The sequence below is a fragment of the Ictidomys tridecemlineatus genome, chromosome 4, assembly GCF_052094955.1.
Source record: "Ictidomys tridecemlineatus isolate mIctTri1 chromosome 4, mIctTri1.hap1, whole genome shotgun sequence".
In the NCBI taxonomy this organism is placed as follows: domain Eukaryota; kingdom Metazoa; phylum Chordata; class Mammalia; order Rodentia; family Sciuridae; genus Ictidomys; species Ictidomys tridecemlineatus.
This window is the reverse complement of record NC_135480.1, coordinates 9809452-9881540: the sequence shown is the minus strand read 5'-3', so window position 1 is coordinate 9881540 and position 72089 is coordinate 9809452. Positions and strand designations below refer to the sequence as shown.

The following is a 72089-nucleotide window of genomic DNA, read 5'->3' as shown; positions in this document are numbered from 1 at the left end:
AGAGAGAGAGAGAGAGAGAGAGAGAGAGAGAGAGAGAGAGAGACATTTTCTAATGAAGGACACCAGGATTGGTTTCATAGTTTAGCTATTGTGAACTGAGCTTCTATAAACATTGATGTGGCTGTATCACTGTAGTATGCTGATTTTAGGTCCTTCGATATAGACCTAGGTGTAGGATAGCTGAGTCAAATGGGGGTTCCATTTTAAGTTTTCTGAGGAATATAAATACTGCTTTCCTTAGTGGTTGTACTAATTTTCAGTCCCACCAGCAGTGTATGAGTATACTTTCCCTCCACATCCTCACCAACATATTATTGTATTCTTGATGATTGCCATTCTGACTGGAGTAGTTTTGGTTTGCATTCCTTTAATTGCTAGAGATGTTGAACATTTTTTCATATATTTGTTGATTGATTGTATTTTTTTAGTTTTATTGATTTTATTTTTTTAAATACACAATAGCAGAATGCATTACAATTCTTATTACACATAGAGTACAATTTTTAATATATTTGTATATAGAGTATGTTCACACCAATTTATGTCTCTATACATGTACTTTGTTTTTTTTGCATTACAATTCTTATTACATATATACTACAATTTTTGATATCTCTGTTTATATATAAAGTATGTTGACATCCAATTCGAGTTTTTTTAATTGATTTTATTTTTTAAATACATGACAGCTGAATGTATTACAATTCTTATTACACATATACAGCACAATTCTTCATCTTTGTATAAAGTATGTTTGCACCAATTCATGTCTTTATACATGTACTTGTTTTTTGCAATTCAATTCTTATTACACACATATACACAATTACACAACTATATTACAAAATTTTTCATGTCTCTGTTTGTATATAAAGTAGGTTGATACCCAATTCATGTCTTCATACATGTACTTTGGATAATGATGTTCATCACATTTCACCATCCTTGCTAATCCCCTGCCTCCTCCCTTTCCCTTCCTTCCCTCATCCCTATCTAGAATTTATCTACTCATCCCATGTTCTCCCTCCCTACCCCATTATGAGTCAGTCTCTTTATATCAGAGAAAACATTTGGCATTTTTTTGGGGATTGGGTAACTTCACTTAGCATTATCCTCTCCAACACCATCCATTTACCTGCAAATGCCATGATTTTATTGTCTTTTATTGCTGAGTAAAAATCCATTGTGAATATATGCCACATTTTTTTAATCCATTCATCCACTGAAGGGCATCTAGGTTGGCTCCACAGTTTAGCTATTGTGAATTGTGCTGCTATAAACATTGATGTGGCAATGTCCCTATAGTATTCTGTTTTTAAGTCCTTTGGGTATAGTCCGAGGAGAGGGGTAGCAGGGTCAAATGATGGTTCCATTCCCAGCTTTCCCAGGAATCTCCATACTGCTTTCCATAATGGCTGCACCAATTTGTAGTCCCACCAGCAGTGTATGAGTGTACCTTTATTCCCACATCCTCACCAACACTCATTGTTGTTTATCTTCATAATAGCTGCCATTCTGACTGGAGTGAGATGATATTTTAGAGTAGTTTTGATTTGCATTTTTCTGATTGCTAGAGATGATGAGCATTTTTTCATATATTTGTTGATTGATTTTATATCCTCTCTGAGAAGTGTCTGTCCAGGTCTTTGGCCCATTTATTGATTGGGTTATTTGTTTTTTTTATTTTTGGTGCTTAAAAAGTTAATAACAAGAATCAACAAATGGGACTTACTTAAACTAAAAAGTTTTTTCTCAGCAAGAGAAACAATAAAAGAGGTAAATAGGGAGCCTACATCATGGGAACAAATTTTTACTCCTCACACTTCAGATAGAGCCCTAATATCCAGAGTATACAAAGAACTCAAAAAATTAAACAATAAGATAACAAATAACCCAATCAACAAATGGGCCAAGGAACTGAACAGACACTTCTCAGAGGAGGATATACAATCAATCAACAAGTACATGAAAAAATGCTCACCATCTCTAGCAGTCAGAGAAATGCAAATCAAAACCACCCTAAGATACCATCTCACTCCAGTAAGATTGGCAGCCACTATGAAGTCAAATAACAACAAGTGCTGGCGAGATGTGGAGAAAAGGGTACACTTGTACATTGTTGGTGGGACTGCAAATTGGTGTGGCCAATTTGGAAAGCAGTATGGAGATTCCTGGGAAAGCTGGGAATGGAACCACCATTTGACCCAGCTATTGCCCTTCTTGGACTATTCCCTAAACACCTTAAAAGAGCATACTACAGGGCTACTGCCACATTGATGTTCATAGCAGCACAATTCACAATAGCTAGACTGTGGAACCAACCCAGATGCCCTTCAATAGATGAATGGATAAAAAAAATGTGGCATCTATACACAATGGAGTACTACGCAGCAATAAAAAATGACAAAATCATAGAATTTACAGGGAAATGGATGGCAGTAGAGCAGATTATGCTTAGTGAAGCTAGCAAATCCCTAAAAAACAAATACCAAAAGTCTTCTTTGATATAATGAGAGCAACTATGAACAGAGCAGGGAGGAAGAGCAGGAAGAAAAGTTTAACATTAAACAGAGACATGAGATGGGAGGGAAATGGAGAGAAAAGGGAAATTGCATGGAAATGAAGGGAGACCCTCATTGCTATACAAAATTACATATAAGAGGTTGTGAGGGGAATGGGAAAATAAAGAAGGAGAGAAATGAATTACAGTAGATGGGGTAGAGAGAGAAGATGTGAGGGAAGGGGAGGGGGGATAATAGGGGGTAGGAAAGGTAGCAGAATACAACAATTACTAATAGGGCATTATGTAAATTTGTGGATGTGTAACCGACGTGATTCTGCAATCTGCATTTGGGGTAAAAATTGGGAGTTCATAACCCACTTCAATCTAATGTATGAAAAATGATATGTCAAGAGCTTTGTAATGTTGTGACCAACCAATAAAAAAAGAAAAAGTAACCAGGAACAGAATATACAATAGTGGGAGCACAAATATGGGAATTTGAATGGAAGACGTTTTTGAGATGCAGGCCAGTAATGTGGAGAAACTCTTTGGGAAACAATAACAGAAAAAATTCCTTGGAAATGAGTTGGACATTCAGATATAGTATGTATTCAGAATCCCGAATAGACAGGATTAACAGAGAATCTCTTCACAACAAATTATAATTAAAAGACCTAAAATATAAAGCAAGAATAGAATTTTAAAATCCTCAAGAGAAAAACACCATGTCACTTTCAATTTCTTAGCACAAAAGCTAATATCCATGACGGCTTGAAACAATGTTAAATAAAATAACTATTAACCAAGATTGTTATATCCCAAGAAAAGCTACCATTCAGAATTTTTTAAAAAACCATTCAAGATAAGCAGAGAATAACATAACTACCAAGAGAAAACTACAAAAATACTTAAATACTGAACATAGAAGAAATCAGAAACAATATTCAGAACTCAAAAATGGACAAATCTCATTTAATAAACAGCTAAGAAAATGAAAAATAAGACCAAATTAAACATTAGAAAAAAGACAGAAGTTAATAAACATCTCTCTAAAATAACATTGAATGTAAGTAATCTCAACTCTCTAAGTAATAAAAGACATGGATTGGAAGAATGAATTACAAGACAAGAATCATTTATATATTGTTTGCAAGAGACTCATCTTACAGAAAAAACAGCAACATTCTTAAGGAGAAAGTATAAAAAATTATATTTCATTCATATTGAGCCCCCAAACAATTAAGAGTAGCAATGCTCATATACAACAAATTAGACTTTAAGCAAAAATTATCAGATGCAAAAGAAGGCCTCTTCATACAGGTAAAGTTAACAATCCAACAATAATATATTAAATATTAAATATTTGTGCTCCAGATTCCAGTGTACCTGAATATATAAAACAGGCACTACTAGTCTAGAAGAATCAGATAGACTCCAATAAAAATACTGTGTGGTTTCAAAACACCTCTCTGTCTCCAGTAGATAGGTGACCTGGACATCAACTCAGCAAACCCTCTTTAAATCTAAAAAATATTATAAGTCAAATGACCCTAACAGACATCAGTAGAATATGTCATCCATTGGTTTCTTCTCTCTTTCTTTTTGCCAAATTAATATTCTCCCCAAATACTCTATGCACACTCTTTGAAATGGTTCATATTTTAGACCACAAAGCATCTCTTACAAAATACAAAAAAATACAATCCCTTCATCTTAGTAGATCATAATGGAAAAAAATTAGAAATTAATACCAAGAAAAACTACAGAAAGAAGTAGATATTGAATATTACACTGCCAAATGATAAATGGGTCAAAGGAGAAATTCAGGGGAAAATGTAAATGATTCCTAGAATCAAATAAGAATAGATATACAAAATATCAGTTCATCTGGGACACTATGAAGGCAGTTCTAGGAGTAAAGTTTATTGTATGTTCTACAATAGAAAATCTGAAAGATTTTAAACAATCCAATGATGCATCATAAGGCACTGGAAAAACAAGAACAAACAAATTCCAAAACCTATAGAGAAAGGAAATATTATCAGAGCCAATTCAATAAAAAATAAAAAGTATTGATAAAAGAAACATTGATACTTAAAAAAATAAACAAAATGATAAATCCTTAGCCAAGCTAGCCAAAAGAAAGAGAGAAGACACTAAATTAATAAAATTAAAGGGAAAACAAAGATATTACCAAAAACATCACAGAAATCCAGTAGAGATCATTAGGTACAATTTTTAAAATTTATAGCCTAGGAAATTGAAATCTAGAAGAAATGAATACATTTCTATTCACATATGACCAGTCAAAGTTTAACTGAGAGGATACATAAAACCCAAACAGATCAATAACCGCTAAAGATATTGAGGTAATAGTAACAATCTTTCCAGCAAAGAAACATTCAGAACCAGATGGGTTTTCAAATTAATTCTACTAAACCTTCAAAAGAAATAATGCAAGCTTCTCAAATTATTTCATCAAAAAGAAAGGGGAGAAACACTACCATGTTTATTCTGTGAAGTATATATCACCATGATAAAAAACCACAGAACTCATCAAAAACTGAAAATTACAGGCCAATATCCCAGATAAACATAGAAGCAATAATACTCAAAATATATTAGCAAATTGAATTTAACAACATATTCAGAAGATTGTTCTCATGAACAAGTTGACTTCATTCCCAGAATGAAAGGATAGTTCACATATGCAAATCAATAAATGTAATCTACCACATAGAATTAAGTACAATCACCTCAATAGATGCAGAGAAAGTCTTGCATCTATTCAAAACATTGAAGAGATTATTGATAGAAGAAATTTACCTCAACACTACAAAGACTATATATGAAAAATCCAAAACCAAAGTCATACTCAATGGAGAAAAATAAAAATCATTTTCTCTAACATCAGGATCAAGGAAGGATGGCCCTCTTACAACTCCTATTTGCTATATCTTTTGAAACTCTATCCAGAGCAATTAGGCAAAAGAAGGAAATAATAAGAATGCAAACAGGAAAGGAAGTAATCAAATTATCACTCTTTGCAGATGATATAATACTGTATTTGGAAGATGCAAAAACTTCAATTGAAAACTTCTAGAGCTAATAAAAATTAAGCTAGATTGTAGAAAAATAAATCAACATTTTAAAAATCAACAACTTTCTTAAACACTAATAATAAATTTGTTAAAAAAGATCAGGTAAACAACTCCATTTGATATAGGTTCAAAAACAAAGCAAAATGAAAAAACAAACAAGCAAACCAATACTTAGAATAGACTGAGTGCAGTAGTGCATGTCTATATTCCCAGTGTTTTGGGAGGCTGAAATAGGATGATCACAAGTTATAGGTCAGCCTGGGTAACTTAGTGAGACCCTATCTCAAAAGAAAATAAAAAGTGATAGGAATAATGTTCAGTGGTAGATCATGCCTAAGTAAAATCTCTATTATTCCCCCCACCAAAACAAACAACTAAACAAAAACAACAACAACAAAACCTAACATCTGAAGAATGAATGAAACTTGATCTCTGTTGTTCATCCTGCACAAAATTCAACTCAAAATGGATCAAAGACCCTAGAATTAGACCAAAAATTGTGCAGATGACAGATGAAAACATTCAGTCAACACTCCAAACTATTGATGTAGGCATAGACTTCCTTAATAAGACTCATAAAGCTCATGGAATGAAACCAAAAATCAATAAGTGGGATGGCATCAAATTAAAAAGTTTCTGAACAGCAATGAAACAATTGAACGTGAAGATAGAGCCCACAGAATGGGAGAAAATCTTTGCCACATACTCTTTTAACGGGGAACTAATAACCAGAATATGTAAAACAACTTAGAAACACACACACACACACACACACACACACACACACACACACACACACACAGAAGTGCCTAAATGGACAAGTGATATAAGCAAATATTTCTCAAGTTAAAACTACAATTGCCAACAAATATATTGTAAAATTTTCCATGTTTTTAGCCATCAGGGAATTGAACATCAAAAATACACAAGGGTTTCATCTTAGTCCAGTTAGAAAGGCAAACATCAAGAATGAAAATAACAATAAGTGGTGGCAAGGGTTTCTGGGAAGAGTTCATTTATACATTGTTGGTGGGACTGCAAATTAGTATAGTTATGGAAATTAGCACAACTATGGAAATTAGCTTGGAGATTTCTCAAACACTAGGAATGGAACCACCATATGATCCAGCTATTGCAACTCCTTGGTATTTATTCAAAATTATTAAAATCAGCATTTTACATGACACATACATACCAGTATTCATTGCCATGCAATTCACACTTGCCAAGTTATGAAATAAGTCTAGTATCCATCAATAGATGAATGTATAAAGAAAATGTGGTTTATATACACAATGAAGCTTTACTCACTAATAGAGAATAAAATTATATTACCACAGTCTGGCTGGGCCAAATAACCGGGAGGTGACAAGCAACTTGAAGGTTGAAGTGGGAACTGCTTTATTGTAAGGAAAACTCAGCAAGAACTGAGCGGGAACTCAAGGTAGTGGGCACCCAAGGTAGCAGGAGCTGCCTTATTGCAAAACAGCAGAGGTATATATACCTAACTGATTACACACAGCTTGACTCAATTAGCATCATCTATATACAGCAGTCAACCAATAAGGAATCCCCACCAACTTAATGGCTAGGTGGTGTTGCCTCACAAACCACTCCTCCTGGCAAACTGCCAGGCGCCATCTTGACTTGATTTGTGGTCCCCAACATTACATAATTTTTTTGGTAAAGGGATAAAACTTGGAAAAGTCATATTATGTTAAATAACAACATCAGAAAGTCAATGTCATGTTTTCTCTCAGATGTGGAAGATAAAGAGAGAAAAAGGGCAAAATCCAAGGGAAATATGAAAATAGAAAGCAGACCAGTACAGGAAAGGAAAGGTACTTGTGGGAAGGAGGAAGGAAGGTACTATGAAGTAAAATTGACAAAATTATACTTTTCTGTTTTATGCATGTATGAATATTTTTTGTTTATTCTCTTTAGTTATAAATGACAATAGAATGTATTTTGACATGTCATAAATACATGAAGTACAACTTCCCATTTTTAATTTTTTAATATTTATTTTTTAGTTGTAGTTAGACACAATACCTTTATTTTATTTATTTTTATGTAGTGCTGAGGATCGAATCCAGGGCCTTGCAGTGCTAGGTGCACACTCTACCACTAAGCCATAACCCCAGCCCCTAACTTCCCATTTTTGTGCTTGTACATGAAGTGGAGTTACAATGGTAGTGTGTTCATATATTAACATGGGGTAATTATGTCTGATTCATTCTACTGTATTTCCCATACCAACCTCCTCACATTCACTCCATTCTTCTCTAATACAGTGAACCTTCACTCCTTCTTCCTCACCATTTATTGTGAGTCAGAATACACATATCAGAGAGAACATTTGGCCTTTGTTTTTTTTTGGGGGGGGATTTGCTTATTTCACTTAGTATGATATTCCTCAGTTCCATACACTTACCAGCAAATGCCATAATTTCATTCTTCTTTATGGAAGAGTAATATTTCATTATGTATATGTACCATATTTCTTTATCCATCCATCTATTGAAGGTTACCTAGATTAGTTCCATAGCTTGGCTATTGTGAATTAAGGTGCTATGAAGACTGGTGTGGCCATATCACTATAGTATACTGGTTTTAAGTTCATTGGGTATATGCCAGGGAGTGGGATAACTGGATTCAATGGTGATTCCATTCCAAGTTTTCTGAGGAATCTCCATACTGATTTTATTTGGTTTCACCAATTTGCAGTTCCACCACCAATATATGAGTGTACTTTTTCTCCCACATCCTCACCAATGTTTATTGTTACTTGAATTCTTCATAAGTGCCATTCTTACTTGTGTGAGATAAAAATCTTAGAGTAATTTTGATTTGCATTTTTCTAACTGCTAGTGATGTTGAACATTTTTTCATATATTTGTTGACCATTTATATTTTTTCTTCTGTGAAGTGTTTGTTCAGTTCCTTAGTCCATTTATACATTGGATTATTTGTTTTCTTGGTGTTAAGTTTTTTGAGTTCTTTATATATCCTGGAGATAAAGTCTCCTATCTGAGGGGCAGATGACAAAGATTTTATCCCATTTTGTAGGCTCTTTCTTCATGTTCTTATTGTTCTCTTTGCTGTGAAGCAGTATTTAGTTTGATATGATCCCATTTATTGATTCTTGATCTTGCTTCTTGTGCTTTAGGAGTCTTGCTGAGGAATTCAGTTCCTAAGCCAACATGATTAATATTTGGGCCACAGTTAATCAGAAGGGACAAAGAAGGACATTTCATAGTGCTTAAAAGAATTATACAGGGGCTGGGTTTGTGGCTCAGCGGTAGAGTGCTCACTTAGCACGAGTAAGGCCCTGAGTTCGATCTTCAGCACCACATAAAAATAAATAAATAAAATAAAAGTATTGTGTCCAACACAACTAAAAAATAAATATTTATAAAAAAAGAATTATACATAACCAATGTATATACATAACTATTGGTCTATCAGTGTGTTTTGGTGCCAATACTATGCTGTTTTTGTTACTATTGCTTTGTAGTATAGTTTAAAGACTGGTATAGTGATGCTACCTGCTTCATGCTTCCTGCTAAGAATTGCTTTAGCTATTCTGGGTCTCTTATTTTTCCAGATAAATTTTATAATTGCTTTTTCTATTTCTATGAGGAATGTCATTGGGATTTTGATTGGAATTACATTAAATCTGTATAGTGCTTTTGGTAGTATGGTCATTTTGATAATATTAATTCTGCATATCCAAGAGCAAGGTAGATCTTTCCAACTTCTAAGGTCTTTTATGACTTATTTATTTAGGGTTCTGTAATTTTCATTATATATATCTTTCACCTCTTTAATTAAGTTGATTCCCAAGTATTTTACTTTATTTTTTTTTCTTTTGAGGCTATTGTAATTTGGGTAGTTTTTCTTGTTTCCCTTTATGAGAATTGTCACTGATATACAGAAATGCCTTTGATCTATGGGTGTTGATTTTATATCCTGCTACTCTGGTGAATTCAATTACTAGTTCTAGAGGTTTTCTCATGGAACTTTTACTATGTTCTAGGTATAGAATCATATCATCAGCAAATAGTGCCAGGTTGAGTTCTTTTCCTATGTGAATTACTTTAATTTCTTTCATCTGTCTAATTAATCTGGGCAGTGTTTTAAGAACTATGTTAAATACAACTAGTGAAAGAGGGAATCCCTCTCTTGTTCCAGTTTTTAGAGGGAATGTCTTCAATTTTTCTCCATTTAGAGTGATATTGGCCTGGGGTTTAGCATAGATAGCCTTTATGATGTGGAGATATTTTCCTGCTATCCCTAGTTTTTCTAGTATTTTGAACATGAAGTGGTGCTATATTTTATTAAATGCTTTTTCTGTATCTATTGAGATGATCATGTGATTCTTATCTTTAATTCTACTGATGTGATGAATTATTTATTGATTTATGTTGAACCAACCTTGCATCCCTTGGATGAACCCCACTTGATCATGGTATATGATCTTTTTGATATGTTTTTTATATTTTATTTGCCAGAATTTTATTGAGAATTTTGCTTCTATATTCATTAGAGATATTGGTCTGAAGTTTTTTTTTTCTTTGATGTGTCTTTACCTGGTTTTGGAATCAGGGTGATATTGACCTCATTAAATAAGTTTGGAAGTGCTGCCTTTTTTCTATTTCCTAAAAAATTGAAGTGTGTTGATATTAGTACTTCCTTAAAGGTCTTGTAGAACTCGACTGTGCATCCATCCAGTCCTGGGCTTTTCTTGGTTGGAAGAATTTTGATGGCTTCTGCTATTTTGTCGCTTGAAATTGATCTGTTTAAATTGTGTATATCATCCTGATTCAATTTGGGCAAATTATATGACTGTAGAAATTTGTCAATGCCTTCAATATTTTCTATTTTATTGGAGTACAGCTTTTCAAAATAATTTCTAATTATATTCTGTATTTCTGTAGAGTCTGTTGTGATGTTTTCTTTTTCATCATGTATGTGTGATTTGAATTTTCTCTCTCCTTCTCTTCATCAGCCTGGCTGATGGTCTGTCAATTTTATGTATTTTTTCAAAGAACCAACTTTTTGTTCTGTCAATTTTTCCATTGTGTCTTTTGTTTCAATTTCATCTCTGATTTTAATTATTTCTTGTCTTCTATTGATTTTGGTGTTGATTTTCTCTTCTTTTTCTAGGGCTTTGAGATGCCACGTTGTCATTTATTTATTGACTTTTTCTTCTCTTAAGGAACAAACCCCATGCAATGAACTTTCCTCTTAGAACTGCTTTCATAGTGTCCCATAGCATAGCAACATCAAGATCCCTTTCCTTGGATCCTAGCTGTTCCATGTCTTACACCCATCTATAAACTTGTGCCCTTCACCTTTCTTTATCTGATGCTCACCCTCAGGAGCATTTTTCTCATCTGACAATTGAATTTACCTAGTGTCTGGTAACTGTACAGGAGGCAACTGCCATGACCTGCATAGCTGTTAATTCAGAAACTGGTGAGGAGTGATGGGGGATATGTAAAACACAAACACACATAGAGGAAGCTGAGGCTGGGTGGTAATTCACCCTCTGAGGAAGGATGAATGACTCAGAGCTAGCTCAGCATAGTTACTATATAGGTTTTAACACCAAAAGCATTTTCTGTGAGAAGGTTTTGAAGAAAACAAGCAGGCTGAAGGACGAAGCCCAATTATAATTGTTTTTGCACTTATAATTCTCTACTTCTGGCATCTGGTGAACTCATGATCAAGATTGATAATACTGTGCCTTGCAGAGGACTTCCTTTAAGCAGGACATCACCATAGCAACTGGGCAGTCTTAACCTGTGCCTTTGCACAGGAAGTTTCCTGCTACAAGGAAATCAGAGATCATAATTCAAACCACCTCTTCCAACAGGATTCTCAAACATGCATTCCCAAAAATAATACAACAGTTACTTCAGTGAACATCCACTGGGGATTAATTGAAAATCTGAAATTATTACTCAATGAAGTAATACTAGTTTTAAAGTAATCATTAATCCTTCTCAGTGAGGAATTTTTGTGCAAACAGAAAATAAAGGATGACATATCCAAGGTCTTTTCACAGTGTATCCAAAAGAGATGTAAATTAAAAACTGATTATATTGTTATCCTTTACATTGATAACAGGATTTAACATTAACCCACATTAATTCTTTGACCATTGGAGTAATAACAATCAAACAAGAATAAGCCAAGTAGAAAATGAGACAATACTGAAAATACCCAAGGTATTCTGTCAAAAATAATACTGCATTTTTGGTTAATAACAGAGATTATCCCCTACTCAAACAGCCTAAAGGATAATCGGCAGTCATTCACAGTGTGTCTTCATTTAATTCATCAGTGTGGTCCATACAAGAGGAGTTGAAGAATTCTTAAGTACACAATAGATTCTCAGAAATAAGCCAAACATTAGTTTCATGGAGGCTAATGCTGTTGTTGCCATCTAATTTTAAAAATTTTCAAGGTCCCAAGTAATGCTTTATTCTACTCTTTATGAAATGTGTTTTTGGCATTTTATTAACAATAAAAATGAGAAAAAAGAAGCTCATATTCATATGTTATGGGCAATAATATGCCCTTGAACTCCTGACCTGTTCTCATAATATAGCCCCAAACACTTGGGATGTGTGCACTTTGTTCAGAAAAATTACCTTCATTCTTTATAGCAATGACATAATATTCATCAGATTCATCAATTATGTTCATTTTGCTATCATTGTTTTGTTCTTGATGGAAAATGTATTCTCAAAATCAGAACTTTTCCCACAATACTAACATTTTCTTCTTGAACCTTTGTGAGAATCATCTTTAACATTCATTTTTAGTAATAATATTTCCAAGGCAATTTAGGCATTTAACAATCTGCATATCGAAACTCTTCCAGCCTGTACTCCTCATATAATTTAAGGAAGTGGCTCTGTTCAGTGGTGGTGCTTTTGGGAAATGATGGGATTATGAGAGCTCAGATATCTTCACTGGTTGTTTAATGGATTGCTTCAAAGTGTTGGAACTTGTAGGCATGTGAGATGTCCCACCCACATCCCATGTGGGCAGTGGGAATGAGTTTTTTCTCAGTGAAATGGGCTGGCTGAGCAATAAAAGCTAAGAGAAATAGAATGTTGAAAAAACCACAGAACACAGAAAGTAATTTCAAAATCAGGGGCCAGATGGGCAAGCTCATTGGACGGCTTGCACTTCTAGACAAATGGAGCCTGAACCTGCTTTATTTATATTGGGAAACATCATAGAGATTATATATAATATTCTTCTCTAAAAATGATTAAAAGTGAGCTGTTCAGTTCGTAACAGGTTATGCCTGTCTCCACAGCTACTGTGAGGAAACTTCCTAGCAGAGCTGAGAGAACTGTTATGTGCATCAGGCAATCTATTGCCATGGGAAGGCCATGGATAGTTACTAATGCCAGGCCTAACTCTCCCTGACTTCATGCTGAGAAATGCCCATGTATTTCATGGATGTCTTCCCACATATTTCCCCTTTTTACTTTGCAAATGTAAATGATGAGTCATTATTTCAAGTTTCCAGATTCTTGTTTGGAGGGTGTGACAACCTATTATCACAATACAAAAGAGAATTAGTAGCAAACATATCATTCCAATAATATACCATGAAGAATATTTCAGCATGTTTCCAGGATTAAAGCCTTTCAATTCTTGAAGTATTTGATCCACTAGAGAGATAAAATCCATAATATTGATTTTGCTTTTTTGAGTATACTGGATGTGGCAATAACTCCATAAGATCCAGGCTATTATTATAGCTATGCCAAATAACCATTAGGTGATTTTTAACCTTTTCCCAATCCCATTGGGAAGCAGTATATTTGGCTTCAGTGACATAGACATATTTATAGTCAGATGGCACTTAAGCCTTTCCTTAAACTTGAGAGTGGAAAGCTCATTATTAATGACAGTAGCTTCTAAGGCATTCAATTTAGTTTCAATCTTTTCATCAGTATTTATCTGATTATGGAAGGCTTTGGAATTATTTTGAGCCAAATTATTAAGAAAATTTGCATGTTAAATATTTTGAGATATAGCCAGTGAGGATGTAGCAGTAGAAGTGATGAATGAAATTAAAGCAGCCACTCTGAGAATTATGAGACCAAGAGCTCACTTGGGTTTTGTTAACTGAGAATGTATCTGTTTTAAAAGTTGAAAACCAGCATCAGCATACCATGGTTCTGAAATGTTTGCTGGCAGTAAGACAAAGGAGGGTTGGTGAAGAATTAGTGTTCCTTTTCTTCTGTTAAATCTAGTGTTGCAATGAGTTAGATTGCATTTTTTTTAGTTTTATTGATTTTATTTTTTTAAGTACATGACAGTGGAATGCATTACAATTCTTATTACACATATAGAGCACATTTTTCATATCTTCGTATATAAAGTATATTCATGCCTTTACACATGTATTTTGTGTTTTTTTTGCATTACAAGTCTTATAATACATATATACTACAATTTCTCATATCTCTGTTTGTATATAAAGTATATTGACACTCAATTCGAGTCTTTATACATGTACTTTGGATAATAATGTCCATCACATTCCAATGTCCTTGCTAATCCCCTGCCCACTTCCTTTACCTCCTACTCCTCTTCCCTATCTAGAATTTATCTAATCCTCCCATGCTCCCCCTCCCTATCCCACTATGAGTCAGCCTCCTTATATTAGAGAAAATACTTGGCATTTGTTTTTTTGGGATTGGCTAACTTCGCTTAGCATTATCTTCTCCAACACCATCCATTTACCTGCAAATGCCATAATTATATTTTCTTTTATTGCTGAGAAAAATTCCATTGTATATATATGCCACATTTTTTTAACCATTCATCAACTAAAGGGCATCTAAGTTAGCTCCACAGTTTAGCTATTGTGAATTGTGCTGCTATAAACATTGATGTGGCTGGGTTCCTGTAGTATGCTGTATTTAAGTCCTTTGGGTATAGTCTGAGGAGAAGGATAGCTGGGTGAAATGGTGGTTTCATTCCCAGAGTTCCAAGGAATATCCATATTGCTTTTTATATTGGCTGTACCAATTTACAGTCCCACCAGCAATGTATGAGTGTACCTTTATCCCCACATCCTCGTCAACACTTATTGTTGTTTGTCTGTATAATAGCTGCCATCCTGATGGGAGTGAGATAATATCTTAGGGTAGTTTTGATTTGCATTTTTCTGATTGCTAGAGATGATTAGCATTTTTTCATATATTTGTTGATTGATTGTACATTCTCTTCTGAGAAATGTCTGTTCAGGTCCTTGGCCCATTGTTGATTAGGTTATTTGTTTTTTTAGTGCTTAGCTTTTTGAGTTCTGTATATATCCTAGAGATTAGTGCTCTATCTGATGTGTGAGGGGTCAAGATTTGCTCCCAGGATGTAGGCTCTCTATTCACCTCACAGATTGTTTCTTTTGCTGAGAAGAAACTTTTTAATTTGAGTCCATCTCATTTATTGATTCTTGGTTTTAATTCTTGCAACTATAGGAGTCTTATTAAGAAAATTGGGGCCTAATCCCATATGATGATGATTATGGTCTACTTTTTCTTCTATTAGATGCAGAATCTCTGGTTTAATTCCTAGGTCTTTGATTCATTTTGAGTTCAGTTTTGTGCATGGTGAGATACAGAGATTTAATTTCATTTTGTTGCATATAGATTTCCAGTTTTCCCAGCACCATTTGTTGAAGATTCTATATTTTTTCCAGCGCAAGTTTTTGGTACCTCTGTCTAATATAATTGTAATTTTGTGGCTTATTCTCTGTGTCTTCTATTCTGTACCATTTGTCTACCAGTCTGTTTTGGTGCCAATACCATGCTGTTATTGTTACTATTGCTCTGTAGTATAGTTTAAGGTCTGGTATAGCAATGCAACCTGCTTCACTCTTCCTGCTAAGGACTGCTTAGCTATTCTGGGTCTCTTATTTTTCCAGATTAATTTTATGATTGCTTTTTCTATTTCTATGAGAAATGCCATTGGGATTTTGATCGGAATTGCATTAAATCTGTATAGTGTTTTTGGTAGTATGTTCATTTTGATAATATTAATTCTGCCTATCCAAGAGCAAGGTGGATTTTTCCATTTTCTAAAGTCTTCTTTGATTTCTCTCTTCGGGGTTCTGTAGTTTTCATTGTATTGAATTTTCACCTCTTTTGTTAAGTTGATTCCCAAGTATCTTGTTTTTTTTTGAGGTTATTATGAATGGGGTAGTTTTCCTCATTTCCTTCTCAGAGGCTTTGTTACTGATATAAAGAAATGCCTTTGATTTATGGGTGTTGATTTTATATCCTGCTACTTTGCTGAATTTATTTACTAGTTCTAGAAGTTTTCTGGTGGAGTTTTTTGGGTCTTCTAGGTATAGAATCATATCATCAGCAAATAGTGCTAACTTAAGTTCTTGTTTTCCTATATATTTCCCTTTAATTTCTTTCATCTGTCTAATTGCTCTGGCCAGTATTTCAAGAACTATGTTGAATAGAATTAGTGAAAGAGGGCATCCCTGTCTTTTTCCAGCTTTTAGAGGGAATGCCTTCAATTTTCTCTGTTTGGGATGACTTGGCCTGAGGCTTAGCATAGATAGCCTTTATGATGTTTAGATACATTCCTGTTATCCATAGTTTTTCTAGTGTTTTGAAAATGAAGTGGTGCTGCATTTTGTCAAATGCTTTTTCTGTGTCAATTGAGATGATCATATGATTCTTATCATTAAGTCTATTGATGTGATGAATTATATTTATTCATTTCTATATGTTGAACCAGCCTTGCATCCCTTGGGTGAATCCCACTTGATCATGGCACATGATCTTTTTGATATATTTTTTCCCTTTTATTTATTTATTTTTTGCATTAGAATAGTTAATACACCATTATACAATAATCTACCATATCTCTGATTATATATAAGATATGTTGACACCAAATTTACATCTTCATATATGTATTTTGTATAATGATGAGTATCTCCTTTCACCATCCATGCTATTCCCCTTCTCCCCCCTTTTCCCTCTCACCTCTATTCCCTATCTAGAGGTAATCTTTCTCCTTTGCTCTCCCTCCCAACCCCATTTTGAGTCACCCCCCTTATATCAGAGAAGACATGCAGCATTTGTTTTTTTGGGATTGGCTAAATTCACTTAGCATAATCTTCTCTAATGCCATCCATTTCCCTGCAAATGTCATGATCTTATTCTTTTTTATTGCTGAGTAATATTTCATGGTGTATAAATACCAAGTTATTTTATCCATGCATCCACTGAAGGATATCTAGGTTGGCTCCACAGTTTAGCTATTGTGAATTGTGCTGTTATAAACATTGATGTGGCTGTGTCCCTGTAATATGCTGTTTTTATGTCCTTTGGGTATAGTCCAAGAAGAGGAATAGCTGGGTCAAATGGTGGTTTCATTTCCAGTTTTCCGAGGAATCTCCATACTGCTTTCTAAATTGGCTGCACCAATTTGCAATCCCACCAGCAGTGTATGAGTGTACCTTTTCACTGCATCCTTGTCAGCACTTGTTGTTGTTTGACTTCATAATGGCTGCCACTCTTACTGGAGTGAGATGGTATCTTAGAGTAGTTTTAATTTACATTTCTCTGATTTCTAGAGATGGTGAACATTTTTTCATATAATGTTGATTGATTGTATATCCTCTTCTGAGACGTGTCTGTTCAGGTCCTTTGTCCATTTATTGACTGGGTTATTTGTATTTTTGGTGTTTAGCTTTTTGAGTTTTTTGTATACCCTAGAGACTAGAGCTCTATTTGATTGTGTGAGGGGTAAAAATTTGTTTTCAAATTTTGTAGGCTCCCTATTCACCTCACTTATTATTTCTTTTGTGAGAAAAAACTTTTTAGTTTGAATCCATCCCATTTGTTGATTCTTGGTTTTAACTCTTGTGCTATAGTAGTCTTATTAAGGAAGTTGCGTCCTATCCCCACGTGATGGAGATTAGGGCCTACTTTTTTTCTATTAGATGCAGAGTCTCTGTTTTAATATCTAGATCTTTGATCCATTTTGAGTTAACTTTTGTGCATGGTGAGAGATAGGGATTCAATTTCATTTTGTTGTATATGGATTTCCAGTTTTCCCAGCAGCATTTGTTGAAGATGCTATCCTTTCTCCAGTGCGTGGTTTTGGCACCTTTGTCTAATATAAGGTAGTTATAATTTTGTGGGTTAGTCTCTGTGTCTTCTATTCTGTACCATTGGTCTACTAACCTGTTTTGATGACAGTACCATGCTGTTTTTGTTACTATTGCTCTATAGTATAGTTTAAGGTCTGGTATAGAGATACCACCTGTTTCACTCTTCCTGCTAAGGACTGATTTAGCTATTCTGAGTCTCTTATTTTTCCAGGTGAATTTCATGATTGCTTTTTCTATTTCTATGAGGAATGCCATTGGGATTTTGATCGGAATTGTATTGAACCTGTATATTGCTTTTGGTAGTATGGTCATTTTAATAATATTAATTCTGCCTATCCATGAGCAAAGTAGATCTTTCCATCTTCTAAGGTCTTTTTCTATTTCTCTCTTTAGGGTTCTATAGTTTTCATGTAAATATCTTTCACCTATTTTGTTATGTTGATTCCCAGTATTTTTTTTTTGAGGATATTGTGAATGGGGTAGTTTTCCTCATTTCATTTTCAGAGGATTTGCCTCTGATATACAAAAATGATTTTGATTTATGGGTGTTGATTTTATATCCTGCAACTTTGCTGAATTCATTTTTTAGTTTGAGAAGTTTCTTGGTAGAGTTGTTTGGGTCTTCTAGGAATTGAATCATATCATCAGGAAATAGTGCTAATTTAAGTTCTTCTTTTCCTATAGTTATTCCTTTAATTTCTTTCATCAGTCTAATTGCTCTGGACAATGTTTCAAGAACTATGTTAAATAGAAGTGGTGAGAGAATGCATCCTGTCTTGTTTCAGATTTTCTTCGTTTAGAATGATGCTGGCCTGAGGCTGAGTGTAGATAGCTTTTACAATGTTGAGGTAAGTTCATGTTATCCCTAATTTTTCTAGTGTTTTGAACATAAAGGGATGCTGTATTTTGTCAAATGCTTTTTTTTGTGTCTATCAAGATGATCATATGATTCTTATCTTTAAGTCTGTTGATGTGATGAACTATATTTATTGACTTTCTGTATGTTGCATCCCGGGGATGAATCCCACTTGATCATGGTGCATGATCTTTTTGATATGTTTTTGTATCTGATTTGCCAGAATTTTATTGAGGATTTTTGCATATATGTTTATTAGAGATATTGGTCTGAAGTTTTCTTTCTTTTAAGTGTCTTTGTCTGGTTTTGGAATCAGGGTGATATTGGCCTTGTAGAATGAATTTGGAAGTACTCCTGTTTTTTCTATTTCCTGAAATAAGTTGAAGAGTATTGGTATTAGTTCTTCTTTAAAGACCTTGTAAACTCAGCTGTATGTCTGGTCCAGGGCTTTTCTTGATTGGTAATCTTATGATGGCTTCTTGTATTTCCTCACTTGATATTGGTCTGTTTAAGTGTGTATGTCTTCTTGACTCAATCTGGGTAGGTCATATGACTTTAGGAATTTATTGATGCCTGCACTAACTTCTATTTTATTGAGTATAAGGTTTCAAAATAATTTCTATTTATCTTCTGTATTTCTGTAGTATCTGTTGTGATATTGCCTTTTTCATCCCGTATGCTAGTAATTTGGATTCTCTCTCTCCTTCTCTTTGTTAGCATGGCTAAGGGTCTTTAAATCTTATTTATTTTTTAAAAGAACCAACGTTGAGCGTTGTCAATTTTTTCCCAATTGTTTCTTTTGTTTCAATTTCATTGATTTCAGCTCTTATTTTAATTATTTCCTGCCTTCTACTGCATTTGCTGCTAATTTGTTCTTTTTCTAGGGCTTTGAGATGTAGTGTGAGGTCATTTATTTGTTTGCTTTTTCTTCTTTTAAGAAATGAACTCCATGCAATGAATTTTCCTCTTAGTACTACTTTCATAGTGTCCTAGAGATTTCAATATGTGTGTCTGTGTTCTCTTTTACCTCTAAGAATTTTTAAATTTGCTCCTTGGTGTCTTTTGTAACACATTGTTTATTCACTAGCATATTGTTCAGTCTCCATGTGTTGCAGGATTTTTTCTTCCTTATTTTATCGTTGATTTACAATTTCATTCCATTAAGATTGGATAAAATGCATGGTAGTATCTCTACTCCTTTGTATTTGCTAATAGTTGCCCTGTGGTATAATATATGGTCTATTTTTAAGAAGGATCCATGTTCTGCTTAGAAGAAAGTGTATCCACTTGATGTTGGTTGATATGTTCTATATATGTCAATTAAGTCTAAGTTATTAATTGTTTTATTGAGTTCTATAGTTTATTTATTCAGTTTTTGCTTGGAAGATCTGTCCAGTGGTGAGAGAGGTTTGTTAAAATCTCTTGTGATTATTGTGTTGAGATGTATTTGACTCTTGAACTTGAGAAGAGTTTCTTTGATGAACATACCTGAACCATTGTTTGGGGCATATATATTAATGATTGTTATGTCTTGTTGGTGTATGGTTTCCTTGATTAGTATATAGTGTTCTTCTTTATCCCCTTTCCTGCGTTCTACTGCATTTGCTGCATTGGCTTGAAGTCTATTTTATTTGGTTTGAGTATGGACACCCCTGCTTGCTTCTGAGGTCCATATGAGTAGTATGATTTTTCTCAACCTTTCACCTTCAGTCTGTATGTCTTTTCCTATCAGATGAGTCTCCTGTATGCAGCATATTGTTGGATCTTTTTTATTAATTCAGTTTACTAGCCTATGTCTTTTGATTAGTGAGTTTAAGCCATTAACATTTAGGGTTACTATTGAGATATGGTTTGTATTTCCAGCAATATTTGTTTATTTTTGTTATTTAACTTGATTTGTTTTTTCTCTTTGATTAGTTTTTTAATTTATTTTACTACTTTTCACTGTTGGTTTTCATTATTATTTTTCATTTCCTCTTTATGTAGTGTTTTGCCAAGGATGTTTTGAAATGCTGGTTTTCTAGCTGCAAATTCTTTTAACTTTTGTTTATCGTGGAAAGTTTTTATTTCATCTTCAAACCTGAAGCTTAATTTTGTTGGATACAAGATTCTTGCTTGGATTCTATTATCTTTCAGTGTTTGAAATATGTTGTTCCAGGATCTTCTAGCTTTCAGGGTCTGTGTTGAAAAATCTGCTGTTATCTTAACTGGTTTACCCTTATATGTCATCTCTTTCCTTTCTCTTGTGGCTTTTAAAATTCTCTCCTTCTTCTGTATGTTGGGCACTTTATTATCATGTGCCTTGGTGTGGATTTGTTGTGATTTTGTACATTAAGCCTCCTGTAGGCTTCTTGAATTTGGATTTCCAATTTATTCTTCATGTTTTGAAAGTTTTCTGATAATATTTTATTGAATAGTTTGTTCATTCATTTGGTTTGGACCTCTATGCCTTTCTCTATCCCAATAACTCTTAAATTTGGTCTTTTTATGCTATCCCATATTTCTTGAATGTTCTTCTCATGATTTCTTACCATTTTCACTGTGTGGTCTATGTTCTTTTCAAGATGATATATTTTACCTTTATTGTCTGATGTCCTGTCTTCTAAATAGTATACTATGTTGGTGTTGCTTTCATTTGAGTTTTTAATTTGGCTTATTATTTCTTTCATTTTAAGGATTTCTGTTTTTTTTAGAACCTCTAGCTCCCTGTTGAGGTGATCTTTTGCTGTCTGTATTTGTTTATGTATCCTCTTTCTCTGTCATTTTTTTCCTGCTGTAGCTGCTAGTGCTTCTAATGATGTGTTGTCTTGATTTGTTTGTAGTACTTTTCTTCCCTTATCTTTTCATGTTGCTCATGTGTCTTCCTTTCCAGTTCTGTGGATCTAGTGTGTTATTGTTTTTACCCTATAGATTTGTAATGCTCTTGTAGGGTTCCAAGATCTCTCCTTGTGGGGAAGGACAATGTTAACAGATCTCTATATCAACAATACATCACCTATGAACAAATTGTTGTTATTAAGACATTAACAGTTTAGTTTCAATGTCCAGAAATGTTGGATTAAATTATTATTTAAAACATAATCAGTAGTTTCATAAAAAGGTTTACAGTTTCCAGTGGTGAAAAATGAACTGGGGGTCAGGCACAGGATGATATTCTGTGGAGGAAAGATGTGAGGGTATAGATTTAATATATCTTAGGAAATGTGAAGGAGAAATCTAATAAAGAGGGTTTGTAGCAGGGGAATAGACAGGAAGTAATTTAGGGTAGACAAGTATGTGGGAAGACAGTAGAGTACATAAAACAAACACACATATGCATTTATAAAAATACAAGATGTAAAAACTGTAAAATTTTGAGGATAAAAGAAGAAAGAGACAAAAAAGGAAAAGAAAGAATGAAAGAAATAGAGAAGAAAAAGAAAAAACCAGTTTATTCAACTCTTCTATATTATATTATATTATTGAGGTGACTCAGTCCTTAAAGTGCTATCTCATGCAAAGTCTTGGTTTTACATATGTTGGAGATGTGAGGGCCAGAGGATTGAAGGATAGAAGTGAAAGAAGAAGAAAATAGTCTTAGAGATCTATTTCTTTCCTGCTTCTCTTCTCATTAATTAGGTGGGGTTGTCTGTTTTAAGCTGATGTCTCTAACCTCAGGATGGTGTAAATAACCAGGGTGAGAATACTGAACCTGGTGTAGAGTGTCTGGAAGCTGGGAGTGCTGCCCACAAGTCCCAGCAGGAAAACTGAACCTCATGAGTCTCTTTTTGTGACAACTCAACTGGCTTGAATCCTCTGTATTGTCTTCCTCTGTTGCCTGGAGATTTCCCAGATCCTGGTCTCTTTATTATGCTCCAGACTTTTTCTCTCTTATCAGATCCCAACTGCAGGACCTATCACCCCCAGGCTCACACCAGGTGGGCAGACCCTGGTTGCACCATACTCTTGTCCAGCTGGGAGCTGTTTATGTGTTGGGTGGTCACTGTGCCAAGTTATTGCCTCTGTGGAGGAGACAGTAGTTGGAAACCAGGTACCTGCTCAAATGAAGATTTGATCTGATAGCCATGCACACCAAAAATGGCAAGGAAGCTTTTCCAAGATGGAGTCAGTCTACTTCCAGCACTGGGGAGTCTGGTGAAGTTGGGGGAGCTGGGTGATGGCCTTGTGCTGTGGATATGTTGCAGCTGAGTGACCTGTGTGGGAACAGAGTGCAGTCTGGAGTTCTGCAGAGGTGCTGATATGTGATTATGCTAAGCTGCTTGTGAGCCATGCATGAGCTAGAACTGTGGGCTTTGGGTCTGGAGTCCAGAGACCTACTTGAATGCAGAGGCTCTGATTTCTGCATGGGTAGTCAGAGCGCTGGTGATTTCTGTGAAAATCCACTGTATAGGGGTGTTCTCACACTCTCTGAGATGTTGTATTCCGTCTAAGTGAGACCTTGTGGAGAAGCTGCCTGCCTGTTTTCTTGGTTTCTTGCCACAGAGCAGCCATAAACAGGATCTCCTCTATTCCACCATCTTGGATCTCCATCTTAACAAGTCTTAACCCTGGCCTCCTGTAACTGTGACCAGCTGCAGTAAGCGTGGGATTATGATGAGGGGCAGTGGCCACAGGCCCATGGTGTGGCTAGCACAGAATCTCAGGAGCTGCATGCCCTCGCCTGACTCTCGCTCATCTCCTAGATTGCATTTCTTTACAGGCTACAAAATATTTATCATCCTTTTTCTCAATTTTTACATTTCCAGTAATTAAAGCATAAGGAGATTGAACACAGGCCCACAAGCCATAGCAGGACCCCTCTTTGAAATTCCTCCCTACAAAGTCAGGCATAGGGCTATCTGTATAATGTCGAAAATCTGAGGCTGCAATTAAGCACCAAAGATCTTTTTGGATACTGCCTTTGCTGGAGGTTAGAATATTACCAACAAAACCTCCAAAGGTCATGGCATCCTTACACAATTGTCTTTTGTCAATTCTTGGAGACCAGTCAAAAATATATCCACTATTTCTAGAAAGTTTATATTGTACTGGAAAAACATTTCTACATTTCATAAATTTAGGAAAAGTGCCAAATTCTCTTGAAGAATGATTAGGACAATAAGGTATTGGTGGATGTTCTGTGGAAATGACTGGCTGGTTATGAGAAAGTCCCATTTTAATAACTGTTTGGACATATGGCTTTGAGGCCCAGGGGCCAGTATAATTGGCTGGTCTAGTTCCTCCATATTCTGTCTTTTCCTTGACATCCATCATGCTTATAATTAGACCAACATATAGGCAGCTGGCCACTGAATTATTAAATCCAGTATAATTAAATTCAGTCACATGGATGAGTGATTATGAGTATCTGTAAAATGACCTATCATAAGAGTATCATTAATAAGTACTAGAATGGATTCTCCAGTCCACACTGTTGGGTGTACTAAAGGTGGATCTGGAAAATATGTCCAATAAGTTTCTCCATGGACCTGATAGCTCAACAGAGGTAACACGGTCACAAACATTGTGGCTGAAGACTTAGTTTCTCCTTGTTGTTGAACCATCTGTTCAGCTTTTAGCATTAGATTCTTTAGTTGTTTCCATGATGATACTTTTGACATTAGGTCTCTTTGGGCCTTCTTCATCCTTTCCCTCCTTTCAAGCTTCCTCTTCCTGATGGGGATTATGGCTGACATCTCTGGATCTATCTTTAGTCATCTGAATTCTAGTTCTAGGTCTTCCATGACTGATGGCATGTTCAGGTACCCAAATAGGAGGAAAGTCACCTTCTGGAAAAAGAAAAGAATGACCTCTACCCCACATTATCACCAGATATGGTCCTTTTCATTGTACTGTTTGTAAATCTTTCCACCAAACTTGGCCCAAGGGACCTGTTGCAGTGGAATACACAAGTCTCTTAGCTGCAGTGTGACCTCAGAGTCACAATTTAAAAAGTTGAAAACAAAAAAGTGTGACTAAGGTTATTTCATGGAGTATTATTTTCCCCTTTTTGTTTTTGTTAGTGTAGCTTAATAAATGAGCTCATTCCACAATGGCTTGACCTTGAGGTTTATAAGGAATACCTGTTTTATGATCAATACAAAATTGATGGCAAAACTGCTAAAAAGATGAACTAGTATAAGCCGGAGCAGTATAAGCTGTACTAGTATAAGTATACTAGTGTAAGCTTATTAGTATAAGTATACTAGTGTCAGATATCCTTTACTTTAATCTGTAAGAACATCCTAATGCTGCAAGAGCAGCTAGGAATTGAGAAATAACATGTTGAGTATTTTCTTTTACACAGCCAATGGGAAGACTAAATCTAGAATAAGTATCAACCATGACATGAACATAACAATGTTTGCTAAATTTACATCCATTTGCCATAATGGATTTGGTCCTAAACACAGGGATTAACCCCAGTTGGTGAAGATGGAATATATATAACACATTGTGGACATTGATAAACAATTTGACAAGCTTGTTCTTTATGGACATAGGCAAAGAACATGTATGTAAAAATTAAGGGTTACTTCAGTGTGTCTTTACATCTTTAATAAACCAGTGTCCTACCTGAGATGAGTTTGTATCCTCCAATACATAGCATATTTCAATATGGGAGGCTATGACTTCCCTTTGGGACATTGTAAGTTCTTGGCCATGGGCTTCTTAACATAAAAAATACAACAACAGATCCCGTGATGAGCCATTCTCATCTTATAACTTCTCCTGAAGTTATAAGATAATTTCATATTCTCTTACATTTCTGGAAAATGGCCCAGACCATGGCAATAAGATCAACAAAATTGAAGTCTGAATTTGTGGTAAGGCAAAGGCCCTTTAGGCTGTGGGGCAGTTATACAGGCAAATTAAGAGTATCCATACCATAGGAGCACACATACCTGACCATTATATCAGGAAATACCTAAAGAAGCAATTGATTGTTTTCTCCTGAGGTTTATTCTGTGTTGATATAAGGACAAGAAATGGGCACAAACTTTTAGAAACAAACTTTAACAGAGGAAATTTTTAAGCACTCTGTGCATTTACAGTGCACAATCCAAGCTGCTTCCATAAATTCTATGATACTGTGTGGGCTGGTGCTGAACCAGTGACTTTTATATGAGCTCTTGCTTTTCCACTTCCTCAAGTTGCATTGTCAGGTTGGGTATCAGAGATCATCTATTTTTTGAGTAGGTGTGAGTAGATTCTTAAGGGTCCTTATTGATTCTTTTATTGATTCATTTGTTTTTTATAGGTATGTTGTTTAATTTTCATGTATTTGTACAATTTCTAAATCTTTTCTGTGTGATTGTTAACAACATTTTAAACTTTGAGTTGTAATTGTTCATATTTTTGGGATAGAGTGTGGTATTCCATTACATACTTGTTATTGATTTGTAATTTCATTCTATTGAGGTCAGAGAAGATATATGATAACATTTTCTAAAATCCTCTTTGTGACTTAACACAGAGTTTATCCTGAAGAATTTTCCATGCACTTATGAGAAGAACACATATTCTGCTTTTTTTAAAAATTTAAATGTTCTTTAGATTCTGTTAGGTCCATTTGGCCTTTAGTATAGTATAATTCCTAAGTCTTTACAATAATATTTTTGTCTGGAAGATCTATTGGTGAAACTGGGGTACTGGAATCCCCAACTACTACTGTATTGATGTCTACCCTTCCTTCTAGATTTAATAATGTTATTTTTATATAATTGGGTGTTCTGTCATTCAATGCATATATATTTACAATTGTTATTTTTGCTTATGGAATTGACCACTATATAGTCACTTGTCCTTTGTCTCTTTTTACAATTTTTGACTTAAGGTCTACTTTATCTGATACATGTAAGCTCACTGTTGGTTTGTATTAGCCTCTATGTGTCTTTACCAGTGAGGTTAGTTAATTGTAGGTAGTGAATAATTAGGTCATGTTTTTATTAATTCACATTTAATACAGCTAGTTTAAATATTTTAATTGGGGATATTAATCTATTTATTTTCAAGATTATTACTGACAAGAAAGGACTTTGTGATTTTGGTGATTTTTCTTTTCTGGTTGTTGTGGTGGTTGTTTTATTATTATTATTTTTAATTCTTTGTTCTGTCTTCCTCTCTTATTGTTCAATTTTGTGATTTGGTAGGTTTTTGTATTGATATTACCTGATTTTTTCTGTTTCTCTTTTGAGTTTATGCTTTTCTGAATTATACTTTTGCATGTTCATGGTGTTGGTTATTATCCTTTGTCTCTTGATGTTGGATTTTTTGAAGCATTTCTTCTAAGGCCAGTATGGTGGTGAGTAGATCCCTCAGCTTTTGCTTGTGCTGTAAAGTCCTTATATGTCCTTCATTCTAGAAGCCAGCTTTGCTGTGTATAGTTTTCTGTTAAGAAGTGTTTTGTTTTTGAGGATTTTCAATATATCATGACATTCTTTTCTGATATGTAAGGTCTTTTCCAAGAAATCTGCTAGTCTAATGGGGATTCCCTTATGTGTGCTGTTTTCTCATTTGAGTTTTTAATTTGGTTTATTAAAAGGATATACATAGGAAAAGAAGAACTCAAATTGGGACTGTATGCTGATGACATAATTCCATACCTAGAAGACCCTAAAATTTCCACCAGAAAACTTCTAGAACTAGTAAATAAATTCAGCAAAGTAACAGGATATAGGTCAACAACATAAATCAAAGGCATTTTTGTATATTAGTGACAAATCTTCTGAAAGGGAAATGAGGAAAACTACCCCATTTACAATAGCCTCAAAAAGAAATAAAATAATTGGAAATCAACTTAACAAAAGAGGTAAAAGGACTAAATAATGAAAATTACAGAATCCTAAAGAAAGAAGTCAAAGAAGACCTTAGAAGATGGAAAGATATACCTTGCTCTTGGATAGGCAGAATTAATATTAAAATGACCATACTAAACAAGCACTACACAGATTTAATGCAAACTTATCAAAATCCCAAATGGCATACTTCATAGAAAGAGAAAAAGCTGTCATGAAGTTTATCTGGAAAAATGAGAGACCCAGAATAACTAAAGCAATTCTTAACAGGAAGAGTGAAACAGGTGGCATCACTATATCAGACCTTAAACTATACTACAGACAATATTAACATAAACAGCATGGTACTGGCACCAAAACAGACTGGTAGACCAACAGTAGAGAATAGAGGTCACAGAGACTAAACCATAAAATTACAATTATCTTATATCAGACAAAGGCTCCAAAAACATGCATTGGAAGAAAGACAGCCTCTTCAACAAATGGTGCTGGGAAAACTGGAGATCCATACGCAACAAAATGAAATTAAACCCCTATCTCTCAGCATACACAAAACTCAACTCAAAATGGATCAAGGACTTAGGAATAAAATCAGAGACCCTGCATCTAATAGAAGAAAAAGTGAGCCCTAAATTCAATGTAGGATTAGGCCCCAACTTCCTTAATAAGACTCCTATAGTGCAAGAATTAAAACCAAGAATCGATAAATGGGATGGACTCAAACTAAAAAGTTTCTTCTCAGAAAAAGCAATAATCTGTGAGGTGATTAGAGAGCCTACATTTTGGGAGCAAATCTTTACTCCCCACACATCAGATAGAACACTAATCTCTAGGGTATATAAATAACTCAAAAATCTGACCACCAAAAAGACAAATAACCCAATCAATAAATGGGCCAAGGACCTGAAGAGACACTTCTCAGAAGATGATGTACAATCAATCAACAAACACATGAAAAAATGTTCATCACTAGTAATTAGAGAAATGCAAATCAAAACCCCTCTAATATTTCATCTCACTCCAGTCAGAATGGCAGCTATTTTGAAGACAAACAACAATAAGTGTTGGCAAGGATGTGAGGAAAAAGGTACACTCATACACTGCTGGTGGGGCTGCAAATTGGTGCAGCCAATATGGAAAACAGTATGGAGATTTCTTGGAAAATTGGATGGAACCACCATTTGACCCATCTGTCCCTCTCCTTGGTCAATACCCAAAGGACCTAGAAACAGCATACTACAGGGACACAGCCACATCAATGTTTATAGCAGCACAATTTACAATAGCTAAACTGTGGAACCAACCCAGATGCCCTTCCATAGATGAATGGATTAAAAAATGTTGCAAATATACATAATAAAATATTACTCACTAATAAAAGAGAATAAAATTATGGCATGTGCAGGTAAATGGATGGGTTTAGGGAGGATAATTTTAAGTGAACTCAGAGAAGCCCCCCCAAAAAATAACAAATGCCAAATGTTTTCTCTGATACAAGGAGACTGATTCATAGAGGAGTAGGGAGGGGGAGCATGGGAGGAATAGATGAACTCTAGATAGGGCAGAGGTGGGAAGCAAGGAAGGGGGAATAGGGAATGTGATGGGCATTATTATCCAAAGTACATGTATAGAGGCACAAATTGGTGTGAATATACTTTCTTATACAACCAGAGATATGAAAACTTGTGCTGTATATGTGTACTATGAATTGTAATGCATTCCACTCATATATAAATAAAAAATAATTTAAAAATAAATAAAAATAAAAACAAATAAAGGTATTGTGTCCATCACAACTAAAAATATTTAACAAACTCAAATAGATATAATGGTTATGCAGTTTCCAGATATTTTATTTATCATATAAAAGCTTCAAAGAAATTAGTTAAAATGTGCTCAAATAACATGCTTAAGGAATAAAAGTAAGATAGTGACTCATGAAAATTCCTATAAAGATGTAGGTATTCTAAAATATAGCCATATGAAAATTTGGGAGTTGAAATAGAAAATAACTGCTGCATAAATTGATTAAAGCTCACAGCTGCACATTTGATTTGGCTGAAAAAAGAATTGATGTATGTGAACATAGAATAATTCAGGTTATGAAACAGGAAGAATGGGAAAAAGAATGAAAGAAAAATGAAAAGAGCAGATAAAGCAGACACAGGGATCATCGTGGAAGAGACTGATACTTGAATGCTTTACATAAAGTTCAGGGTACAGGAATGTCAACTCTCATAACATCTGTTTGAAAATGAATGCCCCCATGATCTGCTTCTTCCAGCCAAACCCTATCTGCTTAAGTTACCACCCAGTAGCCACTATTAATCCATCAAATTATTTAACTCACTGATTAGTTTTGAGCACTCATAAGCTAATCATAACCCCTCTGAACACTCCTGCATTGCCTAACATATGGATTTATCTTCCACCTAAACCATAACACCTTACTGCATTATTTTACTTGGGATGCTTTTCATGATTTCTGTCAGTCAAGACTTAGTACTAAACAAACCAAAAATTTCTTCTCTCCATCTCTCCTAGAAAAATCAAACACTTCAATGGAGTATTGCAAACCACATATTCACTAAAAAATCACATCACAAGTGGAAGAGTTACTCCAGTTTGTTTGCAGAGTATTTGCAGATCAATGTCCAATATTAACTGCAGTTCAATGCCCACAACAAGAATTTTCACAAAGTAGATCATTAACAGATTTAACTAGGAAGCATCTCAGCAAAACCTCTCTCAGAGATTTAAAGAAAACAGCCACCCAAATAACCTGAGGATGACTAGGGGATATTAGCTTTGTGGACTTGCCACAGAGGTGAAGAGAAGATGATAACACTGGTCAGGGTCAAAACCCTTTTCTGTGTCACAGTGAGAGAGGATAGAACACATTGTTCTTCGAACTCTTCTAGATACAACCACTTTGCCTTCATTTGGTGAGGGTCATTCAGCCACCATGGCCTTTCAGGACCTCCTGGATAAAGTTGGTGGTCTGGGAAGGTTCCAGATAATTCAGATGGCTTTTCTTCTTACCTACAATGCCATGGCACAGACTCATGTTTTATTGGAGAATTTCACTGCAGTCATCCTTGGTCATCGCTGCTGGGTCCATATACTTGATAATGCCACTGTCTCTGACAATGACACTGGGACCCTCAGCCAAGAAGCCCTCCTGAGGGTCTCCATCCCACTAGACTCAAACCTGAGACCAGACAAATGTCATCGCTTCATCCACCCACAATGGCAGCTCCTTCATATGAATGGAACCTTCTCAAACATGAGTGAGGTGGACACGGAGCCCTGCAAGGATGGCTGGGTATATGACCGGAGCTTGTTCCTCTCCACCACCGTGACTGAGGTAAAAGGCTTGATTTTTCACTCATAAAACTAATTGACCTGGGTGTGTGGAAACAATGAAAATAATGAACATGCTTTGAGCCTTTAATTGCTGTGTGGGTGTTGGTTCTTCTTTTTTTTTTTTCAGAAACTACTGTTTTTTTTTATGCAATTCAGGGCATATACTTAGTGTAATGATAAAAAACAAATAGGAGCCTATTGTCATGGCACTGTGAAGCAAGCAAGTCATGTGTCTTGTTAAAATTGTGATATTTAGCCAGTAACACACTATCTTGATTGCCAATTGGATATGGAGGTGGGTTGATCAAAACTTGCATACCCAGACTGAACTCCTATCATATGAGAAGATTTGCAGTAAAATTTTCAGAGTCCTTGAATGATGGTGGACTGTGGCCAAATTAGAGGACTTCTTAGTTAAAAGTGATCATTAATGTAACCCACAGGTGTAAGGTAGTCTTCCTAGATAAACATTTATTAAACTGAGGAATGGATGGTAGAATTCAAGTGTTTTTGAAAAGAGAAGCTGTTGAAGAAGACAGGGACCTATTATTAAGAAAACTGCAGGTCTGTGAAGGTGTTTTTTTATGCTGGTTTCCTTGTCTTCCAGTGGGACCTGGTATGTGAATCGCAGTCACTGAATTCAGTGTCTAAGTTCTTCTTCATGGCTGGAATGTTGGTTGGAAACATTGTATATGGCTATTTGTCAGACAGGTGAGTGTCTCTGGTTCACAGATCTCTCTACCCCTGGGTACAATCATCAACTTATGAATCATTTATGCATATGAAAAATTATTACAAATTACACTGTCCTGGGTGTACCTTTGTTCCCAGGGATCTACAAACACAAATGTAAAATGTCACTCAGTGTGGTGAGTGCTGTTTTAATCAGACTGAATCCTGTGTGTAGGAAATCAGTATAAGATTTGGAGGTGTTTTACCAGAGGGTTTGGAGAGAAGATGCCACAACATGCGGTTTGAAAGATCACAAACAATTAACAATGGGGACACAGAGGTGGATATGTTACCACATTGGATCCAACGTACTTGAATATGCAGGTAGGAAAAAGACATTGTCAGTGTCACTCAGGGGCATCATGAAAATAAAATCTCAGTAGGAAAACTCAAAGGACTCCACTCTGCTACATTATCCTAAAAATGTTTAAGAGTAAAAGAGTGAAGTCCCAATGAAGCAAGAAAAATGCTTTTTCACATAAAATGGATCTTCAATGGAATATTGGGTGATTTTTCTTCAGAATACATGGAAGCATCCCAATCTTTGCTTCTCAATAAGGGTCATTATAGTATGTTGCCTATGCATCTATAAATTCATGTTTTACAAAATGAGACAGTTGGGTTTATGGATCTTAATTTTCATGTAACTTAAATGTGTTGTTTCCTTTTCTTCTTTTGTGTACTTACCACTGTGTTTTTGGGATACATACATATTCCTATTTGTACTTTTAGTTCACATTTCTAATTGCTACATAGTGCTCCACAGTGGAGATCCATAACAGTGTTCCTGAGCCACCTTTGGGAAATGGGCAACCAGATTACCACCCAATGCTCGCCCTCCCAAACCTAAGAAAAGGTCAACTTTATATGTTCTTTTGCTGTGATAAATACATGTTATATTTTTACAAATATGTTTTGTTTCCCAAGGCCAACAAATCCAAACTCAGCAGATAGGGACTCTTACCCAACCCATCAGCAACGTTGATGTTCTGCTTCATAGCTGTTCCTATTACATCATGTTAGCCATAACCTGTGCAGTTCTAGAGTCTCAAGTGCTGATTTTAATATTTTTTACACAACGTTGACTCTCCACTATCATAAGTGTATGCCTCAGTGCAAGAAATATTATGAGGTATTAATATTTCTAACACTGAAGTATGTCTTGTATAGCTTGAATTGGTGTTGAACTACTGGTAACAATTGAAGAAGTAGTTTTGAGGACAAGCTATCTATTTTAAAAGAAGAAGAGTTGATTTAAGAAGATCAGCTGGTGGTCCTTTATGAATATTTCATAGGTGTGAAGTGTTTTCTTTGTGCGAACTTTTACCACAGTTGTTATTGTTCCCACAATCTCATCTTTCCCTTCTCCATAGGGTTGGGAGGAGGTTACTTCTGACATGGTGTCTTCTTCAGCTGGCCGTTGCTGACACCTGTGCTACCTTTGCTCCTACATTCCTGGTTTACTGCTCACTACGCTTCCTGGCTGGCATGTCCACCACGACCATTGTGACAAATAGTATTCTTCTCAGTAAGTCAGCACTGACTCTCGGACATTTACTGAGATTTGACTTTGACCTTGATATTCTACCTTTGCTTGAAGTAATTATTCAGTGATGTTTTCTTTCAGTTGTAGAATGGACAAGCCGCAAATACCAAGCTATGGGAACAACAATGGCAGTGTGTGCTACTAGTTTCGGGAATATCCTACTGGGAAGCCTGGCTTTTGCTATTCGAAACTGGCATACTCTTCAGCTGGTTGTGTCCATACCGATGTTCTTCTTATTTATTTCCTCAAGGTATGAGCTCCCTTTTGTCTTTCTCTTCTAAAACCATGATATGGTAATGTATATGGCATCAGGACATAAAAATTTATTTCTTCTTGGTTCTACATGAGGATGTGCTCTCAGAACAAGTGTCTTGGTACAATTTGAGAAGCAGGGCAAGTAGGATGGTCAGATGAAATTGAGGACATTGAAAATCTTTCAATTCATGATAACTAGTAACTATTTTTTTGTAAAATATTATCCCAAGCTTTGCAAGTGTTATACTGAAAATTATTTACTGTTTGTGTGAATTTCTCTTTAACTGTTATATACTGTTTTTACTAATAGGTAAAATATAAGATATCCTATTATATTTACATCAGAGTAAAATATAAGATATCCTATTATATTTACATCATAGATAAGCAATAAATAATGTTTTAGGCATGGATACAGTTTTTAAAATATGATACACTCTTTGGAATTTAAGTCAACTATGCTTACTCTAGTTATATTTACTAAAACAAGAACCACAAATACAAAATAGCAATGAATCCATACATGAAGTTCTGAGTCTTTCAGCTCATCCTTGACGTAAGCCTCATTTTGTAATGTGTAGAAAGAATTATTGCAAACATATTTTCCTTTGGAGATTGGTAACTCAGAAGGATCCAGAGTGTCAGAGCAGGTCCTCAAGAGTTTGCAGTGACAAACTGAGGTAGATGAAGGAGGGGAAGAGCAGGGAGCAACTTAGTGAACTAATAACCAGGAGAAAACAAAAATGAGTCGTTTTCAGGACAGAAAGAGAAATAATAAAGGCAGTGGAAGAGTCAGGAATGCAATCACTCAGTGGCAAGAAGGGAAGCATTTCTCAAGAAGCCAAAAGTCTTTCTACCACCTAGCTCAAGAAAAACAGACACTGATCAATATATCCACAATCAGAACAGATAATAAATTCAGGAAAGCTGAGCTGTGTTTACTCAGGAGAATGTTTTAGATGTGTCTGCCTGGAGAGTGAACCACCACTCCCTGAAAAGGTCTTGGAGCCTTCCAGCAGAGGTGTTTGGATCAGGGAAGCCCTGACAGCTTAAAGGAACTTGTTAATTACCCTTCCTGACCCCCCCCCGTTGGGAATACCTGAATTTTATCCTTGTTTTTAAGATAGCATTTCCTGTTTTATTTGCCTATTTCTCCCTCTTTTTTTCCATTTTTGTCTTTCACTTGGTACACATGCATTTTGAATATCTGTGAGTGTCTATACTGAGAGCCGATTTGGGCAAAAAAGAGAGAATACTCTTCTATGAGAATACAGTGTGGGGTTAAACTCAGAGTGACTAGTCAATCAGTCTGCAGAGTGGAGAAGAAAGTGCCACAGTCTGGCTGGGCACGATTCAGGAGCCACTTGTCAAAAGAAACGAACTTTATTTTTATAACCACACAGGACAAACAAAACAGCTCCTCAGGAAAAATCCTCAGAGCCCAACTGCCACCACCGGCTTCCCACAAGCCTCTCACACACGCCAAGCCTCTCCCACTCCCACAATCCTCCTGCTCTTGAGGCCAATTGGCTGGGTCGCGTGGGCAGATCCAAAGAAGTCCCCCAATGAGCAGCTCCGTGGTCTGAAAGGGCAGGGAAACAGCCCATTGAGTATCACCGCAGAGGAGCCAATCAGCTAGATGTTGCTGGAGCCGGTGTGAGCCAATCATCAGCTGGCAGTCTGAAAGGGTGGGGAAACAGCTCAATGAGCATCTCCAATGAGCATCACCACAGAGGAGCCAGTCAGCTAGATGTTGCTGGGGCCTCTGTGAGCCAATAATCAGCCGGCAGTTGGAAGTTTGCTGGCAGCTGGAAGTTTGCTGGGGCCTCTTTGACTGTGGCTCTCAACATCTCCCCCTCTCTGTTTAAATAACAAGCATGTGGCTTAGGGACCGTGCCTGCCTTAGGTTGTCCAATACTACATATGGTCCTTACCCGTCTTCGGATGAGTTGACCTCAAGGCGTCAGCCTCCTGTCTTAGGTTGGTACCATTGTAATTGGATCTTACCCGTCACTGACTATTGGTCCAGTATACAGCCACACCTGTGGAGAGGTACCAGCGGGGGGTGAGGTTCTTTGCCTCACCTCTGTTGGCCCCCCAAATTTTAGCTGAACGATCATGACAAGCAGTAGGGAGGAAGATACACCAAGCCAATTGACGGCTCCTTTTGGAAAATTTGTACCACCGATGACATCATCAGCAAAAATACCCCAACACTACCACAAGTCGCTGCACCAACAGATAGTTCACAATGAATACAAGTGAGTTCACAATGCATACAAGTGACACATAGTCTAGGCAAGTTCTGCAAGCAGTTCAGTGTTGGCTATTGCAGAAGCTGTAGATTGGTTTTATCTTTGTCTTCACTGGCACTGGGATGAAGATAGGAATTCTGGCAATAATGGGTAAAGAAAAAATTATGTAACATTCCAGAAGGCACTAAAAGAAAACAATTTTCTTAACAATTTACATTATCTTGAAGAGAATTATTAAATATAATGAAAAGGAAAGGTGAAAGTAAACAAACAGATCTGTTAACCTTCTTTTTTGTTCACATATTAAAACAATCCTCAACAGTTGTTTACCCAATTTAAATAAAACCATTTAAATCACGTGAGTAAAAAAAAATATTTGGATCCATTTTTTCATGAGAGCTCATCATATATGATATATGGACATATGTACATTCAAACATATAACACAAAACACAAGTGTGCACACATAATACATACAACACATAATAGTAAAGGCCTTATAACTTTTTACAGATGAAATCTCCATTGCAATGTTTAAAAACTCTATAGTCAAAAAATAGAACTGATCAGCAAAACATTAACCTAGGTCTGTATGAGCTCAAAAAACAGAATAGAACTTCATGATATGGGAAAGGGCAATAATAAAATAGGTATTGAAAAATGCATCCTGGTTCTGTCGCAGATGTAAGGATAGCCAAACTGGAGTTTGGGATATCAGCTGTTATGAATTTGAGCCAAATCATCTTCTTTTTGATCTGTAGAAATCGCTTTAGTTAATCTCTTTGGAATCCAAATTAGCTGCTATTCTCCCTGTGGAAACACACAAACAGGCCCCAGACTCCAGACAATCACTGGGTCAGGACTTTAGTTAATCTCTTCAGAATCCAAATTGGCTGCTGTTCTTCCTGTGGAAACACACAAACAGACCCTCGACTCCAGACAGTTACTGAGTCAGGACCTTTCCATTGTCCTGTTAGAATATCTTTCCAAAGTACCTTGGGCTTATGTACATTTTTTGTACACATATGCCTTTCCGCAGCACTAAGTCCTGATGAATCCAAATTTAAAAAGTTTAGAGTAAAAAGGGTTATTTTAAGTTTATCTTTGGGGAATATATACCCCTTCCCAATTCCGTCTTCTTGCTTTAATAAGTACATTTTAATAGTTTGATGAGCTCTTTCAACTATGCCATGTCCCTATGGATTGTATGGGATTTCTGTTATATGAGTAATGCCAAGTGATGAGCAAAATTGTTTAAATGAGGTAGAAGTATAACCAGGGGCTTTATCTGTTTTTAACTGTTTTGGAACACTCACAGTGGCAAAATTTTATAAGCAATGAGCTATAACATCTTTAGTTTTTTCTCCAGCATGAAGGGAGCCCATTAAAAATCCAGAAGAAGTATCAAGTGTAACATGCAAATATTTTAATTTTCCAAATTCTGGCAAGTGTGTGACGTCCATCTGCCAAATATGGTTAGTATCAATCCTCTAGGATTGATTCCAAGATTAACTTGTGGTAAAAAGGTCACACAATTTTGACATTGTTTTATTATTTGTCTAGCTTGTTCCTTAGTTATTTTAAAATGCTTTTGTAAAGTATTAGCATTGACCTGGAACCTTTTATGTAAATTTATAGCTTCTTCTAGTGTAGAGAAAATATGTATGTCATATGTAGTTTTATCTGCTAAATCATTGCCCAAACAAAGGGCTCCAGGCAATTCTGTATGTGCCCTGATATGTCCTATAAAGAATGGATCTTTTCTGTCCCAGATTAGACTTTGTATAGTGGAAAACAAAGAGAAAACAGTAGAAGAAGGGGAAATCCTACCAGCATCTTCAAGGGATACTATAGCATTAACTATATACTGACTATCGGAAAATAAATTAAATACAGAATCTTTAAACATCACAAAAGCTTGTAATACTGCATTAAGCTCTACCTTTTGAGCTGATTGTTTGGGTACTAAAAATGTAAAAGTTTGATCAGGTGTAACTATTGCTGCTGTACCATTATTTGACCCATCAGTGAATATATTTGGAGCATTCATGATAGGTGTTTTTCTTGTCATTTTTGGAAAAATTACAGGATGCGATGACCAAAAAGACAATAAAGGATTAGATGGTAAGTGGTTATCAAATGAAACATTAGATTTGCACATGATTATTGCCCAAGTATTTAACTCATTAGCTAATTCATCAATTTGATTCATAGTATATAGAGTAATAATTTTATTGGGAGAAATTCCAAACACTGCCTTTGCTGCTTTTATTCCTTTGAGTATTAATTGTCCTACAGCCTCAGGATACCTAGTAAGAATAGTGTTAGGAGAATAAGATAAATGTATCCATAATAATGGACCTTCTTGCCAAAATACTCCTGTAGGAATATTTTTTGTTGGTAGTACAATAAATAATAAAGGTAAACTTATATCAATTCTATCCAAATGCATATTTTCCATATATGTTTCAATGATTTTTAATGCCTTTCTTGCTTCAGGTGTTAACATTCGGGGTGAATTTAGATCTGATGGACCTTTTAGGATATCAAATAAAGGTCCCAACTCTCCTGTTTGTATACCTAGATAAGGCCTTATCCAATTTATGTCTCCTAATAACTTTTGAAAGTTGTTAAGTGATTTGAGTTGATCTACTCGTATTTGAATTTTTGGTGGATGGACCATGGTTGAGGATAATAGAACTCCTAAATAATTAATTGGAAAATTTAATTGTAATTTATCTATTGCTATTTCTAGATTATAATTTTTTAATAAGTTTGTAAGTGTGGCATAACATTCTAGCAATGTGTTTTTAGCCTTGTGTGCTAATAATACATCATCCATATAGTGAAATATTTGTAGTTCAGGATTTTGATTTCTAAGTGGCTGGATTACTTTGTTAACATAAATTGACACATAGTTGGGGTGTTAGCCATCCCTTGAGGGAGTACTTTCCATTCATATCTCTGATCAGGACCTTCATGATTCAGTGCAGGGATAGTAAATGCAAAACGTGGACTATCCTCAGGATGAATTGGAATTGAAAAAAAACAATCTTTAATATCTATAACTAAAACATACTAAGTTTTTGGCAAAGCAGACAACTGAGGAATCCCCGATTGAGCAGGTCCCATAATAACCATTTCATTATTAATGGCTCTTAAATCTTGCAATAATCTCCATTTACCAGATTTTTTTAAATTTTTTATTTTTTTTATTGGTTGTTCACAACATTACAAAGCTTTTGACATATCATATTTCATACATTAGATTGAAGTGGGTTATGAACTCCCAATTTTACCCCAAATGCAGATTGCAGAATCACCTTTTGATGACAAAAATTGGAGTATTATGGGGAGATATAGAAGGTTGTATATGTCCTTCTGCTAATTGTTGTTTGACCAGATCATGGGCTACTTGTATCTTTTCTTTAATCAGGGGCCACTGAGTAACCCATACTGGTCTTTCTGATTTCCAAGTAATTTTGATTGTCTCAGTGGCCCTTTCTGAAAATCCAACCCATGTCTGTCTGTTCCTTGATCTATTTGTATTGGTGCTGCTATACCTTGTTCTTGTTTTTCTAATCTTTTTCCTTTCCTAAAACCTTGTCTAGTCATAATATGGGTGCATTTTGGTTGATGTTATTTGTTAATGTCAAACCTAATTGATCTAGGACATCTCGTCCCCATAAATTTATGGGAAGATGATCCAATACATATGGCTGTATAGTTCCTTCACATCCTTCAGGATCCTTCCAATCTAATACCATTGCACTTCTATTGGGATTAGTCGCCACTCCTAGGCCTTGAAGCGTTTGAGTGGCTTGTTGTAATGGCCAATGTTTTGGCCATTCTTGACAAGAGATGATGCTAAGGTCTGCACCTGTATCCAGTAGCCCATTAAATTCATGTCCTTGAATATTTAGTTTTAGCATGGGGTGAGAATCTAAATTTAAAGAAAGCATAGCCCAATCTACACCTGTGGAACCTAATCCCTTGGAACCTCTTTCTACAGCACGACTGGAAAATTTATCATGTAGGCTTGGTATTATTAGTAACTGTGCTATTCTATCTCCTGGTGAAATTACTGATATACCCTTTGGAGAACTGGCTATAATTTTTATTTCACCTTCATAATCAGGATCAATTACCCCAGGACTTATCATAAGTACTTTTAGAGTAGAAGAGCTGCATCCTAATAATGAGCCTACTGTTCCTTTGGCAAGAGGTCCTCTCACCCTTGTGGGAATGATTTGAACTCCCATCTCTGGAGTTAGTACTGATCTGGCGGAGGTGCAGACGTCCAACCCTGCGCTCCCTCTGGTTTGTCTGATGAGGGATCTGATGGACAATGTGTCCTGGGCACTACCCTGATGGGGTTGCTGGGTTCCTCCAGTGCTCCATATATTTGTGGTTTTGGGCCCCGGAGCATAGGGCCCCCTGTCCATTTTTTGGCAATGGAGCCCGATGCCTTTCTCTATGATATTGTGGATAAACACTTGGTCCTTGTTCATTTTTGATAATGGAGTACCCTCTATGGTGGTTTGAGAACGGCATTCATTAGCCCAATGTCTCTCTCTATGGCATCGTGGGCAAATACCCGGTATTCTACTCCTTTGATACCTAGTTTTGTTAAACCCTCCTCCTATGGGGCAATTCCTTTTAAAATGTCTTGTTTGTTCACAATTGTAGCATGTTCTTGGCTTGGCATCTAAAGCCTGTTTTACTGCAGCTGCCACAATTTGCCCTTGTTAATTAATGTCTCTGGCATCTAAAGCCTATTTTACTGCAGCTGCCACGACTTGCTCTTGTTCATTAATGTCTACATAATTTAATATATGTGTTTAAATCTTCATGTTTCTATGGTCTAATGATATCTTGCACCAACAATTCGCTTGGTCATAAGCCAGTTGTTTTTGGCCTGGCAGCTAAAGCCTATTGTACTGCTGCCAAGACTTGCCCTTGTTCATTAATGTCTCTACATAATTTAATATATGTGTTTAAATCTTCGTGTCTCCATGGTCTAATGACCTCTCTGCAGCAACAATTTGCTTGGTCATAAGCCACTTGTTTTATAAATGGCATTGCTTTTTCTGTATTCCCAAAAACTCTGGTAGCTGTTTGAGTAAGCCTATCTACAAATTCAGCATAAGGTTCATTAGCTCCTTGTGTTACCTTAGATAATTGACCTTGTAAACCTTCATGTCCTTGTAAAGTCTTCCATGCCCTAACCGCCTCTATAGCAATTTGTGCATATACGCCAGGATCATATGCAATTTGTTGCTGCTGATCCTCATAAGGTCCCTTTCCTAACAACATATCTAGATTTCTCTGAGGATAGCTCCTTGTGTTACCTTAGATAATTGACCTTGTAAACCTTCATGTCCTTGTAAAGTCTTCCATGCCCTAACCGCCTCTATAGCAATTTGTGCATATACGCCAGGATCATATGCAATTTGTTGCTGCTGATCCTCATAAGGTCCCTTTCCTAACAACATATCTAGATTTCTCTGAGGATAACCAGCTGCTGCATTTCGCCTAGCCGTCTCCTTGCAAAATTCCTCATTGGCAACCTTCCATAACAGGCATTGACCTCCAGTTAGCACAGCTTTACACATATTAGCCCAATCTGCTGGCGTCATGTTCAAGTTGTTAATGGATTCGACCAAGCTTACAGTGATGGGTGCTTGAGGACCATAGGTTGTTACAGCCTCTTTTAGCTGCTTCATTGTTTTGAAATTTAAAGCATGGTAAATTCCCTGCCCTCCTACCTCAAATACAGGGCATGTTAATACTTGAGATCCTGTCTCATGATCCCAACTATTAACTGCGGGGGTTGGGAGCCTCCTAGCATATAGAGGTGGTGCTGTTGGTTGGACACTTACACCCTATGATAGAAAGGTGTTAGTAGCAGTCTCCTGTTGTAACTTTTCACCTGATGGCTTTTTCTGCTCTAAACTTCCTTCTTCTGTCTGACTAGCTTGAAAGACCTTCTCTTTTTCTTGAATCTTTTCCTATTTCTGACTAACTTGAGAGACCTTCTCTTTTACTTGAATCAATATGTCTTCTCCTTCCTCTACCTTTGTCTGAATTGAAGGCTTTGGACTAAGCAAACCAGATATGAATGTCCACAATGGCAATGTGCTAACTGGCAGAGTCCCTGGGTTGTTCTTTTCTATTCTTTTAAAATCTTCACCATGATGGTTCCATTGTGATATATCTAACAACTCCTCCTTAAAAAGCCATGGGCTACATTTTTGTATTGTATCAACATATGCCCTGACTGCTCTTGATTTTACTGGGATGCCTCCTTGCTGTAACAATTTACTTAACACTCTTTCGGTTTGTTTTTTACTAATTTCTGATCCCGTATTTCTACTATAATAGAACCCAACAAGATGACGCCAAACAAAACCGAGACAGAATGAAATAAAAATGGAACAACACAAAATTATTATAGCCTTTCTATCCTCCTGACATGTGCATCCGTCCTTTATCCCTATCTGTTCCTCAGACGTAAATAGTTTTTCCTCAGATGTGAGCGGTTTTTCTTCCGTCTCACTCATCTCCAGGGACAGGCAACTTAAAACAAAAATGAAGCAAAACAAAAGAGGAATCTTAAAATGGTACCCATACTCTTGCCCTGTCCTCAGGGGCGAGCAGTTTACTTACCCTCAGCCGCTCCCCCGTGCGAGCCACCAAATGCCGCAGTGTAGCTGGGCACAATTCAGGAGCCACTTGTCAAAAGAAATGAACTTTATTTTTAGAACCACACAGGCCAAACAAAACAGCTCCTCAGGAAAAACCCTCAGAGCCCAACTGCCACCACCAACTTCCCCCAAGCCTCTCTCACACATGCCAAGCCTCTCCCACTCCCACAATACACCTGCTCTTGAGGCCGATTGGACTTCCCTTTGAAATTGACAGTATAATCTCTGAGTGAAAAGTATGACTGATGGGAGAAGACTGGAATAGATTATGATGAGACATAAAGTCCCATATCCTCAAGCTTCGGAGAGGCTGGATGATAGAGTGATGTTTCTACACACCTTTTCTTAGCACATGTGCAGTAACTCTTGGAAAGAGGGATGTAATTTAATTCAGGTCAGTCTATAAACAAAGCAAGTGGAGGAGCTGGTCAGGAGACCTGGCAGACCTACATTCCCACCTGCAGACAGAACAACAAAACCATTTGGAGAGTGAAAACTCTCTCACCCCTCTGCTACCCCTCAGCAAGGGGGTCAAGCAAGAAGCTAGCTCAATTCAGCATACAGACTAACCTAACAAGTTTGGCAGGTTAGCTCAGTCCTGAAAACTACAAAGGGTGTGAAGTCTGTATAATAGAGATTTTCTTTTTAAAAATTTTATTGTTTTTTTTTAGTTATATATGACATTAAAATCCAGTTTGATGTAATTATGCTAGCATAGGATATATCTTATTCTATTTAGGCTTCTATTCTAGTGTATGCACCTGATGGTGGGATTCACTGTGACATTTTCATATATATACAGGGAAAATTATGTCAGGTCCATCCAATGTCTTTCCTCTTTCTATCTGCCTTGCTTTCCCTCCAATCCCCATTGTGAAATCTACTGAACCTCTATTCTTTCCCCTTCCTGTTATTTTGGGTTAGCTTCTCCATATTAGAGAAAACATTTGACCTTTGGCTTTTGGGGATTGGCTTATTTCACTTCTTATGGTCTCCAAATCCATCCATTTACTGGCAAATATCATAAAGTCATTTTTCTTTCTCACATTTGGTGGTTTCTAAAATTAAAACACTGAATACAAAATTCTCATTTCAAAAATTCAAAAGAAGCAATCCAAACACTTTTATGAAAATTATTGTCTTACCTTATTGATACACAACATAATCTCTCATACTCAACTTTGTCCTCCTTGCCAATCTTCACTTGAGACCCATTCTGCACCCATTATACTCTCCCCATTTTAACTCTTGTCTTCTATCCCTTCCTATACTTTCTTTCTTTTTTATTTTTCTTCATTTTTGTTCCATCTTCAAATTCAATTTAGTCTACAGTTATTAACATGTGATCTTTAGAGCTTGTTCTGTATTACTTGTTGCACACGTTCCTCCTGGGTTAATAGAGTTATAGAGATCATTTTTAATTGCATATATAATATGTGTTGATATATGGGTAACCCTTACGCTACCACTGTTACTTATGGCATCTTTCCTTTCAAAGAGGCATTGGAAGTTGAAATTAACATTTTGATTATGCTGACGTGATGTGTTGAAGCTAGGCTATCCACCCAGCACAGGGCTTATTATAAAGAGATAACTACACTAAAGGAATCCTATTGCCAGGGGAACCAATGTCAGGCTGGGGGAAAAACCCAGGCTGCAACGTGTCCTGCCCCAGAAATATTCAGAATCAAATTGGTAGGAAAATTGGTTTTATTCAAAGCCAGCTTTGAAGGAAGATAGAAGAAACTGATTGCTTCTTTGAACTCTTTAAAGGCCAGCAAAGATGTTAAAGGATGAGTTGAAATGGATCAGGAGTCTGAACAGGTGGGCATGACTGAATGTAGGAAGGCCATATTCAAGATTGCAGAGTGGGGCTGGGTTGTGGCTCAGTGGTACAGCACTTGCCTAGCACACGGGAGGCCCTGGGTTTGATCCTCAGCACCACATAAAAATAAGTAAGTAAAATGGAAGTATTGTGTCCAACTACAACTAAAAAATAAATATTTTTTTAAAAAGAGTGCAGAGTGTATAAGAATTGTAGAGAATGGCTTATCTAGCCCTATGTACAATTCTTGGAAATCCCCTGGGACTGACAGAAATCCCAGAGATCCCAGAGATCCCAGAGATCCCAGCAGAGATCAGCATTTATCTGGCCTTAGGTGTGTCTGATCTAATCTCTCCAAAGCAGTTACTATTATAGAGCTTGGGCCTTCCAAGGGAACTGCTTAAACATGAAGACCCCCTACCCCTTCAAACCAAATTCTTGTGATCAAGTTAGTAAGATTTCAAATATGTAAGTCAGAGTAAGCAGAATGACATTATTGAAGGGATAGGAAAAGGGGACACTCTCAAGGTAGAGAGTTGGTCCTCTGACACAGGAAAGGGACAACATGACTGTTCTGCACTCCAGTTTTATTGGGTATCCAAGAGAAGTTTCTAGAAAATCCTATCCTGGTCTATCACTTGATGATTAATGGGCAGCACATGATATCAGACTTCGAAGTTCCCACTGCCATGACAATTCCAAGTTACCTTGGCCCATGCTGACCAGTTCTGATTGGATTCTTTTTTTTAAAAAAAATATTTACTTGTTCTAATTTGTTATACGTGACAGCAAAATGATTTTCAATTCATAGTACACATATGAAGCACAATTTTCATTTCTCTGGTTTTATACAAAATAGCCTCACACCATTTGTGTTTTCAAAAATGTACCTAAGGTAATGATGCCCATCTCATTCCACAATCTTTCCTACCTCCATACCTCCCCCTTCCCCTTCTTCCCTTTGTCATATGCAAAGTTCCTTCATTCTTCCTATGCTCCCCCTGATCCTCATTATGGATCAGCATCCACTTATCAGAGAAAACATTTAGCCTTTGGTTTTCTTGGATTGGCTAAATTTACTTAGTATGATATTCTCCAATTCCATCCATTAACCTGCAAATGCCATGATTTTATTCTCTTTTAATGCTGAGTAATATTCCATTGTGTATATATGCCAGTATCTTTATCCTTTCATCTATTGAAGGGCATATAGGTTGACTCCACAATTTAGCTACTGTGAATTGTGCTACTATAAACATTGTTGTGGGTGTGTCACTGTAGTATGCTGTTTTAAAATTCTTTGTGTACATTCCAAGTTTTCTCAAAAATCTCCATACTTTCCAGATTGGTTGCATCTATTTGTAGTCTCATCAGCAATGTATGGATGTGTCTTTTCCCCCACATCCTCACCAACATTTATTGTTGCTTTTATTCTTAATAACTGTTATTATGACTGGAGTGAGATGAAATCTTAGAGTAGTTTTGATTTGCACTTCTAATTGCTAGAGGTGTTGAACATTTTTTTCATATACTTTATAGATTGATTGTATATCATCTTCTGAGAAGTATCTGTTCAATTCCAATTCTTTAGCCCATTTATTGATTGGGTTATTTGCTGCTTTGCTGTTTTTTGAGTTCTTCATATATTCTGGAGATTAGTGCTCTACCTGATGTCTATGTGGTAAAAATTTGCTCCCGTTCTGTAGGCTCTCTATTCACTTCACTGATTTTTTTGCTGAGAAGTAGCTTTTCAGTTTGAATCCATACAATTTACTGAGTCTTGTTTTTATTTCTTGTGCTTTAGGAGTCTTGCTAGGGAAGTTAGGGCCTAATCCAACATGATGAAGATTTGGGCCTATACCGGTATATACTCTAATAAGTCCAGGGTCTCTGGTCTATTTTCTAGGTCCTTGATCCACTTTGTGTTGAGTTTTGTACATGGTGAGTGATAGGGGCTCAATTTCATTTTGCTGCATATGGATTTCCAGTTTTCCCGGCATAATTTGTTAAATTATTGAGAAATACTTTCTCCAATACATGTTTTTGGTGCCTTTCACTAGTATGAGATATTGTATTTATGTGGGTTTGTCTCTGTGTCCTCTATTCTGTACCATTGGTCTACAAGTCTATTTTTATGTCAATACCATGGTTTTTTTTTATTTTTTTATTTTTTATTTTTTTACTATTGTTCTGTAGTATACTTTAAGGTCTGGTATTCTGATTCCATCTGTTTCACTCTTCTTGCTAAAGATTGTTTTATCTATTCTGGGTCTTTTATTTTTCCAGATGAATTTCATGATTTCCTTTTCTATTTCTATGAGGAATGCCATTGGGATTTTGATCAGAATTTGATTAAATCTATATAGTGTTTTGGTAGCATGGTAATTTTGACAATATTAATTCTACCTATCCTAGAACAAGGCAGATCTTTCTCTTTTATAAGGTCTTTTTTAATATCTTTCTTTAGCATTTAGTAGTTTTCATTGTAGAGTTTTTTCTTCTTTTTCATTGATTTCCAAGTGTTTGAATTTTTTCTGAGGCTATTGTAAATGGGATAGATTTCCAAGTCTCTTTCAGAGGTTTCATCTCTGATGTACAGAAATGCTTTTGATTTATGGGTATTGATACTTTGATAAATTCATTTATTAGTTGTAGAAATTTTCTGTGGAAGTTTTTGGATCCTCTAAGTATATATTCATGTCACCATACATAGTGAGTTTGAATTCTTCTTTTTACTATTTGTGTCCTTTTAATTTATTTGTATAATTTTTAAGTAGACTGGCAGACTGGATTTTTTAAAAGACTCAACAATATGCTACATTCCAGGGACTCACAGCACAAGACATTCATGGACTGAAGGTGAAAGTTTGGGAAAAAACATACATTGCTGTGTAAGGAAGCAGGCATTTCCTCACTTATATCAAATAAAGTAGACTTCAAGCCAAAGTTAATCAAAAGGGATAAAGAAGAATATTTTGTACTGATTAATGAAACCGTACACCAACAAGAGATAACAATTATAAATATATATGCCCCAAACAATGTGGTATCTACATTCATTAAACAATTTCAAGAGTCAAATAAACCATAACACAATACTACCCTGTATTCTATCAGATCATAGTGAAACATAATTAGAAATCAATTATAAAATAAAAAATAAAAAATACTCAAACACCTGGAGACTAAATAATATGCTATTGAGTGAACAATGGATTGCAGAAGACATCACAGAGGAGATTCAAAAATTATTAGAGGTAAATGAGAACACTGGTACAATATATATACATCTCTGGGACACCATGAAGGCAGTACTGAGAGGAAAGTTGATTGCATAGAGTTTATTTCTTCAAAGAAGAAAAAATCAACAAATGAATGACCTGACATTACATCTTAAAGCACTAGAAATGAAGAACAAATCAACACTAGAAGTAATAGAAGACAGGAAATATTTAAAATTAGAGCTGATATCAATAAAATTAAAACCAAAGAAATAAAAAAGTTGACAAAATAAGAAGTTGGTTCTTTAAAAAACAAATAAAATTGTTAAACACTTAGCCATGCTAAAGAAGAGAAGGAAAGAGAAAACACAAATTTCTAAAATGTGTGATGAAATAGGAAATATGATGAACACTACTGAAGTACAGAAGATAATTAGAAATTATTTTGAAACTTTGTACTCCAATAAAATAGAAAATATAAGAGACATTAAAAAAAATTTCTAGAGTCGTATGATTGACCTAAACTGAATCAGGATGATGTATACAATTTAAACAGATTAATTTTGAGCAATGAAATAGAAGATGCCATCAAAAGTCTACCAACCTAAAAAAGCCCAGGATCATACGGATTCACCACTGAGGTCTACAAGACCTTCAAAGAATAACTAATTTCAACACTCCTCAAGTTATTCCATGAAATAGAAAAAGAAGGAATACTTCTGAACTCATTCTATGAGGCCAATATTACTCTGATTCCAAAACCAGATCAAGACATCAAAGAAAGAAAACTTCAGACCAATATCTCTAATGAACATAGATGCAAAAATTCTCAATAAAATTCTTGCAAATTGAATACAAAAACATTAAAAAGATAGTGCACCATGATCAGGTAGGATTTATCCTAGGGATGCAAGTTTGGCTCAACATATGAAAATTGATAAATATAATTCATCACATCAATAAATTTAAAGATAAGAATCATGTGATCATCTCAATAGATGCAAAAAATGAGAAAATACAGCACCACTTCAAGTTCAAAACACTAGAAAACTAGGGATAATAGGAATAGCTCAACATTGTAAAAGCTACCTATACTAAATCCAAGGGAAACAACATTCTAAATGGAGAAAAATTGAAAGCATTTCCTCTTACAACTGGAACAAAATAGGGATGCCTTCTTTCACCATTTCTATTTAACATAGTCCTTGAAACACTAATTGGATACTTAATGATACATTCTTACAGATTTTAGGGTAGAAGGAACTAATCTATCTCCAGGGTTTCAGGATCTGGTGAAAAAAGTCTCCCCCTTCAAGGTAAATTGGGTTCCTCTCATTGACATAATCTTGGGGCTGCATTTCTCCTGCAGTTAACATCTTGGAAATGAAAGGTAGTTAAAACCTTGGAAATGAAAGGTAGTTAAAATCTTGGAAATGAAAGGTAATTTGCTGAGGAATGTGGCATATCCTGTCTACTAAGGCCAGATAGTGCTATAGGTAGTTGCTTCTTGGAAAAGAAAGCAAGTCAGGGTGAGCACAGTGGGCCTTTTTATAGAATATTCTCTTAACCTCAAGTTCCCACCATTTTCATTTGTCTATCTCCTGACAGTACTACCAGACAAAGCTCCAGAGTTTGGAGCAGAGATAAACTCCAACCACCAGGACTTGCCATTTAAAAGTCTATGTCATTTCCACCCTGGGAGAGCATTGACCTAATCTATCCAGACAAAATGCCACTGACAGTACTCCCTCCCAATTTGGTTCTACCTTATACTGGTGAGAAGAGAAGCTGAGAGCTATTTCAACCAGTTTTGGTTCCAGGACAATCTAGCTGGAAGCTTGGTGAGCAACACAAAAAAGGAAGTGTTTATCTATTCCTTGCTCTAAGGGGGAGAGAGTCCAGGAAGTAATGGAAAGAAGGTCAGTCTGTCATAGGCAGAGAACATCTATCCTTGTCAAATTTTGACCCTCTCCACAGAGAATATTCTTTCAAGTTTCATGAAAATGTTTCTCTCTGTGTGTGTTTATTTGCTGACAGTTTTATGAGTATACACACACATATATTTGCTTCTTTTTCCTTTTTCATGTTCATCATTTAAAAAAAATGTACATTTGTTATTTTCCTCTGTTTTATTTTTTGAGGATTAAGGTTTGTATTTGTTTTGTTCAGTCTTTCTTTTAATGTTTTGTTTCATGGTTACTCTTTTCCTTTCTTCTTCATCTTATAGCTAGATGCTCTTGCTCTATGTTATTTTTTCTCTTTTCTGTTTTTCTTTTTCACTTTTTTTTTTACCCCTCACATGCTATCTCATTTCCTTCTCTCGACTTAATGTACTGGTTATTCCAACTTTCTTCTTGTTCCATTTTATTTCTTTTTAATAAAATGTATTCTTATCACCATTTAGAACTATCTAGTTTAAATAATTTCCTGCTACTCTTACTGTTGTGTTTCTTAATAGGATGGATTTCACAGACAACACCTACTCTGTACTTTAACAGTACTTTAATACACAGAGTAAAGAAGATGAAACCCTCAATCTGATAATCAGGTCCTAAGTAGGAATGGCTGGGCACAGGGACTCAGGTGCCATTCCTTGTATTACTCCTCCTAAGAAAAAAATACAGAGAAATAACACTAAAACTGTGGACACCCCACATAAAAGGTTCTCAATATAATTTTCCCATACTTTTAAAGAATACACAGAATTGTTAAATCTAGCAAAAAACTCATGGAAGTGTAAACCACGAACCCTACTGTATTCAACACCATTGCCATCTATAGAGTATCTCACTCTCATGAGACCTATGGAAAAGTGTAATTCTGAAGCCACGACACAATGCACTCCATATAAAAGTATACAAATTATACCACTAAGAACTAGTAGGGATGCTCTTCTACAAAACTCACCTGGAAGTACATGGAACAATTAAAAACAACCTGATATTACAGAATCCTTTTTTCAGGAAAATGATGTGCCTTAAAAAGGCAAATGCATAAGAGCAGAAGAGAAATCTATTCCAATAGATGCAAAAATCCAACACAGGAATACAAGAAATACCACAAAAATAGGATAGATAACAAGACACTCTTAAAGTTAGTAACTCACCAGCAAATGATTCCAAAGATATTGAAGTGAACAAAATACTATGTAAATAATTCAAAAGGATAATTATAAAAATGATCAAGGAATTATGTAAGAACACAGAAAAATAACTGAGTGAGTGGAGTAAGGCAGTACAAGATATGAATGGCAAATTTAGCAAAGAGATAGAAATATTTAGAAAGAACCAAACCAAAATCTTGAAATGAAAGGCACCATAAATCATATAAAACATTCAGATGAAAGTCTCCCCAAAGGAGTTGACTATGTAGATGACAGAATCTCAGAGCTGGAAGAGAAACTGTGTGGCTTCAAATATTCAGATAGATTTAAGGAAAATAAAAAGGAACCATGAACAGAATATACAAGAATTCTGAGACATTAACAGAACAAATTTAAGACTTATTTGAATTGGGGAGTGTTTTGAGATGCAGGCTAATGACATGGAGAAACTCTTAAGGGAAACATTAACAGAAGAATTAAAAAATCTTGGAAATGAGTTGGAAATTCAGTTACAGGATGCATTCAGAACCCCAAGTAGACAGGATCAAAATAGAATCTCTCCACAACATGTTATAATTAAAAGGCCTAAAATATAAAGAAAGCATAGAATTTCCAAATCCTCAAGAGAAAAAAAAAATAAGATCACTTCCAATTTCTTAGCATAAAAGCTAATATCCAGAATGACTGTGAACAATGTTAACTAAAATACCGCTTCACCAAGATTGTGATATCCTAAGAAAGCTATTATTCAGAATTTTTAAAAAATAAAATCTTTCAAGATAAGCAGAAAATAATTCATAACTACCAAGAGAGAACTACAAAAATACTTAAATAGTACACACAGAAGTCAGAAAAAAACTCATGAGCTCACAAATGGACAAATCTCATTTAAAGAACAGCTAAGAAAATGAGAAGTAAAATCAAATTAAATATTAGAAAAAATGGCAAAAATTAATAAACACCTCTGTACGTTACCATTGAATGTAAGAGGTCTCAACTTTCTAAGTAAAAGACATATGTTGTCAGGATGATTTACCAGACAAGACCCATCTATATGTTGTTGGCAAGAGACTAATTTTATATGAAAAGACAGAAACATGCTTAAAGAGAAAGCATGAAAAAGTATATTCCATTCAAATTGAGCCCCCAAAGAAATCAATCTAGAAATGCTCATATCCAACAAATCAGACTTCAAACAAAAATTATCAGAAGAGAAAGAAGGTTACTTCAAACAGGTCAAATTAATCCAATAAAAGATGTAATGATAGTAAATATTTATGCCAGTGCACCTCAGTATAAAAATCAGACACTACTAGACTTCAAGAATCAGACAGACCCTAATATAAAAAAATACTGGGTGATTTTAACACACCTCTCTTTCCAATCGATAAATCTCGGACATCAACTCAACAAAGCCTCTTTAGACCTAAAAAATATTGTATAAGTAGAATGGACTTACCAGACATCAATAGAATATTTCATCCAACAACACCCAAATTAATTTTCTCCTCAAGTACTCAATGTACTTTCTATAAAATATTCCGTATTTTAGGCTACAGAGTCACTCTTAAAAATACAAAAATACCAATATAATTACTTCATCTTTTGCTGAGGGCCATTACCAAGTAGGAATGACGCATCGAAATTTCCTTGCCAAGCGTACCCCATGCTGCTTAGAGGACATTCAATGGGACATTGCATGCATGCTTTAATAAGGTGACCTTGCTCAAGGACCAAGGCGGATCCGGGTTTAGAGCTGATCAGGTTTGAGGAAGTAACCGGCTCCTTGAGTTTAAGGCGTTGCCAGTTTAAGATAATGGGTTTTAGGGAAGTTGGCGGTTGAAGATTATTGCTGGGATTAGGGTGTTCCTGCTGCTTGTTCCCGTTGAGTTCTCGTGAGATTAAAATGGGATTTGGAGATAGCCTCGTGGAGTAGGTGGATTGTGCGGGAGACGCAGAACGCGATTGCCCCTGGACCTGTGTGGAGGCGATGTGAGAGCTGGAATAAAGAATTGCTGTTTGAACCTACAAAGCTGTGTGGTGGCTCGTGATTCTGGTGCCAAGCCGAGACCTTGGCATTTGGCAATCTTTATTACATCATAGTGGAATAAAATTAGAAATAAACACCAAGAAAAGCTACAGAAAATATGAAAACACACAGATAGTAAATACTACACTGTCAAATGATAAGTGGGTCATAGAAGAAAACAAGGAGGAAATTTAAAGATTCCTAGAATGAAATGAGAATAGATATAAAGAATATCAGATTATCTGGGACAATATGAAGGGAGTTATAAGACAAAGTTTATAGCTCTAAGTGCCTAAAAAAGAACATCTGAAAGATCCCAAACAATCCAATGATGCATCACACAGTACTGGAAAAACAAGAACAAACCCATTGCTAAACCCATAGAAGAAAGAAAATACTATCAGAGCCAATCCAATAAAAAAGAAAATAAAAAGTATTGATGAGATTAATCCTTGATTCTTTGAAAAGATAAACAAAATGATAAACGCTTAGCCAAGCTTGCCAAAATAAAGAAAATAGACACCAATTAATAAAATCAGACAGAAAAAGAAGATATTACCAAAGACATCACATAAATACAGAGGATCATTAGGTACAATTTTGAAAATTTATACTCCAAGTAATTGAAAAATCTAGAAAAAATGGATGCATTTTTAGACACATATAACCTGCCACAATTGAATCAAGAGCATACATAAAACCCAAACAGATCAATAACAACTAAAATACGAGGCAGTAGGAAAAATATTGCCAACAAAGAAAAGTTTAGGACCACATGGGAATTCATATGAAATCTACTAGACTTTTTTTTTTTTAAAAAAAAGTAATGCCAAGCACCTCAAATTATTTCATAAAGTATATACAGATGAAACACTACCAAGTTTATTCTATGAAGTCAGTGTCACCCTGAAAACAAAACCAAAGAACAACACACAAATGAATGAAAATTACAGACCAATATTCCAGATAAACATAGAAACAATAATCTTCAAAACGTATTAGCAAAGTGAATTCAAGAACACATTCAGAATGTTGTACTCATGAACAAGTTGACTTCATTTCAGGAATTAAATGATGGTTTATATAGGCAAATCAATAAGTGTAATCTACTACAGAGAATCAAGGACAGTCATCTCAATAGATGAAGATCAATCTTTGACAAAATTCAGCACCCATTTATGATAAAACATTAACTAAATTATTGATAGAAGAAATTTACTTCAACACCACAAAGCCTATATATGAATAATCCAAATGCAAAGTCATACTGAATGAAGAAAAATAGAAAGCATTTTCTCTAAAATAAAGAACAAGGCAAGCATGGTCACTCCCATAACTCCTATTTGATATAGCTCTTGAAACTCTATCCAGATCAGTTAGGCAAGAGAAGGAAATAATAGGAATGCACACAGGAAAGGAAATAGTCGAATTTTCACTGTCTGAAGATTAATATAATGCTGTATTTGAAAGATTCAAAACTTCAACTGAAAACATCTAGATCTAATAAAAGAATTTAGTGAAATTGCTGGAAAATAAATCAGCATTTAGAAAATCAATAACTTTCCTAAGCACTAATAATGACTTTGTTAAAGAGATCAGGAAAACAAATCCATTTGCTATAGGCTCAAAAACAAAGGAAAATGAAAAAACAATCCTTAGAAATAGGCTGGGTGCAGTAGTGCATGTCTATAATCTCAGTGAGTTGAGTGTCTGAAATAGGTAGTCAAAGGTAATTGGTCAGCCTGGGCACCTTAGTGAGACCCTGTCTCAAAAGAAAATAAAAAATGATAGGGATAATGTTCAGTTGTAGATCGTGCCTAAGTAAAATCTCTATTATTCCCCCGACGAAAACAAACAACTAAGCAAGAACAACAACAAAACCCAATATCTGAAGAATGAATGAAACTAGATTTCTATTCTTCACCCTTCACAAAGTTCAACTCAAAATGGATCAAAGACTCTAGAATTAGACCAAAATTTAGGTGGAATGCCTTGAGGGAGGGTTTAAGCTTTGGTAGGATTCAGGTTCTTCTCTGAATGCCAATTGGTCTGGAGATTTAAAAACAGTAAGCCTCCAGGGTCCAGCAACTGCTGTTCTAAGCTGGGAGACTGTACCCCTTCATTTGTGTGTTGCAAAGAGCAAATTCTTAGTCCAGGTTGTCACCTTCAGAATCACATTTTCTTGTCTTGGGTTCAGTTTCCAAACTCAATCACTCTTTCTCTGGCCCTTCTGAATTCCTGGACAGACAGGTCTCTCCCAGCCAGTACTGCAAGCATCCAGATCAGAAGGCAAGGGGTAGAGCCAGGAGGGTTTCTACAACCAATTGTCCTCTGTGTAAATCTCTGTTCATGTGTGATTTTCTCCTGGTGACTTAAGCACGCTCTATGTTGTGTAGTATGGTTTACTGGGCCTATATTTTGGGCTAAACTCATGTTTGCAAAGAACCGTCATCTACATCTCCTACAGTTTTATTAAGGAAGTCACTGCCTGTACCTGAATGTTGCAATGTGAACCCTATAGTTTATTCTTTCAATTGCAACATTGCTGGTTTAATTCCTAGGTCTTTGATCCATTTTGAGTTGCCTTTTGTGCAGGGTGAGAGATAGAAATCTAATTTTATTCTTCTACATATGGATATCTAATTTTCCCAGCAAAATGTGTTTAAAATGTTGTCTTTTCTCCAATGTATGTTTTGACAACGTTGGCAAGAATCGGATGTATCTGCATGGATTTGTCTCTGTGTCTTCTATTCTTTTCCATTGGCCTTCATGTGTGATTTAACAATTTGGTTGGCTTGAGTTAGAGTGAAAAATCAGTACAAAGCATGAGATGTGCATTTGAATAATTTTTTCACAGTTTGTAGGTTATAACTTTTGAAACAGATACAAAGGTATGTTTTAAAATTTTCTAATTGGATATAACTTTTCTATAGACAACCAGGATCAAATTACTTCTATGTCCATTAGATGATAGAAAATAATTAAAATACAAAACAGTGAAATAAAAAAATAAAAAAAAAACAAACTCATAGGATTAATGAAACAAAGAGTTGATTTTTGGAAAAAATAAAGAATACTGATAAATCATTATCTAAACTAATTATAAAGAAAGAGGAAAGAACCATATAAAGAAAATTATTGCTACATGGGGACATATAACCACAGACATTTCTGAAATACAGAGGACCATTAAGGACTATTTTAAATACTTATTTTCCTGTAAATTGGAAAATCTAGATGGTATTGACAAATTTGTAAAAACATGTGACTTACCCAGACTTGAGCTAAAGTGTATAGAAAAGCTAAGTGGATCAATAAAAAGCAACAAGATTGAAGCAACAATAAAAACCTTTGTGACAAAGAAAATTCTGGTACTAGTTGGAGTTTTGGTTGCATTCTATAAGATCTTTAAAGAAGAAACCTTCTCAAGACTCTCTAATTTGTTTCATGAGATAAAAAACTGGGTAATATTTACAAATTTATTCCATGAAGAGAGTAACACCCTGATACCCAAACCAGATAATGACAAATCAAGGAATGAAAACTGAAGACCAACATGCTTGCTGTATCTTATAGCAGATAAAGTGGAATGAAAGCTAAAATTAATCAGAAGAGACCAAGAAGATTATTTCATACTGCTTAAGGAATCCACAGATTCAATGCCATCCCCATCACAATGCCAATGAAATTCTTCACTGAAATGGGAAACAGTTCATTTGGAATTAAATTCATTTGGAAAAATAAAAGATGTAGAATGGCCCAAAATTTTTAGCAATAAGCACAATGATGTAGGCATCACAATGTTCTTCAAATTATATTACAGAGGTATAGAAACAAGATAAGCATGGAACTGGCATAGAAATAGACATGAGGATCAATTAAGCAGAACAGAAGACACAGAGAAAAATCCACATAAATACATTCATGATCCTTGTCAATGGTGCTGAAAACATAGAGTGGAGAAGATAGTCTTTTGAAGAAATGGTGCTGGGAAAGGTGGATATTCATATGTAGAAGAATGGAATTATATCCCTACCTCTCATCCAACATAATAGTCAAGTCAAAGTAGCTCAAGGACATAGAAGTTAGTACAGAAACTCAGCAACTGTTAGAAGAAAACATTAGTTCAATATTACAACATATTGGTGCAGGTATTGATCCTACAGCATAAGAAATAAAACAAAGAACTAATAAGTGGGATGGTATGGAATTTTAAAAACAAATTGCAGAGCAAGGAAACAAGAACATGAAGAGAGATCCTACTGAATGGGAGAAAATATTTGCCAACTGTTCTTCCTACAGGGAGTTGATATTCATAATACATAAAGAACCCACAAAACCTTAAAATCAGAAAAACACATAATCAATAAATGTGCAAAACAAATTAGACATATTTCTCAAAAGAAGAAATACAAATATATAAAAAGTTTAATATCCTTAGTAATCATGGAAATGCAAATCAACACTACACTGGGATTTCATCTCACCCCAGTGAGAATGGCATTCATCAGTATACAAATAGCAATAAATGCTGATGAGAATGAGGGGGAGAGGTACACTTGTACAATGTTGGTGTAACTGTAAATTCCTACAACCACTGTGGACACCAGTATGAAGATCACTCAGAAGACTAGAAAAAGAATCACCATGTGACTCAGATATTCCACTCCTCTCTATCTATCCACAAAAACTAAAATCAGCATTTTATAGTGATACATACCCATCTTTATGGCAACATAATTCACAATACCCAAGTTATGGAACCATCCTTGATGTCCATCAACAGATAAGTGGATAAAGAAAATGTAATATATAGGGCTGGGGATGTGGCTCAAGCGGTAGTGCGCTCGCCTGGCATGCGTGCGGCCCGGGTTCGATCCTCAGCACCACATACCAACAAAGATGTTGTGTCTGCCGAGAACTAAAAAAAAAAATATATTAAAAATTCTCTCTCTCTCACTCTCTCTCCTCTCTCACTCTCTCTAAAAAAGAAAATGTAATATATATATATTACATTTATATATTATATATATTATGTATATATATAATATATATACACACACACACACACACACACACACACACATATACAAAGTGGATACAAAGTGGAGTTTTACTTGAACAAAAAATGAAATTAAGTCATTTTCTGGTAAATAGATGGATCTGAAGCACATCAACTAAGTGAAATACATCAAACTTTAGAAGATCAATGGTCAAATGTTCTCTCTCATATGCAGAAATGAGAGAGAAAAAAAATAAAAAAGGGCTATCACATGAGCCCCATAGAGTAGTGACAGGAAATGTAAATGTAATGAAAGGGGAGGTATGTACTTGGAAATAAAATCAACTAAATTATGGTATTGCCATGAAAAAAGGTACCACAATGAATCAATTTTTATATACAATTAAAACCACTAATTAAAATATAACAGAAGAGAGACCAGTGGAGGAGAGGAAAGGGATCATGGTGAGGGAGTAGGGAATGGAGAAGGGCAGATACTGGGGAATAAGATAGATAAATTATGCTGTGTGCACCTATGTATATGTCACAATGAATCCCAGTATTATATATACAGTTATAATATGTTAATAATTTTTTTAAACTAAGTTTTAGTTTGACTCTGCCACTTCCAATTTTAGGGACTTGAGAAAATTAATATTATTTCTAGAAAAATTTGTGGTAACAATCACTGTTATGCTCTCTCTCTTTAATTTAAAAAATTGAAATATATAGTGACTATGAAGATGCTTGATGAAAACTAAATGTATTCAATAAACATGAAATGACAAAACAATAAAACATTTTCCATCACATCAGGAAGCACTTGAAGATTAGATAGCCACAACTATGCCATGTAGTTTGTGTATATCTTTCAAATTAAAATGCCCAACAGAGAATTTTGGGGTGATTTTCAACTTTGGAGGTGATAATGGATGAGAGAAAGAACGTATTTCCATCCATAGCTATTTAATGAAGGAAGAGCACTGTTTATCATGTTGAAAATGAAGGCTGCCTGGACAACTTACATAATTTTTTCCACAGATCATCTTCCTTTCCTGTCTTTAGAAAGCCTAAGACAGGCTTTGATGTTCCTCCTCCCAAGAGGCTGACTCAGTGGAAGAGGCCTATTTGGTGAGAAGTGACTCTAAGAGATGATTACAGATTAAGAGAATGAGATAAATTCAGATAGACAAGAGAGTGTACCCTGTGGTGCACTCATCCATGATGTCATTCATCCTCATAACAAATCTGAAAACTGGTGACATTGCTGTTCCCATTACATAGATGAGAGTGTCCAGGCAGACTGAGCTGTTTGTGTATCAGATTCCATCAGAGTGGCAGGAGCAGAAGTGCTTCCAGTCTGCATGGGACCTTCAGTAAGCAAAAATATTTTAGGGTGCTTATTTTAGGAAAAGAACCCTTTATAAATCAGCATTTCTTTTGCCCTTACAAAGAACTTGGAGAAGGTCTGAACAGCCAAGTGTCCCTCATGCTCCAGTGCTATGGGTGCCATAGTCAAGGTGTGTCCAACCAACAAGGCTGCTAATAGGAAGGACTCCATGTATGCCATCCCAGCTGTGCAGGTGTACTGCATGCAGGCATCATTTCCCATTTGCCTAGTTATGGTACCAGGCAACAAGACAGTGTGTTTCTTGGCTTAATTGAGTAACTGGTAGGTATTAGATTGAAGGAGAATGAAGGTGATGTGGTAAATACCATGTGAGAGTTGACTACACTTCCATTGTCTTTGATCAGGTGGATGTCAGAGTCAGCTCGGTGGCTGATTATCAACAACAAACCCGAGGAGGGCTTACAGGAACTTAAAAAAGCTGCACGGGTGAATGGAATGAAGACTTCTGCAGATGACCTAACCATAGAGGTGAGCAGTATGGGAGGTGCTTATGAGACAGGGAAGACACACTGTTAATAGGTGTCCAAAGATGCAATGTGGTGTAATTGAAAAGATTGGGCACAGAGATTTTATTCAGAGGAGGCAAAGAGTTCCAATATTTTCTTCCTTTTGGAACTCATAATTAATTCATTCAACTGCCTCCACAGGATTTTATTCTTTTTATCTTCATAATGTGATGTTTTGAAGCCTACAGGGTTAAGTTAAGTCTTGGGAATGGTTAAGTCTAGCCAATTAAATCAATTAAGTAAACTAATTAATAAAAGTCTCAATAAACCAACATGTTAGTTAGCTTTTGGTGTCAGTGACCAAAATACTTGACAAGAATGATTTTGCCCAGGAACATTTTACTTTGTGCTGACAGTTTCAGGTCCCAGTCCATCGTTAGTTGACTCTATAGGTCTGGTCCAGAGGTGAGATGTAGTATTTTTTTTGCAGAAGGCATTGCAGAGGAAGGCTGACTTCATGGTAATCAGGAAACCAAAATAGAGGAGAAGGAAACAAAAATAAAACATATAATCCCCAAGATGTTTCCCTAGTGACCCACTGCCTCCATCCACACCCCACTTGCCTATGGTAAACCACTTTGCAATCCTTCAAATTTTAAATCCTTCAAAAGGATTATTCACTGACTATGTTATGATACTATTAATCTAATCATTTCACCTCCACCAATACAGTGGAACATTGGTGGGGGAGGGGGGAATTCCTCATATCCAAATCATAACAACCAACAATAATTTAAATGTCACAAGTCAAAAGTGCATTTGATATATATAATCTGATACACACACACACACACACACGTAAATACATACACACACACACACACACAGTACCTGGTGGAGTGTAGGTTGTTGTGGGAGGCTACCACATTATGTAACCAGTGTTTTCCCCTCCTGATCAGTTCGAGGCACTGTTTGTCAACCCTGGAGATCTAGCTATTTCTAAGTGGCTGAAGATGGTAGCCCCCGATCTTGAGGGTAGTAAAAATGTAAAAATGCATCCAAATGTGTCTTCATGCATGGGCATGCCTTTCTGCAGAGGTTGAGTTACCTTACCTGTCCTTGTAACCTTTCCCCTCTTGACCTTTATTGGATGGAAATTTCTAAAGAATCTAGAGTCCCCCCAATGAAAGACCACTCGGAAACGTGCTTGCTGTCTCTCTCAAGCCTCTTGTGATATTCCTCCCTCTCCTGTTTGGGGAGCTTGAGGCCGAGGGCAGAGGAGCTGTCCTGGGGCTTGAATTTAAAGGTAAATTGTGGTCTGTGTTTTATTTGATGCCTTAGGAAATTCACTTGAGCAACCTCTAGTTTAACTGCCTGTGCTGGTCATGTTTTGGTGGGAACTATGGCTCACTGCAGCTTCCTAACATGCTGAAAGAATATCATGCAGTAACCCACAGGAAATGATCAAAAATCAAAGTTTATTTCTGGAGAAAGTGTATTCTAATTTCACCCTGGTAAAGTTGAATAATCCATTCAAATTTTGAATCCTTCAAAAGGATTATTCACTGACTATGTTATGATACGATTAATCTAATCATATAATCAATTTTATTTGCTCCCTCATCTGGCTTTATTTATTTATTTATTTGTTAACTTTAATTTTTGGAATTGAACCTCTTTGTGTTTTACCACTGAACTACATTTCCAGTCTTTTTATTTCGAGACAGGGTCCTAAGTTGTTGAGGCTAGCCTTAAAATTGTGATGCTCCTGCCTTAGCCTTCTGATTTGCTGGGATTACACGCATGCACCATCATGCTCAACCTATTCACTCATCTGTTGATGAACACCCGAGGTGGTTTCATATCTTGGCTCTTGTAAATAATGATACTATAGACATGTGAATGCAGATAGACATCTTCTTGACACACTGATTTCATTTCCTTTGATATACACCCCGAATATAGCAATTCTATTTTTACTTCTTTGAAGAAACTTCATACTATTTCCCATAATGATTGTACTAATTTGTTTCTATAAACAGTGTGAAAAGTTTCCCTGTTGTTCACATTCTCATTAACACTTGTAATCCTTTGTGTTTTTTTTTTGATAGTAGCCTTTCCAAATAGGGACAAGTAAATATATCACTATATATATATATTTTTTGTTGCTAGGGATTGAACTCAAGGTTTCTCCATCACTAAGCTATATCCCCAGTATCTCCTCCACTTTCTTATTTTGAGAGAGGGGAATCACTCAATTGGCCAAGCTGGGCTCAAATTTACAATTCTCCTGCCTCAGCCTCCCAAGTAGCTGGGCTTACAAGCATATGCCACCATGTTCTGCTTCATTGCAGGACTGATGTGCATTTTACTGTGTGTTTAGTGATATTGAGCATTTTTTAAACCTATTGCCCATTCACAGGTCTTCTTTTGAGAGGTGTCTGTTCAGATCTTTTGCCCATTTTAAAAAAAATTGATGGCTCCCACTACTGCTCATAAGGATCCTTGTGTGTAAGTGTTGGGGAGGGGGATGCTGGAGCCTAGGAATCTGTATTTTGAGCTGTTCCAGGTGATTTTGAATATTGTGTTCCCATCTTAATATTTGATTATTTTTATTACTTTTTGGAATTTTCATTCATTTTTGGTTATTGAATCATTTGAGTTCCTCATACATCTTGGAGAACAACGACTTGTCAGAAGCATAGTTGACAAATATCTTCTTCCCTGTGTATTTTGTTTCCTCCATATGTTCCTTGCTTCGTTTATGTGCAGAATTTTTTGTCTAATCCCACTTGTCAATTTTGACTTTTGTTCCCTTCTGAGGTCCCATCTAAAAAATCCTTGCCAACACCACAGTTGTGTATTTTTATTCCAAGTTTTCTTCTGGTAGTGTAATGGTTTGGGGGACTTCCATTTAAGTCTGCAGTCTATTTTGGATCAATTTCCCTATGCAGTAAAGACATGAGTCTGCCTTCTTTCTTCAGCATGTCAATATCCATTTTATCTCCAGCACCATTATTAAAGAAAATGTTTCTTCTCCAGTTTGTATACTCAGGACTTTTGTTGAAAATCAGTTCCATGGACATGTGTAGATTTGTTTCTGGGCTCTCTGTTCTATTCCACTGGTCTGGGTTTGTTTTCTTCCTATACCATGCTATTTTGAATACTCTGATTTGGTAGTATATTTTGAAGTAAGACAGCATGATGCCTACATCTTTGTTTCTAGATTTTTGTGTTTGTTAGGTTTTGATTTTGTTTCATTATTTTTATTACTCAAGATTATTTGATTGTTCAAGATTTTTAATGGTTTCAAAATATTTTGGATATATATTTGGGAAAACATTTCTGCTTCTGTGAAAAAAACCATTGTATTTTGATAGAGATTGCATTGAATCTATGGCTAGTTTTGAACAATAGGTATATTGTAACAATGTTAATTCTTCTAATTCATGAACCCAGGATATGCATCTGTTTATTTGTGTCTTCTTCAATTTGTTTCACAAATGTTTTATAATTTTCATTATACCTTTATAGTCAAATTTATTCCTAGGTACTTTTTCTGTAGCTTTTGTAAATGCAGTTACTTTCTTGAATTCTTTCTTCACACATTATTATTATTTATAGAAATCATACTGATTTTTTCATGTTGACTTTGTATCACACATATTTACTGAATTTGGTTATGAGTTCTACTAGTTTTTTGATGGACTCATTAGCATTTTCTCTCTATAAGCTCATGTCATCTGCAAGCAGAGTAATTTAACTTCTTTTTCTCCAATTTGAATGCATTTTATTCCTTTCTCTGTTCTGATTACCTGAATATTTCCAATATTACATAGAAAAGAAGTGGTAGATTGTCATCTTTGTGTTGTTCTAGACATTAAAAAGAAGGCTTTAGGCTCCCCTGATGCCCATCAGTGTCATGTTAGCCATGGGATTTTCACAAATGGGCTTTATTGTGTTGAGATATGATCCTTGAATACCTAATTTGATGAGAGCTTTTATGATGAGAGGATGCTGAATTTCATCTGATGCTTTTCCTGTACCTCCGTATTACTGATTTTACTGTGTTCTGTAAATTGTTTTTTGTGTTTCTGTTTCTTTTGTATTGAAATGTGGACATGTGTGAAGGAAGACACAATGACAAAATGGTATGTAAAAAAATGCTTAGCATCACTAAGCATCAGGGAAGTAGAAATCCAAACCACATTGAGATATTACCTTATACTTGTTAGGAGAGCTATTATTAGGTCAAGGATAGCTAAATGATGAGATTGTGGAGGAAAAAAACCCTGTACACACTTCTGATAATATGTAAATTGATGCCACCATTATGGATAACAATATGGAAATTCCTCAAAAATTTGCATAGAATTATTTGATCCAGCAGTCCCACAACTTGGTATATATCCAAAGGAATTCAAATTTGGATCTTGAGGATATCTCTGCATTCTCATATTCATTGTGGAAATACATCAGACAAATAAGTCCTAGAAATCCACTGTATGACATTCTGACAGTAATAAACAATACTATATTATGTACTTCAAAATGTCCAAGAATGTAGATCTTGTTCTAACTATTCTTATAAAAATGAATACACAGGGGGAAAAGAAATTTTGAAGGGACTTAGTATATTGATGTATAGGTTTTGGTGACAACTTCACAGGTATGCAGTTACTTCCGAAATCATCAAGATGCATTGTTAAATAAGGCAAGATTTTTCAATATTGATTATACATTAAAAAGTAATTTGAGAAGCAGAAAATAGTTATCACCATTGTCTATCAATGAACAAGTTCATAAACAATGTACCAATGCTAAATTTATTTGTTTTATTACTCAAGTGGCACTAGAATGTCAGTTCTTTCAGCTTCCAAATGCATTCTGCCCTGGATCTGTGTGTTTTGCCCTCTTTCCCCATAACTATTTTTCCTTTCTTGCACTTCCTTTCTGAGCATGTTCCATAACTCCCTGTGACAAATTCTTTGACAGATATGGGACAGAAGCATTTCCAGCTCCTGTCTTCAGAAAGATCACCCATCCTCACCAGATCAGTGGGCTTGATGCAGCCTTTGAGCATTCAAGTAATGCGGCAAAGTGAATCCCAAAGATGGAAACCTAACCTCAATGTAGAGATGGAGGCTTTGAATGCATCTTGAAAATTGTAGTGTCTGAAATGTGTCTTCGAGGTTAGGATAGAACCATCCAGGTTTCAACAGTCAGGGATATAGTTATTTGCAGTTGAGTGAAGTCCCAATGACTTCAGAAGGGCAAGGTCACTGGTGTTCTGGTAAATGTTTAACTCCAACATTCAAAGATTTGAAAAAATCCTAGAGTCCAGAATTATAGCAATTATTAATTTCTGTGGTTTGTTAAATTCCACCAGAGTCAAATTCAAGCTAACTTCATGATGTCAACAGGTCCATTAATCATTAAAAATTTAACAAAATGCTCTTGTAAATCAGAATAAACTGACTTCAAGGCACCAATGTTGGCACTCATGGAGAACTGAGACATTTTCAGGCTTTTCTCCAAATCATTGTGTGATGATTGGCATAGAAAGGAAGTTACAAAGAAAGATACATTCATAAAATGTGAAGAACCAGCATATCGCCATTTGAATAGGTGCTGCTTCTTCCCCAAGTAAGGGTTACCAGGAAGGACACACTTGTAAAGGCCCCAATGTCAGCTAGCATTGCCCACCTAAATATCTCTGGAAGCTCCACTCATTTCTGTAAGCTCATCAAAAATTTGTAACTGGTACCAAATTAAGCCAGCATACCCTGATGTTTGACTTTGAAATTGAAAGAGTTTGAAGGCCACTCTCAGGCATTGTAGCTCTCATGTGAGACAGATTTAAGGTCTTCTTGAAGTCAATTCTTATTAATATCACGAGAACAATGGCCAGTGGTCATGAGTTTATGTGTTTGCTGCAGAGGGTATCACAACAGATGCCTCTTTAACACAAGCATAAATCCTGTTTCCACTACTGAAGCTAGGGCTGAAAGCTGTCGGGCCATTCCCAGTGGTGTAGAACTCCCCAGTCATGGGAGTAGGTCCAATTCTCTGAATTCCCTTCTTCAAGAAAGTTTTCTGATGACGTTTATAGTATTATCACATTTGTAGAGGAGACATGGCAATGGAATTAATATCTCCAAATAACTAGTAAATTAATAAGTACAAGAGTTCTGGTAGAAGTAGTTTGTTATGTATATTTATAAATTAGTACTAAATAGCCTAGAAAATGATTTTGAGAAGGGCTTGTTTTCCTACTTCTCCTGATCCTGATTCTTTTATTTCTTCTTCTTTTCAATGACAAAGAAATTGAGGTAAAGTGATAGCAGTCACCTTGCCCAGGGTACACAACAAGCAATTGGCAAGTCCAGTGTAGCACTTCAGTATAAAACTGAGTCTGACTTTAAATCAATTTAAACCAATATCATCCCTGATTCTGACTCAAGTTTAATTCTAGGTTTCTCTTTCATGGGGACACACCATGCAAGTTATTTTATAAAAAAGGGTGACTCAAAAACTAAAAAATAAAAATAAAAAATATGTTTCCAGGAAAAAATTCATCTTCCTGAGACAGAAGAATTGTTTTCTCATCATTAGTAACTAATGGAGAAAAAACTCTACTACCTACACTTCTATAGCCATCTAGTATGATTGGGGCTTTGGATTGTAGGATTGTAGCCTAACCCATCATTTGGTTTCCTTCCTCATATAAATCTCTAACATACAATCTCTTTTTCAATGCTGTATAATCCTCTCCAGTTTCCTGCTAATGTGTCTTCATTGCACAAGTTCCCTGAGGTTCTGTGAACTACTGAGTTCGCCTAGCACACTGCTTTTATACCTTCTATTATTTCAATTTCTATATTTTCCACTAGATAATGAAATTATTGAACTTGCTCTCTTTGTTTGCTTGGTGCTTCCTCAATACCCATCATTTTCTGACAATGGAACAATTTGTTGTCTCTGTTATTAACTGAAGGCTGTGAAATCCGCCATGAAGGAGGAGCTGAAGGCAACACAGACAAAACCTACTCTGTGCGACTTGTTCCACACACCCAACCTGTGTAAACGGATCTGTCTCCTGTCCTTGTTGAGGTAGGCTTCACATCATGCTTACAGAAATACTGGAGAAAGAATTTATTCCTTCCTTCAAAGTGTACAATATGTGGTGAGCACAGCTTTGGAGATAAAAGATGAGGAAGACATAAAGAGCACCACGATGGCTGTGGACAGTCAGAGGGTCATGTAAAGACTGACACAGAACCATTGCACAGTGAGGAGTCCTGTTTATCATATCACACAGCGAGGCTCACACCAGAGACTGATGCTGCAAACTCCAACTATGAACAGACATTGTCTCTGATTTTCTTCATTGCTTGCTTTCATTGTTTGCTTTAATGGAGGTAAAATTTCAAAGAGTGAATTGCATAAATATATGTAACTCACTGCATATTTACATATGTAAAGATATTTCCAACACTCAGATCAAGAGCTGAAAAAAACTCTAAAATCCTAAAGACCCTTTAAGGATTGTGTTGTATTTCCACAATATTCCTCACATGCTCCCAAACTAAACATCCCTGATGGCCTCCAGCATCATACATTTGCTTTAGTGCAGTTAATAATTAAAAAAATAATCACCCATAGGCACATATTCCAAAAAAGAGATATGCCTGTATGTTTTTAACACCAACAAATGACTGATCCAGTATTACCATTATCTAAAGGATATAAGTGCTAACCCTTGTGGCATGTGTCTTTCCTGTGTGTTTGCTACAGATTTGCAATAATGCTGCCTACTTTTGGCTTGAATCTCCACCTCCAGCACCTGGGGATCAATGTTTTCCTGGTACAGGTTCTCCTTGGTGTAGTCAAACTCCCAGCCAATTGTGTTTCAGTTTGGGCACTGAAACATAGGGGCCGTCGTATAAGCATATTTTTTTTCATGTCCATGATGGGAATCACTTTGCTGGCCATCGTATTTGTGCCTTCAGGTGAGAAAAGAGCACAGGGTGAAAAAGGAAATATATTCCCCACTTCCCTCAGGATTTTTCAGTTTGCACCTCTAGGAATCAGAAAAATTGGGTTCTAAGTTCTTCGTGACACAAGTTGGGCTTTTAGGACAGATTTTGCCATTAGATTGCTATGAAAACAGCCAAAGGTCAGTAAAGTTTGTTCAGATGCCTGCTTCTCTTCATTATGATCAATAAGTACCTGGAACATGGTGCCACTGAGTTCAGAGTTTCTCTAGGTCAGCAATACAACATTTACCCATTGCAAACATAAAAAGTCTGGACTTACCATCATGAGCTATTATAACCACACTGCACTATCACTTCCTCTGCCTGGCTCTGTCTTATTACTTCACCTTCAGTGACAATTTATTCCTGAACTCTGTGTGTCTATACATTAGTCTCATGGTAGGTAAACAAAAATACAACCCTGGAGTGGAGAGTTGTTTTGACTTAAGGAAATAAAACCCCTTGTGTTCAAGTGAAAAGAGGTGTATAGCAGCAACAACATATCCATCACCATGCTTTGCTGAACTCCTTTGTTGTAATGTGTTTTACAAAATCCCACATTGGTGGGTTCCACTCCTCAGTCTCTCTCACTATCTTTTTTTAGTACCAGGAATGTACCACAGTGGCAGTTAACAACTGAGCCACATCCCCCGCCTGTACTATTTTTAGACAGGGTCTTGCTAAATTGCTTAGGGTCTTGCTAAGTTGCTAAAGCTGGCTTTGAATTCTCAATCCTCCTGTCTTAGCCTCCAGAAAAGATGAGATCATAGTTGTGTGTCATCACGCCCAACTATAGGCTCCATTTCTCTTGAATGTGAACAATAATATCAGTTTGCTGCTCTGCAAGAAAACCTTCTCCAAGATTTCAAGCTCTCATGAGATTTTCTTCTTAGAGTAGGTAACTGACTGTATGAAAGTTTCCTTCAGTGGTTTCCAAAGTGTGACATGTTTCCATAAGAGAAGTCCTTATTCTTGAGTCTTGATGCATTTTACTAGATCTGGCTACTCTCCAGGTTGTCCATTAATATAGTATTCTTGTTCTTTTATAACAGTCTTTTATAATATTCACTCCATGTCACTACTGGGTATGGATCATGGTTTTAAACGCCTTGGGTGCCTGGGTCTGACACTCCTCAGTAATTCCCACATCACAGTCCTATCTTCCACAGAAATGATACAAGAGACACTGGAAAGAAAAAGAACGAGTTCCTCCTGCATCCAGCATTCTCTCTCCTTCTTTGACAAATCTTGGAGAGGCAAGGAGAATTAATAAAATTATTGAAAACATTTTTATTCACCATAATTTAAAATATTCAGATAATAACTTATTTTGGTCACAAATTTCACTCCTGTGCAGTTTTTCCACAGTATATTTTACACTATGAATATCTCCAATAAGGGTGTTTTCCACTTGGATTTGGGGGATACCAATACCTTCATCTAAGATCCTGACTCTCCTAGATCATCTTCTTTCCAGAAATGCAGACTGTGCGTATGATTCTGACAACTTTGGGAGGAGGAATTTGTTTTGCCTCTGTTACCTGTTCTTTGACCCAGGCAAATGAACTGCTCCCCACGGTCATCAGGTACAAAATCTCACAGGTTCTCTATCAGGGTAAAAAGGGCTTGTTTCCAAATCATTGACTTTTCAAGCAAAGAAAACACAAATAATCAATGGTGATGATAACAATTACAGCCACAGTTTACTCAAAGTTAGCTTTTTGCTAGGTACTTTTATGCGTGATAATATACCACCAACGTACATCTCATGTATTCTTTGGAGTCACCTAAATTTGAGATGCTATTATGCAACTGACAATATCCAAGTTATGGATCCAGCCCAGGTGTCCATGAACAGATGAGTGCATAAGGAGAATGTGGTAAATATACACAATGGAGTTTTATGCAGGCATAAAGAGAAGAAAATTATGTAATTTGCAGGTAAATGGATGGAATTTGAGAAGACCATGCAGAGTAAAATAAGCCAGACTCAGGAACTCAAGGGTTGAATGTTTTCTCATATATGAAAGCTAGAAAGAAAAAAGTGGGGAACCATGAATTTTCAATATAATTGAAGGAAACTTCTAGAATAGAGGATGGGAAAGAGGCAGGATAGAGGAGGAACTATAAAATGAACTTGACAAAATTATGTTCATATACAAATGTATGCAATAATTTGTATAATTGAAAAGTAGCAATAAAATAAAGTAAATGAATAAGAAAATAAAACAAATGAGCAATAAAGCAAAATATTAAATAAATGAATAATAGATTTCTAAATGATAAAACGTGTCTTAATAGACGGTGAACTTGAGAAAATTTGCTAGCAAACCAACAAAAATTTCAAAAGCAAGAGCACATCATCAAACTTCTCATGACAAAACATACTCCTTTAGGTCTCCCATAATTAATGCATGAAGGTGACACAAACCCATGTGCATTCTCAACAGATTTATTATGCCTTGTTTTTTATGCTCCAAGGGCAACAGCTTTTGGAATCATTGGAGTTTGCGGTAGTTTGGGGGCAGCTGTGGCTCCCCTGTTGATGACCCTGGAGACATATGCTGAACCCTTGCCCTGGATCATCTATGGAGCCTCCTGCATCTTTATTAGCCTTGTTGTCTTCCTCCTTCCAGAAACCAGGAATCATCAACTGCCTGACTCCCTCCAAGATATAGAAAATGGGTGAGTGAACCCTTTCATGGTTCCTTAGAGGAGTTATGTACCATAAATCTGAGATGAGAAGACAGATTCCACTGGAGCCATATATCTCTGGAAATTATAGACTTACTCTCTTTCCATGTGGTCAGTACCATTGGTTTAGTAAAAGGAATATCCTTTAACCAGTGATCTCAGATGTTCCCCTGAAGATTTCTAGATCATGCCATCGATTTTTCCTCAAACTTCCCCAGTAGGTTTAGTAGTAAATGCAACACAATTAGATCTACTCAGTCCTTGCTGCTACAGTGTAACTGAAGGTATTTCACAAAAATGCACATATACAAATGACAAATCTCACTCTCTATGTCCTACTATCCGGTAGCCCAATGACTGCTGGTAGCTGTCTGGCACTGTCATTTCTTATAGGCTTGAGCTCTTCCCTGGTCACTGAAGAACCCAGGGGTGATCATTATAAGATTAGGGCCCTTCCATAGCTGACAGTACATTTTAGGGCAGGAGTCTTGTTGTGTTGCCTGTGAGATTCAGACCATCTTGTTTTCACTAGGAATGAAAGTATTCACAAAATAAAAGAATGCAATGGTCAATAAAGGAATTTTAAAATGATAAATGATTGGGAAAGATTTTTTAAAATTTTGTGTGCTTCCCTGATTTTCCCAAAGACTCTTTTGGAGAATTACATGGTACCCAAGGATGACAGTAGAAACCATCAAGCTGCCTTCCAAATACTAAACGAATATTTGACTTTTAGTTCACAAGTTTTACTGAAATACATGGGCAGGTGTCTTTTTTTTTTAACCAAGGTTGATGGGGAAAAGATCAGCTTGCTGTAAAGAATGCAGGAGATACCTGCTTTTTCCATGCCCTTTCTTGTTTGTATTTCTTTCATCATGTATTTTTTTCATATCTGTTCTAGTGGGAAAGGCTCAAGAAAAACAGAGCAGGAAGATACCTCCATCAAAGTGACACACTTCTAAGGAATTTCACAAATTGGATACTAATCAAAAAGCAAGAAAAAGGAAGAAATATAAAGGTTACTCCAAGATACCAGCAAAAATTAAAATAAATAGAAGCAAAAGAAATAACAATTCCCATTTATAATGGTGAAGCTAAATTATTGTATACAAGATACTTTATGAACCATAAGAAGTTGAAAGAAACTGTAATTCTTTGAAATATATGAGAGAATATTTGTATAGTGTAGACACCTAAAATGTTTCTGAATAGGGAGATGGAATTAGCTTTAAAAAATTTTTCTTTCTGAATTTATAGAAAGAGTATTCTATGGAATAATTACAATGAAGAACCTGACACCCTTGAAAAAACTTGAAACTTAGTAGTTCCAAATACATATAAAAATTAATACCGGTATGTGAGTCAGCTTTCTGTCTCAATAACAAAATACTTGAGTTAAATCAAGGGAATAACTAAAATCAAGGAAGATTTTTACTGGCAAATGGTTTCAGAATTTTATTTCCATGTTTGCTTTGCTCTGTTGCCTTGGGTCTATGGAAATGGAAAGTATTATATTGGGGAGTCCATGGTGGAACAACCTGCTTACCTCATTGAAGACAAGAAGAAGAGAGGAAGTTATGAGGATCCCAATACTTCCTTCAAGGTCATGCTCCCACTGATTTAAATCACTTCAACCAGGTACAAATTTCTGAACTATTTATCACCTTCCAATCATATACTACCAGCTGGTAATAAAGCATTTAACAGATAACTTATTGGAGCACACTTCAGATCTAAGCTTTAACATTCTGCCCCCATGCCCAAAATTCCATGTGTATCCCATATTGCAAAATGCACTGAGTTAATTTCCAAAGACTCCCTTCGTCTTAACCATTCTAGCATCTCCAAGACCAAAGTCTCCCCTAAAAATCAGGGCACACTCTTAGCTGTGACTCCCTGTTTAAAAAGATATATTCTTCCAACAGATAATGTGGGACAGAGGCAGGAGACATATTCCCATTCCAAAGGGGGTAAATAGGTACATAGAAGGGACCAAAATTCATCAGAGTATAGATTAAATCCTGTAATTCCATGTATAGTATTTCA

The 72089-nt window shown here is 35.8% G+C and overlaps 1 protein-coding gene across 12 annotated transcripts; it reads left to right on the top strand.

Moving 5' to 3' along the window:
• Positions 1 to 30171: 30171 nt before the first annotated feature.
• On the top strand, positions 30172 to 71754 carry LOC101956773 (organic anion transporter 7-like). Of its 12 annotated transcripts, none has more exons than XM_078045799.1 (10): positions 30175 to 30779; positions 31386 to 31489; positions 32884 to 33038; positions 33138 to 33306; positions 59209 to 59332; positions 66308 to 66423; positions 67108 to 67322; positions 68827 to 68935; positions 69986 to 70034; positions 70945 to 71754. In XM_078045799.1, the coding sequence occupies exons 1-9, from the start codon at positions 30378 to 30380 to the stop codon at positions 70008 to 70010; spliced, it is 1419 nt and encodes a 472-aa protein (XP_077901925.1). In that variant the 5' UTR covers positions 30175 to 30377; the 3' UTR covers positions 70011 to 70034; positions 70945 to 71754. The 12 variants fall into 12 exon arrangements, 10 of the variants coding, with proteins under 10 accessions (XP_077901933.1, XP_077901932.1, XP_077901931.1 ...); XM_078045798.1 differs by having other exon boundaries at positions 30176 to 30779; positions 69831 to 70034; XR_013437453.1 differs by lacking the exons at positions 67108 to 67322; positions 68827 to 68935 and adding an exon at positions 64306 to 64363 and having other exon boundaries at positions 30172 to 30779.
• The last annotated feature ends 335 nt before the right edge of the window (positions 71755 to 72089 follow it).

What these genes read in the sequence shown, in the direction of transcription:
- LOC101956773 (XM_078045798.1), top strand. Translation starts at nt 30,378, where the DNA reads ATGGCCTTTCAGGACCTCCTGGATAAAGTTGGTGGTCTGGGAAGGTTC. An exon ending in TATGGCTATTTGTCAGACAG is followed by an intron (nt 31,490 to 32,883) that starts GTGAGTGTCTCT and finishes CCTTCTCCATAG; the next exon opens with GGTTGGGAGGAGGTTACTTC. An exon ending in GACAAATAGTATTCTTCTCA is followed by an intron (nt 33,039 to 33,137) that starts GTAAGTCAGCAC and finishes GTTTTCTTTCAG; the next exon opens with TTGTAGAATGGACAAGCCGC.